This window comes from Salvelinus fontinalis, unplaced genomic scaffold (assembly GCF_029448725.1).
Source record: "Salvelinus fontinalis isolate EN_2023a unplaced genomic scaffold, ASM2944872v1 scaffold_0750, whole genome shotgun sequence".
Classification (NCBI taxonomy): Eukaryota; Metazoa; Chordata; class Actinopteri; order Salmoniformes; family Salmonidae; genus Salvelinus; species Salvelinus fontinalis.
Window position 1 is genome coordinate 20,964 of NW_026600959.1, and position 72,089 is coordinate 93,052.

Consider the following 72,089-nt stretch of genomic DNA (forward strand, 5'->3'; position numbering starts at 1 on the left):
TTGTCCAGAACAGTCGTTGTTTGGATTTAGAACGGCCTTTTTCCCTCTCGATTTAGCAAGCACACTTTCCAAGTGGCGCGAATCTCTCCATGTCAACAAACTGAAGAGAACGGAACACGGCAAAACTCCCGAAAAAAATTCAATAATCTGATTAAACTATACTGAAAAAGGTGTATGACGTGCATGTATACTAATACGTATCATGCCCATTTATAGGCAGGACCTAGAACAGAGCCTCGATTTCAGACTTTCCACTTCCTGGTCAGGAAGTTTGTGACAAATGAGTTCTGTTTTACTCACAGATATAATTCAAACGGTTTTAGAAACTAGAGAGTGTTTTCTATCCAGTAGTAATAATAATATGCATATTGTACGAGCAAGAATTGAGTACGAGGCCGTTTGAAATGGGCACCTTTTATCTGGCTACTCAATACTGCCCTTGCAGCCCAAACAGGTTAACACTCCGACTGTCCTACAATCTAAGCTAGATGCCCTCAATCGCACACAAATTATCAATGAACCTACCAGTTACAACCCCAAATCCGTAAACACTGGCACCCTCATAGATACAATCCTGACCAACCTGCCCTCTAAATACACCTCTGCTTTCTTCAACCATGATCTCAGCGATCACTGCCTCATTGCCTAAGTCCGTAATGGGTCTGCGGTCAAACGACCAGCCCTCATCACTGTCAAACGCTCTCTAAAACATTTCAGCGAGCAGGCCTTTCTAATCGACCTGGCATCCTGGAAGTATATTGACCTCATTCCGTCAGTAGAGGATGTCTGGTAATTCCTTAAAACTGCTTTCCTCACCATCTTAAATAAGCATGCCCCATAATTATTTTTTTAACCAGGAACAGTTATATCCCTTGTTTCACTCCAGACCTGACTGCCCTTGACCAGCACAAAAACACTCTGTGGCGTACTGCATTAGCATCGAAAAGCCCCCGCGATATGCAACTTTTCAGGGATGTTAGGAACCAATATACACAGGCAGTTTGGAAAAGTTAGCCTTTGCTTTCCTAACAGAAATTTGCATTCTGTATCACAAACTCCAAAAAGTTCTGGGACACTGTAAAGTCCATGGAGAATAAGAGCACCACCTCCCAGCTGCCCACTGCACAGAGGTTAGGAAACACTGTCACCATCGATAAATCCAGGATAATTGAGAATTTCAATAAGCATTTTTCTATGGCTGGCCATTCATTCCACCTGGCTACCCCTACCTCGGTCAACAGCACTGCACCCCCCATAGCAACTTGCCCAAGCCTCCCCCATTTCTCCTTCACCCAAATCCAGATAGCTGATGTTCTGAAAGAGTTGCAAAATCTGGACCCATACAAATCAGCTGGGCTAGACAAGCTGGAACCTATCTTTCTAAAATTATCCGTCAAAATTGTTGCATCCCCTATTACTAGCCTGTTCAACTTCTCTTTCGTATCGTCTGAGATTCCCAAAGATTGGAAAGCTCCCGTTGTCATCCCCCTCTTCAAAAGGGGGTGACACTCTAGACCCAAACTGTTACAGACCTACATCTATCCTACCCTGCCTTTCTTTTTTTTTCTTTTTTTTTTAGCCCCTTTTCTCCCCAATTTTTCGTAGTATCCAATCGCTAGTAATTACTATATTGTCTCATCGCTACAACTCCCGTACGGGCTCGGGAGAGACGAAGGTCGAAAGCCATGCGTCCTCCGAAGCACAATCCAACCAAGCCGCACTGCTTCTTAACACAGCGCGCCTCCAACCCGGAAGCCAGCCACACCAATGTGTCGGAGGAAACACCGTGCACCTGCCCCCCTCGGTTAGCGCACACTGCGCCCGGCCCGCCACAGGAGTCGCTGGAGCGCGATGAGACAAGGATATCCCTACCGGCCAAACCCTCCCTAACCCAGACGACGCTAAGCCAATTGTGCGTCGCCCCACGGACCTCCCGGTCGCGGCCGGCTGCGACAGAGCCTGGGCGCGAACCCAGAGACTCTGGTGGCGCAGCTAGCACTGCGATGCAGTGCTCTAGACCACTGCGCCACCCGGGAAGCCCCATACCCTGCCTTTCTAAGGTCTTCGAAAGCCAAGTTATCAAACAGATCACCGACCATTTTGAATCCCACCGTACTTTCTCCGCTATGCAATCTGGTTTCCGAGCTGGTCTTGGGTGCACCTCAGCCATGCTCAAGGTCCTAAATGATATCATAACCACCATCGATAAAAGACAGTACAGTGTAGCCTTCTTCATCGACCTGGCCAAGGCTTTCGACTCTGTCAGTCACCACATTCTTATCGGCAGACTCAACAGCCTTGGTTTCTCAAATGATTGCCTCGCCTGGTTCACCAACTACTTCTCAGACAGAGTTCAGTGTGTCTAATTGGAAGGCCTGTTGTCCGGACCTCTGGCAGTCTCTACGGGGGTGACACAGGGTTCAATTATCGTGCCGACTCTCTTCTCTGTATACATCAATGATGTCGCTCTTGCTGCTGGTGATTCTCTGATCCACCTCTACGCAGACAACATCATTCTGTGTACTTCTGGCTCTTCTTTGGACACTGTGTTAACTAACCTCCAGACGAGCTTCAATGCCATACAACTCTCCTTCCGTGGCCTCCAACTGCTTTTAAATGCAAGAAAAACGAAATGCATGCTCTTCAACAGATCGCTGCCCGCACCAGCCCGCTCGTCCAGCATCACTACTCTGGACGGTTCTGACTTAGAATATGTGGACAACTACAAATAACCAGGTGTATGGTTAGGCTGAAAACTCTCCTTCCAGACTCACTCACTCTCCCTGTTTGGCGTGCAAGCCCGACGTCGGTACATTTATGACAACAGCCACTTCAAGTGCAGGGCGCGAAATTCAAAAGATATTTTTTTTTTTTATATTTACCTTTCACACATTAACAAGTCCAATACAGCATATGAAAGGTACAGATCTTGTGAATCCAGCCAACATGTCCGATTTTTAAAATGTTTTACAGGGAAGACAAAATATGTAAATCTATTAGCTAACCACGTTAGCAAAAGACTCCACTTTCATTACTCCATCAGTTTTTGACTCCATCAGTAGCTATCACAAATTCGGCCAAATAAAGATATAAATAGCCACTAACCAAGAAACATCCTCATCAGATGACAGTCTGATAACATATTTATTGTATAGCATATGTTATTTTTTTTCGAAAAATGTGCATATTTCAGGTATAAATCATAGTTTACATTGCAGCTACAGTCAGAAATTGCACCGAAAGCAGACAGAAAAATTACAGACACAAACGCCAAATAACTAAATACTCATCATAAAACATTTCTGAAAAATACATAGTGTACAGCAATTGAAAGACAGGCATCTTGTGATTCCAGACAATATTTCCGATTTATCAAGTGTTTTACAGCGAAAACACAATATAGCGTTATATTAGCGTAGCCACAATAGCCAGAAACACTTGGGCGCCAACGACCAGTTCACATGTACGACAGATATTAGAAATAGCATCATAAAATGTTTCTTACTTTTGGTGATCTTCCGTCAGAATGTTGGACAAGGTGTCCTTTGTCCAGAACAGTCGATGTTTGGATCTGGAACGGCAAATTTCCCTCTTGATTTAGCATGGGCACTTGCCAAGTGGCACGGATCTCTCCAACGTCAACAAAGTCAGAGAACGGAACACGGCAAAACTCCCAAAAAAATTTCAATAATCTGATTAAACTATATTGAAAAAACATAGTTTACGATGATATGGTCACATGTATCAAATAAAATCTAAACCGGAGATGTTAGTCGTCCATAACGACAGCTAAACAGAAGGCAAATCCATGTCCTCTTTCGCGCTCTACAGAAACAGGAAATGGACGGTCACGTCATACAAAGAGCTTTAATTCCACCTCAGACCAAGATAGACACGAAATTTCTTCTCTCACCGCCTCTTGACAACCAGGGGAAGGTGTATGAAGTGTACGTAGGCTCTTACGTTCATTGCCCATGTATAGGCATGAAGTTGAACAGAGCATCGATTTCTGACATTCCACTTCCTGGTCAGGAAATGTGCTGCAGAAGGAGTTCTGTTTCACTCAGAGAAATAATTCAAACGGTTTTAGAAACTAGAGAGTGTTTTCTATCCAATAGTAATAATAATATGCATATTGTACGAGCAAGAATTGAGTACGAGGCCGTTTGAAATGGGCACGATTTAACTGGCTACTCAATACTGCCCCTTGCAGCCATAAGAAGTTAACTTCTTATGGCTGAAATCCCGCTAACGGGATCGATATGACAACAGCAGTTCGGTGTCACCTTAGATGGCCACTGGCATGCTTGAGAAGTGTGCTCTTCACAATGAATCCTGTACTGGGCAGTTGTGTGGGTGAGCAGAGTGCCCCATGGTGGAGGGGGGGGGGGGGGGGTTATGGTGTGGCCAGGCATAAACTACGGACAACGAACACAATTGCATTTTATCAAAAGGAAATTTGAATGCATAGAGATACCGTGAAGAGATCCTTATGCCCATTGTCGTGCCATTCATCCGCCGCCATCACCTCATGTTTCAGCATAATAATGCATGGCCACATGTTACAAGGATCTGTACACAATTCCTGTAAGCTGACAATGTCCCAGTTCTTCCATGGCCTGCATTCTCACCAGACATGTCACCCATTGAACATGTTTGGGATGCGCTCGATCGACGTGTATGACAGCTTGTTCCAGTTCCCATCAATATCCAGCAACTTCGCACAGCCATTGAAAAGGAGTGGGATAACAATTCCCAGGCCACAATCAACAGCCTGATCAACTCAATGCAAAGGAGATGTGTTGCACTGCTTGAGGCAAATGGTGGTCACACTGGTTTTCTGATCCACGCCCCTACTTTTTTTTTAAGGTATCTGTGACCAACAGATGCTTATCTGTATTCCCAGTCATTTGAAATCCATAGATTAGGGCCTAATGAATCTATTTCAATTGACGGATTTCCTTAAATGAATTATAACTCAGTAAAATCTTTGAAATTGTTGGATGTTGGATTTATATATATTTTTCAATGTATGCAGTTAATACAGGTAATGAGTGGAGAACAGGAGGGCTTCTTAAAGAAAAACTAACAGGTCTGTGAGAGCCGGAATTCTTACTGGTTGGTAGGTGATCAAATACTTATGTCATGCAATAAAATGCAAATGAATTACTTAAAAATCATACAATATGATTTTCTGGATTTTTGTTTTAGATTCCGTCTCTCACAGTTGAAGTGTACCTATGATAAAAATTACAGACCTCTACATGCTTTGTAAGTAGGAAAACCTGCAAAATCGGCAGTGTGTCCAATACTTGTTCTCCCCACTGTACCATTGGATTTTGTATATTTTAAAATTAAAGAAAAAACAGAAGTGTTTGACTAAATTTGGAAACCATATGTTGATCACCTTGGAATGTGTTGTATAGCAGGCGTTTAGTTTTTGTGTTGCGCTGTTTGTTGCGTGATGCAAATATATCTATTTTTTTATTGTCAATTTGTTCACATTTTAAATAAGAAATGTACGATTACATTTCACATATCCTAAATGTAACTACGATTTGGTGAATTGGATGATGTCATTTTGAAGTCAATAAAAAAAACTGGATTCTAGATATTCAAATTCTGTCACGCTGTCCCAGCTTATTCTCGTTTTAATTAGAATGCCTCTTGGCACTTCATAGCCATATTATAATGCCAATTCTTTGTAAGTGTTTCTGCTATACAGTATGTTGTTTGTGATGATGCAAATTCTCTGAAACTGGTTCTGCTATATTTTATGTACTGTTAGGTTCTAAATGAACCTTGTAACATTTCATGGACAATTAGTAAAACTCAAACCAGGTTTATTCACTCATTGGGTCATATAGCTACACAGACAAGGAACATATTCACACAAGCATTGGTATTTAATCTGCCCAAATTGCTCACTCCTCCCCAGCTCACGGCTGTCATGTTGATTCGTAGTAGACTGTGTCTCTTCTCCTTCCATAGGATCACTGAGGTCTGACAATAACATATCCTTGTAGAATGTAAACATTCTACATTCTCCTCGCTCCTTCAGTGACATGAACAAAGATTTCATATTTTCAATTTTAGAAGTCAGAACAGAACAGTACGATGATTCTAATTCTCTGGAACTCTGTCCTCTATATGTTGTTTGCGATGATGTCACTTCTCTGAAACTGGTTCTATTTTTTGGGACATGATGTCAATTCTCTGGAACTGTATTGGAATCATTTTCACTTCTTAGGGATAGCCCCCTTTTTTCAATTTTTGCCTAAAATGACATACCCAAATCTAACTGCCTGTAGCTCAGGCCCTGAAGGAAGGATATGCATATTCTGGGTACCATTTGAAAGGAAAGTACTTTGTGTGTGGCTCAACTCATTTCTTCCATTGTTTGTTATGCTGAATTCCATGTGTAGTGTAGTATAGTGGTTTTGATGCATATCAGCTTTTTGATAGAGTTTGCCTCACCAACATTATCATGTTCAAATCGCCACTGGGAACAGTGTCTGTTGCATTTACAATATTTTCTTAAATATTGATTTTACTATATGAAATGAGAACGTCCCTCCTCAGCTTATGTATATAAATCAAGCAGGTTTGGTACCTTCTACCATACTCTGGGAGAGAGAGGCCATAACCATCAAGATAAGACCACACAAGAAGGCTCACTGCAGACAGGTATGATTGACTTGATTGTTTCTAAGGTTGTGTTGCGCTGTCCGCCAGAAAAGTTGAAAAGACGTATCGGTCAACCAACTGAAAATGTAGAACAGCATTTCTAGCTAATCATTTCTCCCCACCGCTGTCAGACATGCATGAGTTTTGATTTGAAGGCACCCTAATATGAAATCTCTCTTGATGGATTGTGCAAGATATTTGGTGAAGACTTGACTGTTAATAGTTAAAAAGCTAATAGTTAATTTAAAACCCTTTTAATCCATGCAATGTTGTACCACAGGTGTCCAGGGTGACCAACATCTAAGTTCATCACAAACAGGTAAAATGTAATTGCCTGAGCATTACAGTGCTAGAGCATTAAAGAATAGCTCTGCATCTGAAGATTGTTGTCTTTGATTAATCCTGTATTGTATCTGTAGATATTTGAGAGGACAAAAATCTAACCAGTCACATCAAAGGCCATTGAAACCAGTTGTCAGAGGTAAATGCCTTCTCTCTCTCTCCAGTTAAATATTGCCACATCTTTGTAACCAAAATATGATTTCAAGTAGAGGTCGACCGATTAATTGGAATGGCCGATTAATTAGAGCCGATTTCAAGTTTTCATAACAATCGGTAATCGATATTTTTGGACACCGATTTGACGATTTATTTTATTTATTTATGTATTTAATTTATATTTTTACACCTTTATTTTACTAGGCAAGTCAGTTAAGATATAGTAATATACTGTAGAGCAGTAGTAATATACTAATAACAGTCTGATTTAGCTCTCCTGTTTCTCCAATTAGTGAAAGATAGTAATATACTGTAGAGCAGTAGTAATATACTAATAACAGTCTGATTTAGCTCTCCTGTTTCTCCATTTGGTGAAAGATATAGTAATATACTGTATAGTAATATACTAGTAATAGTCTGATTTACTTCTCCTGTTTCTCCATTTAGTGAAAGGTATATTATTGTAATGAAACATGCAGGGAGAAGGTCTCGAACCCTCGACCTTCGAGCGTGAAGTCTAGAGCGCTATCGACTGTGCTGCAAAAGCATTCTCCAGCGGCAGTGTTGATATCTGTGCTTATAAACCCTGGGTCGTTACACTGCTCCCTCATTTCAAAGAGCACGTCCTCGCGCTAGCTTGCGGCTCTATGTCTTATAGGAACGCTCTCACTGGCCAAGCACACACATTGTGTGGATGCAAGGTCCGATCACTTCTGACACCAATGTAATGAAACAGACAGGGAGCAGGTCTCGAACCCTGGACCTTCTCGCCGGAAGTCCAGCGCGCTATCGACTGTGCCGCAAAAGCATGCTCGAGCGGCAGAGTCGATATCCGCGCTTATAAACCCAAGGTCGTTACATCATTATACTGTACAGTAATAGTAATATACTAGTAAGTCTTACCCCTCCTGTTGTTTCATTTAGTGAAAGATATAGTAATATACTGTATAGTAATAGTAATATACTAGTAATTGTCTGACTCATCCCTCCTGTTTCTCCATTTAGTTGATGCCATGGGGTTCCATCAACACCTGTTCCTGGTGTTGATGTGTTTCACAGTGACAGTACACGGTCAACCGCCCGACATTAGGATTCGTTATCAACAATTCCTCCAACAGCACGTCAAGGGGGATATGACAACCCAAAATTGTCAGAGTCAGATGGGCTACTTGAGATTGACCGAGCCTGATGGCAGAACCTGCAAAGAGATAAACACCTTCATTAAAGCCGGTTCAAATGAGTTGAGGGCCATTTGTACTGGTGGTGGCACACCTAGGGGCGGAAATCTGGTTGAAAGCTCCAATGGCTTCCCTGTAATCATATGTAACCACATAGGTGGGGATCGTCATCCCCACTGTAGATACAGGGGTTCTCCCCCGTCCACCAGGAATCTTGTCATTGGTTGTGAACAGGGATGGCCAGTGCACTATGATGGCGATATTGTTGTTGGCTAATTAAGATGATTGATATGAAGTGGCTCTTTAAAATAAAATTATTCACTTGCCACCTAAATAACTGTCTCCTGTTTAAAATAAAATGACTAATTTGCCACCTGAATATCTGTCTCCTGTATTGTTTTTCAACATTAAGAAGTTAGATGACAAGCATACATTACTTGGGATTTTGGACCAATCGTACTATTTTAATTAGTTGATTAGTGTTCATTGATCTCAGAAGAAATGACAAAATATTTATCTAGCCTCTAATCATACCCTCACTGTGCTCAAAGTAACTATACGATTCCGAATAGATGGAAGAACACAGAGTGAGGGTTTGAATTAATTTCAGTCCATATCAGTCTTTGAAGGGGGCCAACATGATTGTTTTGATGTCTGTCAAGGCTTCAGTTATAGGTCCCTCTTGAGATTAGATTCAGTTCATTCTATAACCACGTGATGGCAGTGAAGTTCTGCTAGTGAGGAATAAGTCATTGACCGGACTTCAGCCAAAATGTGTTGCAATTCAAGATTGAATTTACAGTATGTAAGATCATGTGTAGCTGTTTAATTGCTTGAAAATATACATTGGAAAACAACAGAAAACGAACAACTAAACTGTGGTAAAATACTGTGTGTCTTCTGCTGTACAAAACATTGATTTCACTGGTTCTTGAGTTATAATGAACTTAAATCAAAACGCTTATTTCTCCTAAATCTGTCATACTAAACAAGGGTTTGTTTGATATGACAAGTCCACAAGCTTACCACGAGCTTACACTGTATGCAAAATGGTTCCAGTTTCTACTGAAAACCAAAGCTTTTGAGAAGTTTGACTTGGTGACAACAAAACACCAGAAAATGTCCAAAAAGAGTAGAACCAGCTCACCTGCTTTTACACTTTAATTTGACTATTAGATGTGCAATATTTAAAAAGGAATAGTGCAAAATGTAAAAAGGAATAATTCCACCATCTTAAAAGACAGTTCAGATCACGTAACAGGGTTGATCTTAAAATGAGGCTTTTTTCCCCCATTAAAATGAATCACCAATAACATGAAATAAATAATACTCTTCAGAAATTACCCCTGGACATTTTAACCATTTTGTTATGTTATAGACTTATTCAAAAATGGATATATAAAAAAATCCTCATCAATCGACACACAATACCCCATAATGACAAAGCAAAAACAGTTATTTTGACATTTTTCCAAAAACAAAAAAACAACAGATGTACCTTATTTACATACGTATTCAGACCCTTTGCTATTAGACTAGAAATTGAGCTCAGGTGCGTCCTGTTTCCATTGATCATCCTTCAGATGTTTCTCCAACTTGATTGGAGTCTACCGGTGGTAAATTCAATTGATTGGACATGATTTGGAAAGGCACACACCTGTCTATATAAGGTCCCACAGTTGACAATGCACGTCAGAGCAAAAACAAAGCCATGTGGTCAAAGGAATTGTCCATAGAGCTCCGAGACATGATTGTGTCGAGGCACAGATCTGGGGAAGGGTACCAAAAAATGTCTGCAGAATTGAAGGTCCCCAAGAACACAGTGGCCTCCATCATTCTTAAATGGAAGAAGTTTGGAACCACCAAGACCAAGAGCAATCTGGGGAGAAGGGCTTTGATCAGGGAGGTGACCAAGAACCCGATGGTCACTCTGACAGAGCTCTAGAATTACTCTGTGGAGATGGGAGAACCTTCCCGAAAGACATTCATCTCTGCAGAACTCCACCAATCAGGCCATTATGGTAGAGTGGCCAGATGGAAGCCACTCCTCAGTAAAAGGCACATGACAGCCAGCTTGGAGTTTTACAAAAGGCACCTAAAGGACTCTCAGACCATGAGAAACAAGATTCTCTGGCCTGATGAAACCAAGATTGAACTCTTTGGCCTGATTGCCAAGCGTCCCTGCAGTGAAGCATGGTGGTGGTAGAAGCATGCTGTGGGGATGTTTTTCAGCGACAGGGACTAGGAGAGTAGTCAGGATCAACGGAGCAAAGTACATAGAGATCCTTGATGAATGCCTGCTCCAGAGCACTCAGGATCTCAGACTGGGGTGACGGTTCACCTTCCAACAGGACAACGACCCTAAGCACACAGCCAAGACAACGCAGGAGTGGCTTCGGGACAAGTCTCTGAATGTCCTTGAGTGGCACAGCCAGAGCCCGGACCTGAACCTGATCGAACATCTCTGGAGAGACCTGAAAATAGCTGTGCAGCGACACTCCCCATCTAACCTGGCAGAGCTTGAGATGATCTGCAGAGAATGGGAGAAACTCCCCAAACACAGGTGTGCCAAGTTTGATGCGTCATACCCAAGAAGACTCGAAGCTGTAATCGCTGCCAAAGGTGATTCAGTAAAGGGTCTGAATACTTATGCAAATGTATTATTTCCGTTTGGTGTATTTTTGTTGTTGTTTTGTTTTTGCTTTGTGATTATGGGGTATTGTTTTTAGATTGATGAGGTAACAAAAAACATTTCAATACATTTTGGTATAAGGCTGTAACGTAACAAAATTTGCTAAAAGTCAAGCGGTCTGAATACTTTCCAAATGCACTGTAAATAAGGCTTTACAATGATGGTGAAAACTTTGGGGTTAAGTGATAACAACTGAACAACTGAACAACTTTCTAGAAGTCACAGATGATGCATAGAGAAATTCTGACTTGTAGCACTTTAGAAAATCTTTATTTATATAAAAAATTTGATGTATTTATTTTTCCATATGGTGTATATTTAATGGCACTTCATTTCATATAACAAGCTTTTCAAATTAAATATTTGCGCACAATTTCTACTGAAATATCAAAGGGATGCAAAGGGCACACATTTCGTGGAACAACCCAGTTCAAATCAAATAACATTTTATTTGTCACATGCTTCCTAAAGAACAGGTGTAGACCAACTGTGAAATGCTTACTTACGGGCCCTTCCCAACAATGCAGAGAGAAAACGAAATAGAGAAATAATAGAAAATGAATAACACGTAATAAGAAAGTAATAATAAATACACAATGACTAATAATAATTTGGCTATACACGGCGTACCAGTACCGAGTTAAAGTGCAGGGGTATAAGGTCATTGAGGTAGATATGTATATATAACTAGGAATACAGTGAAAGATAGTAAACAGCAGCAGCAGCATATGGATGAGTCAAAAAGTTAGTGTAAAAAGGGTAGCTATTTGGTTAACTTCTTTGGGCTGCAAGCCCGACGTCGGTACACTTATGACAACAGCCAGGCCAAGTGCAGGGCGCGAAATTCAAAATATATTTTTTTGAAATATTTAACTTTCACACATTAACAAGTCCAATACAGCAAATGAAAGATACACATCTTGTGAATCCAGCCAACATGTCCGATTTTTAAAATGTTTTACAGCGAAAACACCACGTATATTTATGTTAGCTCACCACCAAATACAAAAAAGCACAGACATTTTTCACAGCACAGGTAGCTTGCACAAAACCAACCTAACTAACCAAGAACCAACCAAACTAACCAAGAAACAACTTCATCAGATGACAGTCTTATAACATGTTATACAATAAATCTATGTTTTGTTCGAAAAATGTGCATATTTCAGGTATAAATCATAGTTTTACATTGCACCTGCAATCACAAATAGCACCGAAGCAGCTAGAACAATTACAGAGACCAAATTGAAATACCTAAATACTCATCATAAAACATTTATGAAAAATACATGTTGTACAGCAAATGAAAGACAAACATCTTGTGAATCCAGCCAATATTTCCGATTCTTTAAGTGTTTTACAGTGAAAACACAATATAGCATTATATTAGCTTACTACAATAGCCAACCACACAGCTACATTGATTCAAGGCACGTTAGCGATAGCGAATAAACCAGCAAAAGATATTAATTTTTTCACTAACCTTCTCAAACTTCATCAGATGACAGTCCTATAACATCATATTACACAATACATATATGGTTTGTTCGAAAATGTGCATATTTAGCGGCACAAATCGTGGTTATACAATGTGAATACGTAGGCAAAATGCAATAAAAATGTCCGGAGAAATCTTGGAGAGGCACCTAATCTAATCAAATAACTATTCATAAACTTTACAAAAAAATACATGTTGGACAGCAAATTAAAGATAGCTTAGTTCTTAATGCAATCGCCGTGTTAGAATTCTAAAAATAACTTCAGTACGACATCCAGCTTACGTTATAGCGAGACAGAGCCCAAAATCAAAGCGGAAAACACAACAACACATTTTCGACAGAAATAGGAAATAACATCATAAATGGGTCCTACTTTTGTTGAGCTTCCATCAGAATCTTGTACAAGTGGTCCTTTGTCCAGAACAATCGTTGTTTGGATTTAGAATGTCCTTTTTCCCTCTCGAATGAGCAAGCAAAACTTGCCAAGTGGCGCGAAGCTCTCCATCGTCAACAAACTCAGAGAACGGAACACGCCAAAACACCCGAAAAAATGTCAATAATCTGATTAAACTATATTGAAAAAACATACTTTACGATGATATTGTCACATTTATCAACAAAAATCAAAGCCGGAGATATTAGGCGTCTATAACAAAAGCTCTTCAGAAGCCAATGCGGAAGTCCTTTCCGCGTCTTCCTGAGCAAAGGAAATTGGGGTCCTGTCATTCCAAGCTCTCTCTTTTGACCATAGAAAGAGCTAGAGACCCCATTTCACCTCTCACAGCCTATTGACATCTAGTGGAAGGCGTATGAAGTGCATGTATACTAATAGATTTCAAGCAAACGATTAGGGAGGCCCTGGAACAGAGCCTCGATTTCAGATTTTTCACTTTCTGACAGGAAGTTTGCTGCAAAATGAGTTCTGTTTTACTCACAGATATAATTCAAACGGTTTTAGAAACTTGAGAGTGTTTTCTATCCAATAGTAATAATAATATGCATATTGTACGAGCAAGAATTGAGTACGAGGCCGTTTGAAATGGGCACCTTTTATCCAAGCTACTCAATACTGCCCCTGCAGCCATAAGAAGTTTTTAACTCTTGGCTTGGGGGTAGAAGCTATTCAGGGGTCCTGTTGGTTCCAGACTTGGTGCATTGGTACCGCTTTCTGTGTGGTAGCAAAGAGAACAGTCTTATGACTTGGGGGTCTGGAGTCTTTGACAATTTTTAGGGCATTCTTCTGACACCGCCTGGTATATAGGTCCTGGATGTCATGGTGCTCGGCCCCAATGATGTACTGGTCCGTACACACTACCCTCTGTAGCTCCTTGCGGTCAGATGCCAAGCATTTGCCATACCAAGCGTTGATGCAGCCAGTCAAAATGTTGTCAATGGTGAAGGAGTAGAACTTTTTGATTATCTGAGGACCCCAGGCAAATTTTTTCAGCCTCCTGATGTCAAACTCAAATGTTCTGTACCTAGCAACGTTTGCAGCCATGTACAAATGAATCAGTCTTGTTTTTAAATGTTCCACTGATTGTTCTCCTCACTATTTGTAGGTTCTTAACAAACAGCGTAAAAACTCAAACGGCTAACTAGGAAACAAGTTCACAACTGAGTGAAATAGCTGGAAAGACAAAGACAAGCGCATATATTTATACCTTCCTACTAGGATGAGTCAACTCATTGCACATCTAGACAGCCAATCCATCTCTGTTGCTAAGTCAGGAAAATAATTGGTTCCTCTCATTGGTGTAGTCATCGTCCTGCCTCCTATGTGTACGTCATAGCACTGTTCCTTCTCACTTCATCTGACCTGAACTCAGTCCGAATTCCTCACTCCTCCCTAATTCACGGCTGTCCTACCTTAAAAACCTCTTAAGGATCGGACGCCCCTTTTTTAAATTTTCGCCTAAAATAACATACCCAAATCTAACTGCCTGTAGCTCAGGACCTAAAGCAAGGATATGCATGTTCTTGATGCCATTTGAAAGAAAACACTTTGAGGTTTGTGTAAATGTGAAATGAATGTAGGAGAATATAACACATTAGATCTGGTAAAAGATCATTCAAAGAAAAAACATGCGTTTTTTTAGTTTTTTGTACCATCATCTTTCAAATGCAAGAGAAAGGCCATAATGTATTATTCCAGCACAGGCACAATTTAGATTTTGGCCACTAGATGGCAGCAGTGGTTGTGCAAGATATAGACTGATCAAATGAACCATTGCGTTTCTGTTAACATTTTGTATCAAGACCGCCCAAAGGTGCCTAATTGGTTTATTAATAACTTTTCAAATTCATAATTGTGCACTCTCCTCAAACAATAGCATGGTATTCCTTCACTGTAATAGCTACTGTAAATTGGACAGTGCGGTTAGATTAACAATTAAGCTTTCTGCCAATATGTGACTTACCACCTGGATTTTGTCTTATGTAGCAACATTTGAATTTCTGTTTTTCTGAGACTCAGAAATACAAAATGGTATATCATACACTGCATTTGAGGAAATAATGGGAAAGTAATTCTGCTTTGAAAGTTGATCAACTTGTAAACTCACTTTTGAGAAAACCGTCTTTCAATGTTTTGGTACTACTGTTGGAGAGCCCTTTTTTGTCTACACACATTCAGCATTGTTCACACCCTCTTAAGCCTTAACCCCACCCATCTCTTTAAGGATTGATCAAACCGTTCTGTACTAACTTGCCAGCTACTTCTAGACATCTAAGAGAGAGAGAACAGCTCACTGAACATTACTTGCCATAGCAGAGCTGGTTAGGCTGTTGGTGACTGAAACTGTGCTGTCAGATTGTCTGTTCGTAAATTCAGAGCGTTTTGCGTTCAGAGCGCACACTGGACGCTCTGGCCAATAAGTAGGGTTGTTCCAAAAGCTCTGACCTCACAACTACAGTCAAGCACCCAAGCTAACTGGCTAACATTGGCTAGCTACTTCCAGACACTTAATGAGAGAACCCTGACCATTTTACTCACCCTAGCAGAGCTGGTTAGGCAGTTTTCATGTTATCCAGAGCGTTGGAGACTGTAACTGTGCTGCTGGCAAAAATTGAATTACACTTTGTTGCTGACGTTTACTGACACCGGACATATTCAATGGGTGTTGAGCGTTCAAAAATACATCAGTTATTCTGCACTCTGGCACACTAAGACGAGAGTCTTTTGTTAAAACCTCTTATGGCTCAAATATCAGCAGTGAGTATCAGCAGTGGAAAGAGGTGGCCATTTCAAACGGCCTCGTACTCAATTCTTGCTCTTACAATATGCATATTATTATTACTTTTGGATAGAAAACACTGTCTAGTTTCTAAAACAGGTTTAATTATTTCTCTAAGTGAAACATAACTCTTTTTACAGCCCATTTTCTGTAAAAAGTGACATTTCCAAGAAGCTATGTCTCTCTTCAAGATACTCTCTATAAAAGGCCTTGGCACTTAGGACTGTAGAAACACGTCACACGCCTTCCCCTGGATGTCATGCGGAAGTGAGAGAAGAAATGACTTGATTATCTCTGTCAGGGACTGAAAACAACATCTTGGAGTGATAAGTGCGCACTTAATTTTTTTTTCTGGGCGCGAAGTAGGAACTGGACTGCGCTCCTGGAAAACACTCGTTATAGGTGAATATGACCTCCAGCTTCGATTTTCTTTGATACATGTCACAATATCATCCTAAAGTATGTTTTTTCAATATACTTTAATTATATTATTGAAATTTATTCTGGACTTTAGACGTGATGCGACGCAAGAATTTTGTCAAGACGGAGAGGTTAGCACGGCATGGCCAGTGTGCCATGCTAATTCAAGAGGGACATCGTTCGTTCTAGGTCCAAATGAACACGGTTCTGAACAAAGGACCCTTTGGAGAACATTCTGATGGAAAATCAACAAAGATAAGGACCCAATTTGGGATGCTTTTTCATATATCTGTCGAACTGTGCTATCGCTAGCGTTTGACTAGAATCAATGCTGCTGTGTGTTAGCTATTGTAGTAAGCTAATATAACGATATATTGTGTTTTCGCTGTAAAACACTTCAGAAATCGGAAATATTGTCTGTATTCACAAGATCTTTCTCTTTCATTAGCTATCCACCATATATTTCTCTGAAATGTTTTCTGATGTGTAATTTAGTAGTTGACGTTGGTGTCTGTATTTTCTCTGGCTACTCCCGTGCGATTTCTGACTGTAGCTATGATGGTGGCTAAGATGGTAGCAGTAATGTAAAACTGATTTATAGCTAAAATATGCAATTTTTTTGAACAAAACATAGATTTATTGTGTAACATGTTATAGGACTGTCATCTGAGGTAGTTTTTTCTAGGTTATTTAGGTTAGTTCTAGGTTAGTTAGGTTGGCTTTGCATGCTAGCTGCATGCTAGCTGCATGCTACCGGTGCTGTGAAAAATATCTGTCTCTCTTTTTGTATTTGGTGGTGAGCTAACATGAATATATGTGGTGTTTTCGCTGTAAAACATTTAAAGAATCTGAAATATTGTCTGTATTCACAAGATCTTTCTCTTTCATTAGCTATCCACCATATATTTCTCTGAAATGTTTTCTGATGTGTAATTTAGTAGTTGACGTTGGTGTCTGTATTTTCTCTGGCTACTCCCGTGCGATTTCTGACTGTAGCTATGATGGTGGCTAAGATGGTAGCAGTAATGTAAAACTGATTTATAGCTAAAATATGCAATTTTTTTGAACAAAACATAGATTTATTGTGTAACATGTTATAGGACTGTCATCTGAGGTAGTTTTTTCTAGGTTATTTAGGTTGGTTTTAGGTTAGTTAGGTTGGCTTGTGCATGCTACTTCATCCTACTTGTGCTGTGAAAAATGTCTGTCCTCTTTTTTATTTGGTGGTGAGCTAACATAAATATATGTGGTGTTTTCTCTGTAAAACATTTAAAAAATCGGACATGTTGGCTGGATTGACAAGATGTTTATCTTTCAAATGCTGTATTGGACTTGTTAATGTGTGAAAGTTAAATATTTAAAAAAAATAGATTTTGAATTTCGCGCCCTGCACTTGAGCTGGATACAACAGCAGCATTGATTCTAGTCAAACGGTAGCATAGCACAGTTCGACAGATATATGAAAAAGCATCCCAAATTGGGTCCTTATCTTTGTTGATCTTCCATCAGAATGTTCTCCAAGGGGTCCTTTGTTCAGAAATGTCTTTATTTCGATCCAGAACGAACAATTTCCCTCTTGAATTAGCAAGCACACTGGCAGTGCGACGCTAACCTCTCCATCTTGAAAAAATTCTTGCGTCGCATCACGTCTAAAGTCCAGAATACATTTCAATAATATAATTAAAGTATATTGAAAAAACATACTTTAGGATGATATTGTGACATGTATCAAATAAAATCGAAGCCAGAGATCATACTTCTCGCCTTCCAAAAAAAATAAAGTGCGCACTTCTCACTCCAAGAGGTTGTATACAATCCCTGACCGAGATAATCAAGTGATTTCTTCTCTCACTTCCGCATGACACCCAGAGGAAGGCGTATGACGTGTTTCTACAGTCCTAAGTGACATGCCCTTTTATAGACAAGGGCTTGAAAAGCGACATCGATTTTGGAAATCTCACTTCCGGATAGGAAATGGGCTGTAAAAATTGTTCTGTTCCACTTAGAGAAATAATTAAAACGGTTTTAGAAACTAGAGACTGTTTTCTATCCAATAGTAATAATAATATGCATATTGTAAGAGCAAAAATTGATTAAGAGGCCGTTTGAAAATTTGCACATATTTTCCAGTAGCCATAACAGGTTTTAACAGTGATACCCATCCCGGATCCGGGAGCATCCTCATCAAAAAAGCTGACTAGCATAGCCTAGCCTAACGCGACAGGGATATCATATAATATAATTTCATGAAATCACAAGTCCAATACAGCAAATGAAAGATAAACATCTTGTGAATCCAGCCATTATTTCCGATTTTTGAAATGTTTTACAGCGAAAACACAATATGTATTTATATTAGCTAACCACAATAGCCAAACACACAACGCCATGTTTCCACCATGTTTCCACCGCATAGGTAGCTTTCACAAAACCTAGAAATAGAGATAAAATTAATCACTAACCTTGAACAACTTCATCAGATGACAGTCTTATAACATCATGTTATACAATGTGCAATGTGCGAAAATGTGCATATTTGAGGTATAAATCGTAGTTTTACATTGCAGCCACCATCACAAATAGCACCAAAGCAGCCAGAATAATTACAGAGAGCGTGAAATACATAAATACTCATCATGTCACGTTCTGACCATAGTTCTTGTGTGTTTTGCTTGTTTTAGTGTTGGTCAGGACGTGAGCTGGGTGGGCATGCTATGTTGTGTGTCTAGTTTGTCTGTTTCTATGTTTGGCCTAATAGGGTTCCCAATTGGAGGCAGGTGTTTTGTGTTGTCTCTGATTGGGAATCATATTTAGGTGGCTTGTTTTGTGTTGGGGATTGTGGGTGGTTGTTTCCTGTCTTTGTGTTTCTATGCACCAGCTAGGACTGTATCGGTTTGCCACATTTATTATTTTGTTATTTGTAAGTGTTCACAGTTTCGTAATTAAACATGTTGAGCACTGGCTACGCTGCGTGTTGGTCCGATCCTTGCTACACCTTCTCTTCTCGTGAAGAGGAGGAAGGCTGCCGTTACAGAACCACCCACCAAACTCGGACCAAGCAGCGTGGCTACGGGCAGCAGCAGCAGCAGCGAGTTCAGGAATGGACATGGGAGGACGAGCTGGACGGTAAAGGACCCTGGGCAGAGCCAGAGGAATATCGCCGCCCCAAAGCGGAGCTGGAGGCAGCGAAAGCGGAGAGGCGGCGTTTTGAGGAGCTAGCTCGGCAGCGTGAGTAGGATCTGGGTTATACCACTTGGGAGGAAATAGACAGGTGGTCGATCAACCCAGGGAGAGTGCCGGAGCACGCCTGGGATTCCATGGAGCAATGTGCAGAGGGATACCGGCGAATGAGGTTAGCATAACGCGGTAGGAAGCCCGAGAAGAAACCCCAAACATTTCCTGGGGGGGGTGGGGGGGGGGGGGGGCTAAAGGGGAGTGTAGCTGGGTCAAGTAGGAGACTTGAGCAAACTCCCCCTGCTTACCGTAAGGAGCCAAGGATGGAACCAGACCCGGTGAGGGCGGTATTGGAGGTGAGCGAAGTAGAGACTGTGAAGGATCTAATGGGGAAATTGGAGGAGAGAGAAATGAGGGATTTGCTGGTTTGGTGCATGAAGCACGACATCTGCCCGACGGAGCGTGTCGGGGATTTGATATCACCTGAGTCAGCTCTCCATACTCGTCCTGAGGTGCGGGCTAGCCGTCTGGTGAAGACTGTGCCAGCCTTACGCACCAGGCCTCCTGTGCGCCTCCCTAGCCCTGCACGTCCTGTGCCAGCTCAGCGCACCAGCTCTCCCGTGGCAGCCCCACATACTAGCTCTCCTGTCATCAGCCCAGTACCACCAGTGCCAACACCACGCATCAAGCCAACTGTGCGCCTCCAGAACCCTGTACACACTGTTCCTTCTCCCCGTACTCGTCCTGATGTGCGTGCCCTCAGCCCGGTACCACCAGTTCCGGTACCACGCACCAGGCCCAAGGTACGCTTTGAGAATTCAGTGTGCCCTGTCCCTGCTCCCCGCACTAGCCTGAAGGTGCGTGGCCTTAGCCCGGTGCCTCCAGTTCCGGCACCACGCACCAGGCCTACAGTGCGCCTCATCCGGCCAGAGCCATCCGTCTGCCCAGTGCCATCTGAGCCATCCGTCTGCCCAGTGCCATCTGAGCCATCCGTCTCCCAAACGCCGTCTGAGCCATCCGTCTGCCCAGTGCCGTCTGAGCCATCCGTCTGTCCAGCGCCGTCTGAGCCATCCGTCTGTCCCGAGCCATTAGAGCCGCCCGTCTGTCCCGAGCCGTCAGAGCCGTTCGTCAGTCAGGAGCCGCTAGAGCCATTCGTCAGTCAGGATCTGCCAGAGCCGCCAACCAGACAGGATCTGCCAGAGCCGCCAACCAGACAGGATCTGCCAGAGCCGCCAACCAGACAGGATCTGCCAGAGCCGCCAACCAGACAGGATCTGCCAGAGGCGTCAGCCAGACAGGATCTGCCAGAGCCGCCAACCAGACAGGATCTGCCAGAGCCGCCAACCAGACAAGATCTGCCAGAGCCGTCAGCGAGCCATGGCCAGCCAGAGCCGTCAGCCAGCCTTGACCAGCCAGAGCCGTCAGCCAGCCTTGGCCAGCCAGAGCCATCAGCCAGCCATGACCAGCCAGAGCCGTCAGCCAGCCATGGCCAGCCAGAGCCGTCAGCCAGCCTTGACCAGCCAGAGCCGTCAGCCAGCCATGACCAGCCAGAGCCGTCAGCCAGCCATGACCAGCCAGAGCCGTCAGCCAGCCATGACCAGCCAGAGCCGTCAGCCAGCCATGACCAGCCAGAGCCGTCAGCCAGCCATGACCAGCCAGAGCCGTCAGCCAGCCAGGATCCGCCAGAGCCGTCAGCCAGCCAGGATCCGCCAGAGCCGTCAGCCAGCCAGGATCCGCCAGAGCCGTCAGCCAGCCAGGATCCGCCAGAGCCGTCAGCCAGCCAGGATCCGCCAAAGCCGTCAGCCAGCCAGGATCCGCCAGAGCCGTCAGCCAGCCAGGATCCGCCAGAGCCGTCAGCCAGACAGGATCCGCCAGAGCCAGCCAGCCAGGATCCGCCAGAGCCAGCCAGCCAGGATCCACTCCTTGTCCCGGTGCTGCACCTTGTCCCGGTGCTGCCCCTTGTCCCGGTGCTGCCCCTTGTCCTGCTGAGGCCTATTATTTTAGGTGGGGGTACTTGGGAGGTGGTCATTGGGAGGGGGATAATAAAGCTGGGATTGACTATGGTGGGGTGGGGACCTCGCCCAGAGCCAGAGCCACCACCGTGGTCAGATGCCCACCCAGACCCTCCCCTAGACTTTTGGTGGTGCGTCCGGAGTACGCACCTTGAGGGGGGGGTTATGTCACATTCCTGACCTGTTTTCTGTTATTTTGTATGTGTGAGTCGGTCAGGGCGTGAGTTTGGGTGGGCAGTCTATGTTATGTGTTTCTATGTTGGTTAATGGGTGACCTGATATGGTTCTCAGAGGCAGGTGGTTTTCATTTCCTCTGATTGAGAGCCATATTAAGGTAGGTGTTTTCACATTGTTTGTTGTGGGTGGTTATCTCCTGTGTCTGTGTATGTTGCGCCACACGGGACTGTTTCGGTTTGTTTGTTCGTTCGGTTTTTGTGTAGTCTGTTTTTCCTGTTCATGCGTTCTTCGTTACATGCAAGTTCTTATGTTCAGGTCAGTCTACGTCGTTTGTTGTTTTTGTATCTATTCAAGTGTTCTTCGTGTTTTCGGTTTTGTTTAATAAATATCATGTCATATAACCACGCTGCGTTTTGGTCGAATTATAGCCGTTACACTATGTTTGGCTATAATCAGCCTACTTAAAAACAAAGATTTCGCATAGAAACAGTAAAACAAAAGTTGATTCACTCAGATCAAACAGGGTTTATACGGAAGAGGACAGACAATCTCCTCAGTTTTTTCAAAATAATCCATCATACATAAAACTGGAACACTCCCAAAGTGGCAGTATCAACAGATGCTGAAAAAGCATTCGATAGGGTAAAATGGGCATGTTTGGTGGCCGTCTCAAAAAAGTTTGGTTATGGTCCAGTATTTATTTCCTGTATTGAGCTATTATACACATCCCCTGAAGCATCTATATGAACAATGGACAGATCTCTGAATAATTTAAGTTTCAAAAGGGACAAGACAGGGATGACCCTAGCATCAATAATTATAACTCATGGCTCAATACGAGGCATAGAGATTGGTGGAGATCAACATTTGATATTGTATTCAGATGACATTTTAATTTATTTATCGGAACCAGAACATTCTCTGTCACTTATTTTTACTACTGTTGGACACATATGGTGCTGTAGCAGGATTCAAAGTCAATTGAGATTAAATTTCTATGGAAAGTAAATTTAAGTGGAAGTGAACAAAGACACATTAAACATCTCGGTGTACTGATATCTTGAAATCTGGAGGAGGCGTATAAAATCAATTATTTTCCTTTAATAGATAATATTGAATCTGATGTTCAGAGATGGAGATCTCTCCCTGTAACGGCAGCCTTCCTCCTCTTCGTCTGAAGAGGTGTAGCAGGGATCGGACCAAGACACAGCGTAGCTCGTGTTCAACATGACTTTAATAAACAAGACGAAACTGTGAACACTTACAACTAACAAAATAACAAACGTGGCAAACCGAAACAGCCCATCTGGTGCAGAGAAAACACAGAGACAGGAAACAACCACCCACAAACCCCAACACAAAACGTCCTGACCAACATTAAAACAAGCAAAACACACAAGAACTATGGTCAGAACGTGACACTCCCTATTTCTATGTAAGGTAGGGTCAACATAATCAACATGTAACGACTTTCGTCGGTAGAAGGAGAGGAGGACCAAAGTGCAGCGTGGTATGTATCCATATTTATTAGAATACTTCTTCAATACGAACAAAACAATAAACAAACGAAAACCAACGAAGCTACAGTCCTGAACTAAAGAACATAAAACACATGAATGCACGAACAGGAACAATCACCCACAAACCAACAGTGAAAACAGGCTACCTTAATATGGTTCCCAATCAGAGACAATGACAAACACCTGCTTCTGATTGAGAACCATATTAGGCCAAACAACAAACCCAACATAGAAACACAAAACATAGAATGCCCACCCAGCTCACTTCCTGACCAACTAAACAAAGACTAACAAAGGAAATAAGGTCAGGAACGTGACACAACATGAATATATTAGCAAGTTTGATGTATATATTCCGAGCCTTACCAGTTTCAAATCCTTCCAACGTTTTAAATAAAACAAATGACCTGCTCTAAAAAAAAATGTGGAATGGAAAGACCTCAAGTGTCAGATTAGCCTATAAAGCTGGAGGTCTTGGACATCAGCGTTCGCTTAAACAATGGACAGCAGACTGTCCTTGTGCATGGAGGAGTATCCAAGCCATAAATGTAATACCGTCTGATCTAAAATATATTCACTACATCGGGTGTTGAAGGTGTTGAAGAAAAAACGGACAATCCAATGATTCTCAATTCCATTCGTATTTGGGAAAATCTAAAAGAATTCATGAGGTGGAAAGAAGCAAACATCGCCAGGCACTACTATTTGGATTAAACCAACCTTACCTCCAGTGTTTAATGACAACACCTTTATTAAGTCCTGGTTCCAAAGTGGTATCATTAATTTTTTACATGTGTACTATGATGGATCTCTACTGTCATTCAATCCATAAAAAAAAAGATTTATCCAAGGTCGATTTCTATAATATCTTACAAATCAGAAATCTTATTTAATCGCTTCTACAGAATCTGGATGAACCTACATTTTGAAAGAAGCTGCTACGCCAAATAAATTGATTGCCAAGTTACATCAAGGGTTGATTGAAACTCTACATGATGGTTCAGGACCTATAAGGTTGAAATTAAGGAGAATCATTGGTCACAGATATGTGAAAATGTTCAAACCTGCTCCTACAATTTAAGACATATACTGCAATTTAAGATAATTCATAGCACTTACTACACTCCTGCCAGAATGAATGTAATGCACCCAGCAGTGTCACATCTCTGTTGAAGATGCAAAAGCCCAAAGGAACCGTATTACATATGCTGTAGTCCTGTGGTAAACTGACACCATTTTGGGATAATGTATGACCCATCATTTCATTGTGTCTAGGAATTCATATCCATCCATCTCCGTGACTATGTCTGTTGGAAAATGTAAAAATTGGTGTTTAATATCAGAGAACATTTTGTAATCTAAGTCTAACTGCTGCAAAAAAAATGTATAGCCATCAATTGGAAAGCTCATATTCACCATCAATAACAAACTGGAGGACTGAACTATCTAGCTACATACCGTTGGATTGTGTGTATTTGAAAGTTAAACACAAACCAGAAGTGTTTGAGAAAATGTGATCACCTTGGGGAATGTCTTGCATAGTGGGAGTTTTGTTTTTGTGTTGTGTTGTTTGCGTGGTGCTGTGGATATGCAGTATGTGAGATTATTTGAGACACAAAACAGTGTTAACTTTACAGCAACATATTTCACAATTTTGAAGCTAAATATCCCACAGTTTGAGGCAAGGACAATACATTTGCTATGAAATGCTGCGGGTATACATACACATTTAGTGAAAGATATAGTAGTAATGTACACTACATAGCCAAAAGTATGTGGACACTAATCTAATTTCAAAATCATGGGCATTAATATGGAGTTGGTCCCCCCTTTGCTTCTCCACTCTTCTGGGAAGACTTTCCACTAGATGTTGGAACATTGCTGCGGGGACTTGCTTCCATTCAGGCACAAGATCATTATTAAGGTCGGGAACTGATGTTGGGGGATTAGGCTTGGCTCACAGTCGACGTTCCAATTCATCCCAAAGGTGTTCGATGGAGTTGAGATCAGGGCTCTGTGCAGGCCAGTCAAGTTATTCCACACCGATCTCGACAAACCATTTCTGTATGGACCTCGCTTTGTGCATGGGGGCCAGAAAAGGGCTTTCCGCAAACTGTTGCGACAGAGTTGGAAGCATAGAATTGTCTAGAATGTCATTGTATGCGGTAGCGTTAAGATTTCCCTTCACTGTAACTAAGGGGCCTAGCCCGAACAATGAATATCAGCCCCAGACCATTATTCCTCCTCCACCAAATGTTACAGTTGGCACTATGCATTCGGGCAGGTAGCATTATCCTGGCATCCGCTCAAACCCAGATTCGTCTATCGGTCTGCCAGATGGTGAAACGTGATTCATTACTCCAGATGTCCAATCGGGCTTTACACCACTCCAGCCGATGATTGGCATTGTGCACGGTGATCTGTGTGCGGCTACTCGGCCATGGAAACCCATTTCATGAAGCTCCTAACGAACAGTTATTCAGAAATTTGCAGAAATGTGACAAACTAACTTGTTGGAAAGGTGGCATTCTATAACGGTGCCACGTTGAAAGTAACTGAGCTCTTCAGTACGGGCCATTCTACTGCCAATGTTTGTGTTTTTATGTCACCTTTATTTAACCAGGTAGGCTAGTTGAGAACAAATTCTCATTTACAACTGCGACCTGGCAGTGTATGGAGCGACCTCTTACTGTGTATGGAGATTGCATGGCTGTGTGCTTGATTTTATACATCTGTCAGCAATTGGTGTGGTTGAAATAGCCGAATCCATTTACTTGAAGGGGTTTCCACATACTTCCTGGATCAAGTCCCATACTGTTTTGAATGGGCTTCAAGATTTTATCATCATCAGTAGGCCTACCTTACTGAAAACTGAACTTCCACATCTTACAATTAGCTTTATGCTTGATTGAAAAAGGTTTTCCTCCAAATCCCCTGATTAGTTTGATGTGAGTTTCCTCAACAACAAAAAACTCTTGCAAATGAGATATTTCACAATTTCTTATTTTTATAAACTTAAATCAAAAGCATAAGACAACATTGTTATCATCCAAACAATTCAACCTACCACTTCAACCATAAAGTATAAAAGTATACATCCCAGGTAGATTTGTGTTGTGTTTAATAGAGTCTTTGTGTGGTGGCCCTACCATGACCTCATCCTCAAACTCTTGTTCCATTGATTTATTTTTTTACTGCATGTTTCTTCCCTTATTGTAGTTGTTTCGATTGCAGGAAAATAGAACTTCTGCTGTACTTGATTCCCTTTTCTGGGTCGTCAGTAGTTACCACAACCAGAAAGTCATAAACCCTGCCACCTCTTTCTACAACTTATCTTCTTAAAATCTGATTTTAAACCTAACCTTAACCAAACTGCTAACCTTATACCTAACGCTAACCTTAAATGAAGACCAAAAAGCACAGTTTTGTTTTCTGATTAGATTCTGTTCATTCTGTAGCCACATGATGGCAGTGATGTTCTGCTAATGAGGAATAAATCATGTTTCACATCTTCAAACAAAGTCACTGATGATTTATTACCAACAATGTGTAGCAATGCCAGCTTTTTAATATATTTATTTTTATTTCACCTTTATTTAACTAGGCAAGTCAGTTAAGAACAAATTCTTATTTACAAGTACAGCCTACACCGGCCAAACCCAGACGTCGTTGGGCCATTTGTGGGCCGCCCTATGGGACTCCCAATCACGGCCTGGATACAGCTTGACTCTATATTAGATCCTGTATAGAATTACCTTATAATCTACCTGTGAACACAAAAGACAATGCAGCTATTGTAAGACATGTATTTTGCTGTATAAAACATTTATTTCACACAGGCTCTTCAGTTAAATCAAAAATTGTATTTCTCCAATATTTGTTATACCAAAGGTTACCCTGTTCGCCAAATAGTTTCAGTTTCTTCTGTCAAGCAAAACAAGGTTTTAACTACAAAATGTCAACAATAATGGTTGTGTGAACTTGGCACACATTTATCTGAACGTTGAAGTTAGTGTCTCACTTTTAAGTTGCTGTCTGTGGTCTGGTAAACCTGCCCTCCACATATCTGTCCATCTCTGAACACACAACCACATTGTATATTTATACTCTAAAAACTACATCTCGGACAAGATGACAACAAGTCTCCTGAAATAGAAAATATTGAACCTGCAGTGAACGCTAGATCTATAAATGTTAGCCATGTGACTGTCCTATAGATGTTAGTGACAATAATGTGAATGTGACACACTGTAGTTGATAATGAAATTAAATAGCTTGCTTAGAGGTTTCCTCATAAAATAAGACAGACTAAAATGTTCTGTACCTAGCATCATTGGTAGCTTTGCATGGCTCCATCTCTGTCATGTTTTACGTTTTCCATGGATTGTTCTCTTCACTAGCCATAAACTGGGCCTATAAAAGGTCCACACATATGACAAAAAGGTGCTTCATATCAACCAACTTGCATAACATTTCTGAGCCCAATATAGCAATATGTCTTGTGGATGACGTTGGCCTTTCACAGACCATCTAACCTGAGACAACCAATCAAAATGGCTAATAAGTTTAGCCAACCTCTCCTTAGTACAGCAAAACAATTCAAATGGGGGTTTCTTTACTAGCTGCAGAAGTGATCCAGCCCCGTGTATTGGTTTCTTTAGTAGTCTGAAGCTGCAAAGATGATCGGACCCTGTGTATTTCTCCTCTTAGTCAACACAGTCTGTAAGTATGACCCAATGCTTCATTATCATTTCTAATTTTCATTATTGGTGTGTTCATAAATAATTAACACATTTTCAGTTAAGTTCAACAAGTGTAGTATTTTATGTTTCTCCAACAGATTCTGTCACTGACCATCTCCATACAGTGACCGTTAAGCTTGGGGAGCGTTTGACCCTTGAATGTGTCCAACTAACTGAAAAGTTGCTATCCAACTTCTGGTTTAAGCATGTTATTAGAAAGTACACTGAAGTCATTGCAATGTACAATACAAGTTCAAGTGATGTGACATACAAGGAAAGGTTTACAACTCCGCAGCATATCAATGTAATACATGAGTTAAAATAATTGAATGTGCTTATTTCAGAGGAAAAGCTAATTTATTCAGCTATATACTATTGAGCAACCATGTACACAGAAAAAGTGAAATTTGGAAATGCATCCCTTGTTATTGTCAACAGTAATTATGAATGATCTTTTCGCTAGTTAAGAACCACTAGTTAACTCATTTGATTATATGACTTCAACTTGTGTTCTTTAAGTTTTCTTAAGCACATAGTAATACTATTGAGTCCTGTCTATAATAACAGTAATTGAAACTAATGCTGTTTTACTTTTGTCCCTTTGAAAAGTATCTTTGTTGCTTTTTTCCCAATTCACAAAAAACATTGTTGATAGGAAGATATTGGATTGAAATACTTTTACATTTGGAATAAATTAAAAACAAATGTATTTGGTAGGCTCAGAGTCCACATCAGGGCCTGACACAGTCACAACAGGAGACTGTAATGGAACAAAATATGATAAAGGTAGGTGATGAAGGGTAACTGATACTTATTTAATATCAGCTAACGTGTTTGGCCCTGTTGAACAGTCATTTACTAACTTGATATACAGTACATAATGAAATTATTGTGAAGAACACTAGATTTTCAGTATTTCTGAATATGCGTTCCATATGATGATGGGATTAACTTCTGACTGCTTTCTTGTCTTCCATGTGAACAGAAAACCCCAGAAGGAATGTGCTGATTCCAGTAACATTCATCCTCGGGGAAGCACTGTTTATGTGTATCGTTCTGATAATCTACCTCATGTACACAAGGAAGAATAAGAAGATCTGTGACTCTTGTAATGGTAAGTCAATTGTGATTATAATGTTTTTTTCTAAGAAGCATTTGGTTGATTTGTATATATGTTTTCATTTTTAGTTTGGTATTAAATAATCAGATTCATGGCTGTAAGTATTTGGACATCCCCATGGGTAAAATGAATTAAATCACATTATATTAATGTGTTTCCTGTAATTTGGCATATTATTACACTGCATACTTATGTAGTTATTTTCTGTATGTTTTGTTCACCCTGCCTTAATTGAGATAAATACTTGCTTGTTTGATCAGAAATGGTAATTAACTGATGAAAGCTAGTAAGTTGATGTATTCTTCCTGAAGCAGGAACCATCCCACTTCACCACCATCCCACTCACAACCAATCCGGTGGTGAAGTTTCCAGTTCCGATCAGCAAAGCGATCAGGTATGAAATTATTTTATCTTAATTGTAATTAACTACTGGCCATGCAATCATCACAACTATTCAAGAGACATTATTACGTTTTGGCAGTAGCTAAGACCAAGGCATAAGTATAGATCATTAATCAGATATATTCAATAATCAATAAAGTGTAGAATAAAGTATAATTCAGATAAATCTTAGATTTAATATAGATGTTCTAATTGTTTGTCTGTGTTATTTTTCTTCTCAGGGAAACGGTGAGGACATGCTGCAGTACTCTGACCTGTCTTTCCCTCAAAACATAACTCCAGCCAAGGCCAAGAGTGACGCGATGGGTGGAGAGAGTGTCTACTCTGATGTGAACAGCTTTGGTTGAGACTGAAACTGACTAATTCAATGCTAAACTTCCAGCAAATAGATCTTACATTTTGTTGCCATTGTTTCTAAAATTATGTTTCTGTCAGAATAGTGTGATTTATGTGTGACATAGTTCTTTTCTGAAGCTCATTGCTGTTGCTTGTTACAATAGGTAATAACTAGTGGTAAAAGTGTTGTTCATTAGGATTATGCTGAAATAGATTTGAATGTTGTTTTCTCAAACAAATTGGTAATGTACTCATTATCATATAGTGTTGATATCATCATCAAACTCTATTTACACTCTTTCTGTCACGGTCTGAATATTATCAATTAACAATTTCCTCTTCCAAATGTCATGCCTCCTCTTACCAAGAGATGGCAGTAGTGTTAAAGATTGAGAATATTAGCAGTCAGTGTTAGTGTTGACTTCTCCCCAAGTTCTTAATATACAGTGTTGCCTTCCTTCCCAGTTCAGCAGTGTTGCCTTCCTTCCCAGTTCAGCAGTGTTGCCTTCCTTCCCAGTTCAGCAGTGTTGCCTTCCTTCCCAGTTCAGCAGTGTTGCCTTCCTTCCCAGTTCAGCAGTGTTGCCTTCCTTCCCAGTTCAGCAGTGTTGCCTTCCTTCCCAGTTCAGCAGCGTTGCCTTCCTTCCCAGTTCAGCAGTGTTGCCTTCCTTCCCAGTTCAGCAGTGTTGCCTTCCTTCCCAGTTCAGCAGTGATGCCTTCCTTCCCAGTTCAGCAGTGTTGCCTTCCTTCCCAGTTCAGCAGTGTTGCCATCCTTCCCAGTTCAGCAGTGTTGCCTTCCTTCCCAGTTCAGCAGTGTTGCCTTCCTTCCCAGTTCAGCAGTGTTGCCTTCCTTCCCAGTTCAGCAGTGTTGCCTTCCTCCCCAGTTCAGCAGCGTTGTCTTCCTTCCCAGTTCAGCAGTGTTGCCTTCCTCCCCAGTTCAGCAGTGTTGCCTTCCTTCCCAGTTCAGCAGTGTTGCCTTCCTTCCCAGTTCAGCAGTGTTGCCTTCCTTCCCAGTTCAGCAGTGTTGCCTTCCTTCCCAGTTCAGCAGTGTTGCCTTCCTTCCCAGTTCAGCAGTGTTGCCTTCCTCCCCAGTTCAGCAGCGTTGTCTTCCTTCCCAGTTCAGCAGTGTTGCCTTCCTTCCCAGTTCAGCAGTGTTGCCTTCCTTCCCAGTTCAGCAGTGTTGCCTTCCTTCCCAGTTCAGCAGTGTTGCCTTCCTTCCCAGTTCAGCAGTGTTGCCTTCCTTCCCAGTTCAGCAGTGTTGCCTTCCTTCCCAGTTCAGCAGTGTTGCCTTCCTTCCCAGTTCAGCAGTGTTGCCTTCCTTCCCAGTTCAGCAGTGTTGCCTTCCTTCCCAGTTCAGCAGTGTTGCCTTCCTTCCCAGTTCAGCAGTGTTGCCTTCCTTCCCAGTTCAGCAGTGTTGCCTTCCTTCCCAGTTCAGCAGTGTTGCCTTCCTTCCCAGTTCAGCAGTGTTGCCTTCCTTCCCAGTTCAGCAGTGTTGCCTTCCTTCCCAGTTCAGCAGTGTTGCCTTCCTTCCCAGTTCAGCAGTGTTGCCTTCCTTCCCAGTTCAGCAGTGTTGCCTTCCTTCCCAGTTCAGCAGTGTTGCCTTCCTTCCCAGTTCAGCAGTGTTGCCTTCCTTCCCAGTTCAGCAGCGTTGCCTTCCTTCCCAGTTCAGCAGTGTTGCCTTCCTTCCCAGTTCAGCAGTGTTGCCTTCCTTCCCAGTTCAGCAGTGTTGCCTTCCTTCCCAGTTCAGCAGTGTTGCCTTCGCTCCCAGTTCTTAATATAAAGTGTTGCCTTTCCTCCCAATTCTTAATATACAGTATAAATCACATAAATGGTGGAACATCTCTGTCTTAGGCTGTTTGAGAAGGTTTGAATCTTAAGCAACCTGTCTCTATGTTATTTCTCATGTGAATTTCCTTCTATTTTCAGACTCAGTCTTTGTGTTTAATTTCCATGTTTTTTAAACCGAAAGGTGATTATACAACATTATAAACTGTGTAGTTGATTGGCTGAAACAGCATTTCAGTCATGTGTATATCAGACAATATACCACAGGTATGACACAAAAAACTTGTTTCATGTTGTATTTATGTTGGTAACAAATTTATAATAGCACTAAGGTACTCTGGCCGCCTCGGTCGTTATTGCTATATAATACACAACATTTTCATATGCTAAATGTATCTAAAAATACATTGCCGCTTCTAATAAAGTTCTAGTGTTTTTTCTTACAAAATGTATTTTCCTGACTACTACAGATATATTTCATGGACATTACTCGTTCTATTCTAAGGTGATGGGAGGATGGTTTTACATAAAAACAGCTAAACTACACTAAGTCAATTACATGTCCTGTGTGTACAGATACATTTATCAAAGTACTTATTTTGCTGTGGACTCCCCTGCACAACCCTGGATACATGTTACATGTGGATGGGTTCTTGAGGAATTTTGGGAACACTGAAAATAATCTTGCAATGTTGATCAGTCAGTGCAAATGTGTAGTAAGGGCAAGATTAAACAAGTGGAGTCGTGAATTTATCCATCATGATGGGAATGTCTGTTGGATGGTAACCTATTTCTGTGTTAGAAGTAATACCCCCATTCAAATGAGTGAATTTGGCTATTTCAGCCACACACGTTGTTGACAGGTGTAAAAAATTGAGCACACAGCCATGCAATCTCCATAGACAAACATTGGCAGTAGAATGGCCTTACTAAAGAGCCTGCATAGCACCGTCTTAGGATGCCACCTTTCCAACAAGTCAGTTTGTCAAATTTCTGCCCTGTTAGAGCTGCCCCGGTCAACTGTCAGTGCTGTTATTGTGAAGTAGAAACATCTAAGAGCAACAACTGCTCAGCTGTGAAGTGGTAGGCCGCACAAGCCTACAGAACGTGACTGTTGAGTGCTGAAGTGCGTAGCAGGTAAAAATTGTCTGTCACGGTTGCAACACTCACTACCGAGTTCCAAACTGTCTCTGGAAGCAACATCAGCACAATGGCCGAGCAGCCGCACACAAGCCTAAGATCACCATGTGCAATGCCAAGCGTAGGCTGGAGTGGTGTAAAGCTCGCCGCCATTGGATTCTGGAGCTGTGGAAACACGTTCTCTGGAGTGATGAATCACGCTTCACCATCTGGCAGTCCGACGAACGATTCTGGGTTTGGCGGATGCCAGGAGAACGCTAACTGCCCCCAATGCATAGTGCAAAGTGAAACAGCTTGGTAGAGGAGGAATAATGGTCTGGGGCTGTTTTCCTGGTTATGGCTAGGCCCCTTAGTTCCAGTGAAGGGAAATATTAATGTTACAGCATACAATGACAGTCTGGGCAAATCTGTTTTTCCAACTTTGTGGCAACAGTTTGGGGAAGGCCTTTTGCTGTTTTAGCATGACAATGCCCCGTGCACAAAGTGAGGTCCATACAAAAACGGTTTGTCGAGATCAGTGTTGAAGAACTTGACTGGCCTGCAAGAAGCCGTGACCTCATGCTCATCGAACACCTTTGGGATGAATTGCAATGCCAACTGCGTGCCATGCCTAATCCCCCAACATCAGTGCCCGACCTCACCAATGCTCTTGTGTCTGAATGGAAGCAAGTGCGAGCAGCAATGTTCCGACATCTAGTGTAACTCCTTCCCAGAAGAGTGGAGGCTGTTATAGCAGCAAAGGGTGATCAACTCCATATTAACATCGCCTAGCAGGTGTTCACATAGTTTCGGTCATGTAGTGTATTTGAAAGGACTATCACATAATTGATAGTTAAATATAGTTCCATGCCTTTAAAAAAGATACAGTGGGGCAAAAAAGTATTTAGTCAGCCACCAATTGTGCAAGTTCTCCCACTTAAAAAGATGAGAGAGGCCTGTAATTTTCATCATAGGTACACTTCAACTATGACAGACAAAATGAGAAAAACAAATCCAGAAAATCACATTGTAGGATTTTTTATGAATTTATTTGCAAATTATGGTAGAAAATAAGTATTTGGTCAATAACAAAAGTTTATCTCAATACTTTGTTATATACCCTTTGTTGGCAATGACAGAGGTCAAACGTTTTCTGTAAGTCTTCACAAGGTTTTCACACACTGTTGCTGGTATTTTGGCCCATTCCTCCATGCAGATCTAATCCATAGAAGGGTTTTGGAACCTCTTGCCCTGGCAATTTCACTATGAAACTGATGGGTACACTAGCACTGGCTGCCAGTCCTGACTTGAATTCGGAACTGCCTTCTATGGATTATATTTCTATGGTTGAATGTGGTTGTCTGTTTGCTTTTTGCAAATTTCAATATACAATTGCGGGAAAAATATACAGTTTGGAAAGCAAATTTCTATTGCTGAAAAGAAAACACTAATCTGTCTTTAGAATAGAAGGAAAAAAATCTCAACAACTCCCAATTTGTAGCGAACAACAGCACTGTTTTCCAAAGTAGCTCATCTTTAGATAGGCTATTCCCACGACGCGCGCATCGGCCATCACCTTGAGTAGTAGCCTATGGCTTCATCCTCCTCATTAGGTGAGCCCGTGAGTCAGTGTGCCCCTGTCAATGGTATTTAGTAACCTACTGTAGGCTATTACATATATATATACAATTTGAGTGTCACTTCATTGGCCTGGGCTATTGTTTGTTTGAATTCAAGACCAGATTGAGCTCAGTGTGTCAGTGTCAGAGTAGCCACTCATTTCGGTCATTAGTGTGCCATTAAAACGATTCAGCTAATGTCTTCTATCATGTAAATTATTTAGAATTGCATGAAATTAGTTTTTAAAGACAATTGTTTTCGCGGAACCTGTTAACAATTGTTCTCCCTGTATGGATATCGCAAAAACGTCTCTGCTCAACTGTAGCCTATATCACATTGGAAATGTTATTATGGCTTTATTATAAAGGGTTTATAAAAAACAAAGCCACGGGACCTTTGATTTTCTTGATGCGGCCCTGGACGAGCCATGGACTATGAGAAGGAGGAGTGTGTGCTTGGATGGTGGAGTAAAGACAGGAGTCTGAGTCCCTTAAAGACGCCGTCCAACTATTTGTTAACGTTTCTTATTTCTTACAATATCCAATAATTGGTTTCCTTTTCTTTTCTTTTTTTACAATATCCCATTTATAAATACAGTAATGAACACACACTTAAGGGTAAAAAAACAATATTTTGAGCAAAATATTGTTTTTTAGACACAAATGCAAACTGGAGTAGGCCATTCAAGAAGTTGGTTCAATGGTGCCCTCTGATGTCATCAGCCTACTCCCTTGCTTGAGGAACAGTAGAGGAGCAATAGAGAACAAAAGAGGAAAGGCTCACCCCCCCACTTGTTCCATGTCATGAGGACACCTGGACTACCTATTGAGATGTGCATTTTGTTAAGTAAATCAGGTGGTAAATGAGGTGAAAAGGAGACTGGAGTGTGACTTTAAGTTGGATGTTATCTGGACTTGTTTTGTTTTCAAAGCGTCTTTGAGATTCTTTATGTAATGAAAAGCGCTATATAAATTCAATCTATTATTATTATTATTATTATTGTCAGGCTGCATGTCTGTCTCCCTGATACTCACAGTGTGTGAGCATTGATGTGACCAACCCGACAAAACAACCTCAAACTGTTTGTGTGTGTGTGTGTGTTTTCAGGGATACTGTATATATAATGTATACACTAACAATGTGAGTTGTGGTCAGATTTTGACGTGAGTGCACCCTCTCGCTTGGCCTCTTCCTCTCTGGTGTTGTGCAAGGTAGAACATTTTAATGGCTCATCTTTCCAGCCTAGTCACACACATTTCAATACTGAGTGCAGTATAGGTAGCTGACAAAAATGATCAAATAAAATAAAATGAAATGTATTTGTCACATACACATGGTTAGTAGATGTTAATGCGAGTGTAGCGAAATGCTTGTGCTTCTAGTTCCCGACAATGCAGTGATATCTAACAAGTAATCTAACAATATCACAACAAGTACCTTATACACACAAGTGTAAAGGAATGAATAAGAATATGTACATACAAATATATGGATGAGCGATGGCCGAACGGCATAGGCAAGATGCAGTAGATGGAATAGAGTACAGTATATACATATGAGATGAGTAATGTAGCGTATGTAAACATTATTTAAAGCGGCATTGTTTAAAGTGACTAGTTATACATTTAATACATCCAATTTTTTATTATTAAAGTGGCTAGAGTTGAGTCACTATGTTGACAGCAGCCACTCAATGTTAGTGATGGCTGTTTAACAGACTGTTTAACAGTCTGATGGCTTGAGATAGAAGCTGTTTTCAGTCTCTTGGTCCCAGCTTTGATGCACCTGTACTGACCTCACCTTCTGGATGATAGCGGGTTGAACAGGCAGTGGCTCGGGTGGTTGTTGTCCTTGATCTTTTTGGCCTTCCAGTGACATCGGGTGGTGTGGGTGTCCTGGAGGGCAGGTAGTTTGCCCCAGTGATGTGTTGTGCAGACCTCACTACCCTCTGGAGAGCCTTACAGTTGTGGGCGGAGCAGTTGCCGTACCAGGCGGTGATACAGCCCGACAGGATGCTCTCAATTGTGCATCTGTAAAAGTTTGTGAGTGTTTTTGGTGACATGCCAAATTTCTTCAGCCTCCTGAGGTTGAAGAGACGCTGTTGCGCCTTCTTCACCATGCTGTCTGTGTGGGTGGACCATTTCAGTTTGTCCGTGATGTGTACGCCGAGGAACTTACAACTTTCCACCTGCTCCACTACTGTCCCGTTGATGTGGATAAGGGTTGCTCCCTCTGCTGTTTCCTGAAGTCCACGATCATCTCCATTGTTTTGTTGACATTGAGTGAGTGTGAAGTTATTTTCCTGACACCACACTCGGAGGGCCCTCACCTCCTCCCTCTAGGCCATCTCGTCATTGTTGGTAATCAAGCCTGTAGTGTCTGTAGTGTCGTCTGCAAACTCGATGATTGAGTTGGAGGCGTGCATGGCCATGCAGTCATTGTTGAACAGGGAGTACAGGAGAGGGCTGAGAACGCACCCTTTTGGGGCCCCAGTGTTGAGGATCAGCAGGGTGGAGATGTTGTTTCCTACCCTTACCACCTGGGGGCGGCCCGTCAGGAAGTCCAGTACCCAGTTGCACAGGGCGGGGTCGAGACCCAGGGTCTCGAGCTAAAAGACGAGTTTGGAGGGTACTATGGTGTTAAATGCTGACCTGTAGTCAATGAACAGCATTCTTACATAGGTATTCCTCTTGTCCAGATGGGTTAGGGCAGTGTGCAGTGTGATTGCGATTGCGTCGTCTGTGGACCACTATTGGAGTGGGTCTAGGGTGTCAGGTAGGGTGGAGGTGATATGATCCTTGACTAGTCTCTCAAAGCACTTCATGATGACGGAAGTGAGTGCTAAGGGGCAATAGTAATTTAGCTCAGTTTCCTTAGCTTTCTCGGGAACAGGAACAATGGTGGCCCTCTTGAAGCATGTGGGAACAGCAGACTGGGATAAGGATTGATTGAATATGTCCGTAAACACACCAGCCAGCTGATCTGCGCATGCTCTGAGGACGCGGCTAGGGATGCCGTCTGGGCCGGCAGCCTTGCGAGGGTTAACACGTTTAAATGTTGGTAGCAGCACATGTCTGTGGCACTGTATCATCCTCAAAGCGAGCAAAGAAGTTGTTTAGTTTGTCTGGGAGCGAGACATCGTGGTCCGCGATGGGGCTGGTTTTCTTTTTGTAGTCCATGATTGACTGTAGACCCTGCCACATACCTCTCGTGTCTGATCCGTTGAATTGTGACTCTACTTTGTTTCTATACTGACGCTTAGCTTGCTTGATTGCCTTGTGGAGGGAATAGCTACACTGTTTGTATTCGGTCATGTTTCAGGTCGCCTTTCCTTGATTAAAAGCAGTGGTTCACGCTTTCAGTTTTGTGCGAATGCTGCCATCAATCCACGGTTTCTGGTTGGGGAAGGTTTTAATAGTCGCTGTGGGTACAACATCACGGAAGCACTTGCTAATAAAGTCGTGGAACATATCCCAGTCCACGTGATCGAAGCAATCTTGAAGCGTGGAATCAGATTGGTCGGACCAGCGTTGAACAAACCTGAGCACGGGCGTTTTCTGTTTTAGTTTCTGTCTGTAGGTTGGGAGCAACAAAATGGAGTTGTGGTCAGATTTTCCGAAAGGAGGGCGGGGGAGGGCTTTGTATGCATCGTGGAAGTTAGAGTAACAATGGTCCAGGATTTTCCCAGCCCAGGTCGCGCATTTGATATGCTGATAACATTTAGGGAGCCTTGTTTTCAGATGAGCCTTGTTAAAATCCCCAGCTACAATTAATGCAGCCTCAGGATATGTGGTTTCCAGTTTACATAGAGTCCACTGAAGTTATTTCAGGACCGTCGATGTGTCTTCTTGGGGGGGGGGGGGATATACACGACTGTGATTATAATCGAAGAGAATTCTCTTGGTAGATAATGCGGTCGGCATATGATTGTAAGGAATTCTAGGTCAGGTGAACAAAAGGACTGTATGTTGTTATGATCACACCACGTCTCGTTAATCCTAAGGCATACACCCCCGCCCTTCTTCTTAACAGAGAGATGTTTGTTTCTGTCGGCGCAATCCGTGAAGAAACCAGGTGGCTGTACCAACTCTGATAACGTTTCCCGAGTGAGCCATGTTTCCATGAAACAAAGAACGTTACAATCTCTGATGTCTCTCTGGAAGGCAACCCTTGCTCGGATTTCGTCTACCTTGTTGTCAAGAGACTGGACATTGGCGAGTAGTATACTCGGGAGCGGTGCGCGATGCGCCTGACCAGAAGAGTGCTCCATCTGCCCCTTCTGCGGCGCCGTTGTTTTGGGTCGCCGGCTGGGATCCGATCCATTGTCCTGGGTGGTGGACCAAACAGAGGATCCGCTTCTGGAAAGTCGTATTCCTGGTCGTACTGTTGGTAAGTTGACGTTGCTCTTATATCCAATAGTTCCTCCCGGCTGTATGTAATAAAACTTAAGATTTCCTGGGGTAACAATGTCAGAAATAATACATAAAAAAACAAAATACTGCATAGTTTCCTAAGAACGCAAAGCGAGTCGGCCATCTCTGTCGGCTCCGGAAGTCAATGTCTTCATTGGCTTAGGCCTACATTTTACATCATTTTTGACCTGAACTCTGAATTTATGCAATCCAGCAAAACCAGCTGAGATGTGTGGTAGGCATTTCTCCAAAAAGAGTGACGAGGGCTCTTTGTCAAAGCAAATCATGTGCTATTTGCAATGCTTTGTGACGCCGCAGTGAAACACCCCACTTGGTACATTCTGTATGAGGGGCTCCTTTGTCAGGGGATCTAAAATCTGCACCAAGTTTAAACAAATTAAGTTCTAAGAGATCAGAAAAAGGTTCTTCCATCAATGGCTCTCAGCTTCAAGGACGATCTCTGTAGTGTTCTCAGGGCCGGCTCCAACCCTTTTTGGGGCCCTGTTCAAGATTTGGTTGCCCCCCACCCCCCTATTTTATAATACTTTTCATGAAATTCTACTCATGTTGCTATTTTCTTAATTCTATCCATTTTGCCATGGGGTGGAGAGGGATTTGTGCATCTTTAAAGCTAATTTACTGTAATTTTACACGTTTCGCCATTACTTTTCCCATGTTAATATGATATCTGAGTGAGAATGACTAACATAAACAATGGGGCCCACCCCGGAGGTCAGGGCCCTCGGCACGTGCCCTGCTTGCTCGATCGGTATTCGGCCATGATTACTACAAGTTTAGATAGATGGCTAGACTAACTACCAATCAAAATATTTTTAGCTGACATGCTAATTGAGTGACTGTCAGCGACTGACATAACAAGAGAAAAACTGCTGAATGATCTACAACCAAATTTCAAAATTGCAGCTGGTTTATTCTACTATTTTTGCGGGGCTGAGGTCCCCCTAGCTTTTATTCACCCAACTTTGAATAACCTTAATCCAATAAGACGGAGACATTTTTGGTTGATTTTCCCATGTTAGTTGACAACTCAACCAAATTAAAATCAAAACTAGACGTTGAACTGACGTCTGTGCGCAGTGGGCTGTGACAGATTCAAAATCAATGGACTGGTTCAAAATCAACATACGGCAATGGCATCAATGATCAATACATAAGGCCAACAAATCACACTATAGTTAAAGGTGTATTTTAAAGTAATACCATGTCCAGACCCTTGTTGGTGGAAAACCATCTACAGGAAATGTTGAACAACCAATCAGGTCATTCTTACATGGCACCAAGCAAAATGAATAGTTCTTCTCCTTTTGTCACATCAGTCATTACATGTTTCATGTTTAGGCGAAAGAAGGATAATTGTCGTCACAACAATAGCAACTTAGCAAGATGATCAGAACCAGCTTTATTTTGGTACTTCTCATTCAACTTTGTAAGTGCATGCATAACCAATTGTCTTACTGAACTGCATATTTTTTTTTAACTGAATGTGTAACCTACATCTTCGACTATTGGAAAGTAGTGCAGTAGTGCAGAAAGAGGATGGAATACTGTAGTTACGTCAATGTAGTTTTGACAGCTATGAGAGAAAATATCACCATATCAGTATGTTTTCCATGGTTTTAAGAACATTGATTAGGCTTTGTCCAAGCCCATTTCCAGATAGCTCTGACCACTTTGGTAATTATTCTACAAATTGATGTCTGAATTGGCTAAGTTAATATATCTGCAAAACTTCTTTCAAATCTATTGCAGACCTGATTCAAAATGAAGAAGTTAATCAGCCAGTTCCGCTGACCACTGTTCAGCTCGGAGACTCCATATCTCTATCATGCCCATTCGCTGATAACAAAAATTTTCAAGTCCTCTACTGGTACAAGCAAACTATTGGTCAAATGCCCCACGTTGTGGCAGCTATTACTGATTCTTCCAAACCTGTTCTTTCTGGAAAGTTTAATAACCTACGTTTTAAAGTGGACAAAGCCGAAGACGAATCTCATCTCATTATCAGCAATATCAGCACATCAGATGAGGCAACCTACTACTGTGCATTGGGAACAAAGTATCAAATGGATTATAGAAATGGAACCTTTTTGGCTACAAATGGTAATTTAGTTTGAATTGTTAATTTTATTGTTCATCAGTATATTATTATCAGTGTACAGTATAGTCCTCAGTGGATATTATAAAGTTAATCTTGGTACATTGTTCTAAATGCACACTGTCTCAAAGATGTGCTATTAATGCTACAGATCATGCTTCATTTAAACTTGAGAATGTCCTTCATCCAACAAAATGCACAATGTAGGTGACAGTGGAAAGAGGTTTACCAAGATAACTCTGGAGCGGCAGCCAGAGTCTGACCTAGTCCATCCAGGAGACTCTGTGACTCTGCAGTGTACAGTACTCTCTGAGACCTGTACAGGAGAACACAGTGTGTACTGGTTCAGAGCTGGATCAGAAGAATCCCATCCAGGAGTCATTTACACCCCTGGGAACAGGAGTGATGAGTGTGAGAAGAGCCCTGAGACTCCCTCTCCTACACAGAGCTGTGTCTACAGCCTCTCCAAGAACAACCTCAGTCTCTCTGATGCTGGGACTTACTACTGTGCTGTGGCCAAATGTGGGGAGATCCTGTTTGGCAATGGAACAAAATTACACATTGGTAGGTGATGAATATTATTTACAAATAATGAAGGTGATATACAGTGGATGTGTAATAACTTGTCTACTGTGCAACACTTTATACTGAGTATACAAAACATTAAGAACACCTGCTCTTTCCATGACATAGGCTATTGATTGATGTCACTTGTTAAATCCACTTCCAATCAGTGTAGAAGAAGGGGAGGAGACAGATTAAATAATGATTTTTAAGCCTTGAGACAATTGAGACATTGATTGTTCACGTGTGCCATTCAGAAAGTGAATGCGCAAGACAAAAGATTTATGTGCCTTTGAAGGGGGTATGGTAATAGGTGCCATGCGCACCATTTTGTGTCAAGAACTGCAATGCTGCTGGGATTATCATGCTCAACAGTTTCCCTTGTGTATCAAGAATGGTCCACCACCCAAAGGACATCCAGCCAACTTGACACAAGCATTGGAGTCATCATGCTTCTACATCTGCATTGCTTGCTGTTTGGGGTTTTAGGCTGGGTTTCGGTACAGCACTTTGTGACATCGGCTGATGTAAAAAGGGCTTTATAAATACATTTGATTGATTGATTGATCATGGGCCAGCATCCCTGTGGAAAGCTTTCGACACCTTGTAGAGTCCATGCCCGACAAATTGAGGCTGTTCTGATGGCAAAAGGGGAGTGCAACTCAATATTAGGAAGGTGTTCCTAATGTTTGGTACACTCAGTGTAGTTTAAAGGGATAAAAAAAAAAAAATCTATGCCATATACACTACCGTTCAAAAGTTTGGGGTCACATGGAAATGTCCTTGTTTTTAAAAGAAAAGCACATTTTTTGTCCATTAAAATAACATCAAATTGATCAGAAATACAGTGGAGACATTGTTAATGTTGTAAATTACTATTGTAGCTGGAAACGGAAGATTTTTTATAGAATATCTACATAGGCATACAGATGCCCATTATCAGCAACCATCACTCCTGTGTTCCAACGGCACGTTGTGTTAGCTAATCCAAGTTTATTATTTTAAAAGGCTAATTGATCATTAGAAAACCCTTTTGCAATTATGTTAGCACAGCTGAAAACTGTTGTCTTGATTAAAGAAGCAATAAAACTGGCCTTCTTTAGACTAGTTGAGTATCTGGAGCATCAGCGTTTGTGGGTTCGATTACATGACCACAAACTTTTGAACGGTAGTGTATATGCAAAGATGAAGGAAGTTTTTTTCTCAAATGAAATTGTAAAAAAGTGAGGAAAGAAAATCTGATTTCTCGAATACTGCCGGTATACTGTATAGGGAATATACTGTGTACTGTGTTGATCATCATACCACTTCAGTTACTTATAATATTGTAATAAGCTAGTTTATTGAACATGCAAATTCTTTTTGGTTTAGAAAAAGCAGCAGAGCCTGTCATTATCGCTCTGGGAGCAACGTTGGCTTTAAGTCTGATTGTGATCGGTATCCTTGTCTGCACCAGAAATACAAGGCCAATTTGTGAACATTGTTATGGTGAGCTGTTTAGAATTGCAAATTGTAGATTGGCACAAATACATTTTCGGATATCTGTAGCCAAATGTCTTGCGTCTCTGGGAGTACCCTGTCATCGTTATGCTTGTTGCTTGTTTTCTCTCATGGAAAAAGTAGGTGCCTCTCAGCATATAGGACATGGCAGCTCAACAGTGGAACAGTTAAATAACCAGGTAAATAAATGTGTTTGTATAACTTTGCTGCCCATTGATTTGGCTGTTACTTTTGTACTTTTTATTATTAAGTATTGAATATCCCATTCAGAGTACAAAAAAAGCCAACAGCAACGAGATGATGTAGGTGTAATTGTTCTAACAAATCTCAGTTATGACGCAGTGAGTTTATGCCATCACATATATGCTTTATGTTACCAGTATGGCAAAAACATATGATTATTCACAGGATGAAGATGCGGATACGTTGAACTATGCTGCATTGAGTTTCTCTGAGAGGAAAACTAGAAGAGGAAGAAAGAAGAGAGAGACACCACAGGAGAGTGTGTACTCTGATGTCAGGTGTTCAGACTGGGAGTGAAATTGTTTCAACTACGGTACTGAGTAGTGGGTCTAGTTAAGTCATTAATCTCTCAAATTTTTTATTTATTACAATAAATGTTGTGTTTTATCTTTCACATGAAAAGGTAACACAGCAGAACAGCAAAAATGGAAAAGAACACTGAAATGTCTGGAACTTGGAAATTCACTTTAAGACTAAATGAAACCTTAAAAGAAAATATTAATAGCATATGTATTTGTTTCCTAACCATTTATCTAGATACTGTAAATGCCTGATGTGTTTTAGCACATGAAAGCAGCATTTACATTTGCCTACACAAAGTAAGTTGTTTTTGTACCTTTATAATGTCCCGGCTTCATATTACCAGTTTTGTTGAATTGTCAGTCCGTAGAGGTTCCTAATATTTTTGCTTCTACTGTACTTTTTATCTGTGAACTTTCCTGTTCAATGTATAGCACCAGTGTACAATAAAACATGGAAACGTGTTCATATGTGGATAATCCTGATATTGGGTTCTGTCTTCTGTGAACGTTTCTAACAAATTATTCTTACATTTACATTTTTGCAGTTTTTGTTATGTTGATCTCATTATCAGTGTCACGCCCTGACTTTAGTTATATTTGCTTTCTTTATTATTTGGTTTGGTCAGGGTGTGACAAGGGTGGTTTGTTTAGTTTGTGGCCTGTCTAGGGTTTTTTGGTTATCTATGGGGATTTTGTATTGTCTATGGGTATGTAGGTTTATGGTGGCCTGAATGGGTTCCCAATCAGAGACAGCTGTTTATCGTTGTCTCTGATTGGGGAACCTATTTAGGTTGCCATTTTCCATGTTGGTATTGTGGGTAGTTGTCCATGTTTAGTTGCCTGTGAGCACTACGTTGGCGTCACGTGTCGGTTGGTTGTTAATTGTTTTGTTGGCGACATCGTTAAATAAACAAGTATGTACGCTCAAAATTCTGTGCCTTGGTCCACTCCTTTAAATGGCCGTGACAATCAGTGCACTTTCATTATCATTTCCCCGCCATTGTTTTTAACTTTTTTAGAATTAGCGAGGTTTAAGACATTCTTAGTTCTCAGCCACATATTTCTGTTCATTGAAGAAGTCTGTAATTAAACAAAATGTATCAATTCCTATCAAAGTACAATACTTAGTAACTCCAAATACTTTTTTGCATATCATCCCATTAAATTGTATGATACCTCAAAGTCGTAGCTGAGTAAATCATTCACATTGTCTTAAAAAGCCACATGTGTTTTTTCCTCATACTGGATGAACTAACATGGAATTAGGCCTACTCCTTCTTATCAACAATATTTAGATTGATAACAAACAATACAAAGAATGCTGCATAATGACATAACAGCTCTAATTAGGCAATTTATGGCTTCATTTAAACTCTACAGGCAGGTTTCCCAGATACAGATTATGCAAGATTGTACAGTAAGAATCGTGTTCAAGGACTATTCTCCAATGAAAATACTTTTAAATGCAAGACTAGGCTGAATCTGTCTGGGAAACCGGACATCAAAAGATGATCAGTTGGTTTAAATAGCATGGATACAGAACAGCATTGTTTAACAAGTTGAACGTACAAAACAAGACCATTACAATGTTACAGGAAGCACTGAGTGCCATCACCAGCCTATCAGGTCAGTCTTTGATTTTTATTTACATATGACACACTTCATGTTATTGTCAGATGACATTGGCATAGTGTAATAGCTACTCAACAAGATGACCAGAAGCAGGGTTATTATCGTACTTCTCAGTATATTGTGTAAGTGCATTTCCAACCTGAACATTGAGGGAACCAGATTAAGATTTGTCCTGGATTTAAAAGCATTTTCAATAGAGATCTTCTAATGATTTTTATTACTAGGCTTAATCTGGTTCTGGGAAACTGCGTTGGTTGCAGTTATGTACAGGGTTATTTAGTTCACATTAGTTCATTTCAAAATATTTAATATTTGAAGTTTCTTTGAATGCATAGTTTTACAAAAATACTTAATAATTGATATTGATGTTTCAAATCTATTTTAAATGTATGTAGGTAAGACTGTCGAGCAGCAGCCAGTCTGACCCAGTCCATCCAGGAGACTATGACTCTACAGCGTACAGTACTCTCTGATACCTGTACAGGAGAACACAGTGTGTACTGTAACCCATAAAACATAGAATAAGATAGCAAACCAATTCATCATTCAACATTATCTAACTCATCACATTATTTAAAATGTAGCTTTTATAATGGTAATTTACAAAACTCTCAGCAAAGGTCAACTCTTTGAAATTGCCTACTAATTTAACATACTGCAAATGTATTCACACTTGATTTCTGAAATAATCAGTGAAACAAAAAAGCACAAGCCAGACACTGTATATAGGATCAGTTAGTAACTCTGGGAATTACATTCCTTTAAACTGTAGAAAACAAACTGTAATTGATATCTATGTGTCACGTTCCTGACCTGTTTTCTCTTGTTTTGTATGTGTTAGTTGGTCAGGACGTGAGCTGGGTGGGAATTCTATGTTGTGTGTCTAGTTTGTCTGTTTCTATGTCAGCCTAGTGTGGGTTCTCAATCAGAGGCAGATGGTAGTCGTTGTCTCTGATTGAGACTCATATATAGGAGGCTTGTTTTGTGTTGGGAGTTTGTGGGTGTTTGTTACCTGTCTCTGTGTTTGTGTTCTGCACCAGATTGGTCTGTATCGGTTTTGCACGTTTGTTATTTTTGTAAGTTGTTTGTAGTGTTCACTTGTTCTTCATTAAACATGTTTAACACTAGCCGCGCTGCACTTTGGTCCTCTCCTTCACCCCTGGAAGAAAACCTTTACACTATGAAAAAGTATTGCTTGTTTCTGTCAGGTTGCAACTTACAATGGTGGACCGACTGTGATGCCCCCCTGTTCATTTCTTTCTCCTGGTTCCAGTTGTCTTGGTGGTAAAGGTGTATTGCTTGTGTATTGTAGCCAGTCACCACTGAATCCCTGAGAAGAAACATGGAGAAAAAAAGAACAATTCCTACGATAAGTGAATCATTTCCACAGGGTTTGTTACATAATAGTAGATTGGCATAGCAGGCATCTCAAATTGTTGGTCTCAGTAAAAAGTTAAATTAAACCATTAATGTAATTAAGATAGTAATCCCTTATGTGCTTGTGTAGTTTAGTATTTGTACCTGTTGACCCAAGTGGTTTGCAATGAGAGGGCCATCACAGATTTGCAGAGAGGTGAAACCTGTTCCAACAACAGAATGAATATAGAAGTAACTATATTCTGTATGTAATTTAAAATCAATAACCTCCCGATATGATGTTTGGGTTAAATAGAACAAAAAGAATGAATTGTTTAAAATGGAATGTTTCATGTAGTCCATTTTTTTTATAGCACATGTTATTAAATTATACCTCAGGGTATTAAATTATAGCACTGGTTATTCAATTATACCTCATGGTATTAAATTATAGCACTGGTTATTCAATTATACCTCAGGGTATTAAATTATAGCACTGGTTATTAAATTATAGCACCAGTTATTCAATTATTCAAATATCAATGCTACACACAGACCATTACCAACTGGAAGCAGGGCATTACAGTCCATCCCAACTACAAACATATGGGGGAACATAATAATAATGAACTAATAACATCTTTGTATGATTGTGGGATAACAGATTCACAGAAGAACAACAGACCACTGTCATTTATCTGTCCCTGTTAAAATGCTAAGTATTCAAAAAATGATATAGTCTGAAAACTTGCATTGCAATAGTAAAATACTTTGTAGCTGAATAAGATGATGCCAACTGCAAATGTATATTCAGATTCTTTGTAGCCAAGACAATATGATTGATTTGTTGAGGTGAATTTTTATTTAACTGCAATATAAATTCTGAGGTTCCTGGAATTCTTACCTTTACTTTCTGATGGATTGTATTGACAGTAATTAAGGAAAAGGGGGCGGCAGGTAGCCTAGTGGTTAGAGTGTTGGGCCAGTAACCGAAAGGTTTCTAGATCGAATCCATCAGCTGACAAGGTAAAAATCTGTTTTTCTGCACCTGATAAAGGCAGTTAACCCACTGTTCCTAGGCCATCAGTGTAAACAAGAATTTGTTCTTTAAAAAAAAAATTGGGATCGGTGTCCCTTCTACAGGATGGTTGAGCTAACATAGGCTAATGCAATTAGCATGAGGTTGTAAGTAACAAGAAAATATCCCAGGAAAACAGACATATCTGATATTGGCAGAAAGCTTACATTCTTGTTAATCTAACTGCACTGTCCAATTTACAGTAGCCATTACAGTGAAAGAATACCATGCTATTGTTTGAGGAAAGAGTGCACAATTTTGAACATGAAAAGTTATTAATAAACAAATTTGGCACATTTGGCAAATTAGGCACAGTCTTGATACAACATTTTGAACAGAAATGGAATGGTTCATTGGATCAGTCTAAAACGTTGCACATACACTGATGCCGTCTAGTGGCCAAAATCTAAATTGCACCTGGGCTGGAATAATACATTATGGCCTTTCTCTTGCATTCAAAAAAAAATACAAAAGAACGGTTGGTTTGCTCTTTGTATTATTACGTACTTTTGGGAGAAATGTCCTCTGGTCTGATGAAACAAAAATATAACTGTTTGACATCGTTATGTTGGGAGGAAAAAGGGGGAGGCTTGCAAGCGAAGAATACCGTCCCAACTGTGAAGCACGGGGGTGGGAGCATCATGTTGTGGGGGTGCTTTGCTGCAGGAGGGACTGGTGCAATTCACAAAATAGATGGCATCATGACGATGGAACATTTTTGGATATATTGAAGCAACATCTCAAGACATCAGTCAGGAAGTTAACTTCTTGTCAATATGGGGGCGCTGTTTTCACTTTGGAAAAAATCGTGCCCAAATTAAACTGCCTCGTACTCTATTCTAGATCATACAATATGCATATTATTATTACTATTGGATAGAAAACACTCGCCAGTAAGCATTTCACTGTTACTCCTCATGTTAGTCTACACTTGTGGTTTACTACACATGTGACAAATAAATGGGGGTGTACCCTCTATCTAGTTGGCTTACTAGGTAGCTAGCATTCGCTTAGGTTATCTAAACCTAATCAGCTATCTAATCAGCTAGCTAGAAATGTACCAATCAAAATCATCATTATTCTGTGACTTTCTCAGAAAATGTAATGCAGAAGAATCTACCAAGTTAGTGTGCATCTAGCTTGGTAGTATATTGGCCATTGCCATATTGTTAAGTACGTCAGTAAACATTTAGGCCATGTAACCCACATAATTGATGCATTGACAAGTACAGTTGCTTTATCATGATAAACGCTGTGTGCTTAGGTAACCAACCAGGTTGCTCGTGGGAAGATTTTACAGGAAGTGTTACATAATTTTTTCTCCAATCAGACGTGTAAGAGCTACTCTCCAAGATGGTCAAAATTGGAGTGATTGTGGTACTTCACAGTTTGATGTGTAAGTGAAATTCCAACCTTAACCTATTTTTAATGGCCTATTTCCTAGACCGTATTGCATGATTGGATATAGCCTAATCTGTGTATTGGAAACCGGGCATTTGTCATATGGTTCTAGAATGTACTGTAGTTCATAATACAAATTTTAAGTGTTAAAGGAAAGATGGTGTATCTGGATAAAAACGGTGGACATTAAATTATTTGTTACCTGTTTCCCTCAAACACAATTGAAGGCAACAAACAAACAAAAAAGCTACATATTTTCCCATTTCAGATTAGTGTTAATTGTAAATGCATTGCATTACAACATTATAATGTAGGCAATTGTTTTTTGAATAATTTTTTTAAACTTTAATTCACATGGTTATTTTCATTCAATTTTACAGATGTGACACAATGATGTTCAGTATCAAACTCAAGTTTGGGAGGTTCAACGTGGGGACGCAGTCACTCTCTACAATGAAGATTACTATATGAACAGGGCAGCTGGGCGAAAATGGAGGAAAACTAAACTTCTGGAGGAACTATCATTCTTTCACTCCCTCCTCTCTACCTTTCCCTCTGTATCCGCTGCTAAAGCCACTTTCTCTCATTCTAAAATTCAAGCTTCTGCCTCTAACCCTAGAAAACTATTTTCCACCCTCTGATCCCTCTTTATTCCTCCACACTCTCCCCTCCCTCTCTGCATCTCTGGAGACCTTCTCCCATTCCTCACTTCCCTCGTCAACTCATCCCTGACCGCTGGCTGCGTCCTCTCCGACTTCAAAATGGCCCAAGTCGCTCCCCTCCTCAAGAAATCAACACCCAACTCATCTGACATCAAAAACTATAGACCTGTATCCCATAGTCACGTGAAGTAGGGGTGCTGAGAGTTCTGACAAATCAGAATAAAAAAATAATATAATGAAAAATATATATTTATAATAAATCTCACAAAAGTATTGCACTGGGCCTTTATTGTATTAGCGGACTTATATAGATGTCTGTAGCACAGGCAAAACACTTTTTCAGCATCTCTGCTTCAGCAAAATAGGTAATTGTATAATTAAGAACAGCATCTTGCAGGATTCAGTGGGTGGAATTGTAAGAGTTGTTGCCCTGTCCCTTTCTCTGCAATACACGATTCTAATGGAATCCAGAAAGGTACAAAATCCTGTCCTCAAAAATTTACATCAGAAGGTGCAAAGTCACAAAACATGCACATCTGTAAGGACCGACGCCGGCGATGAGAAGCAGGTAGGGGGACTCAACATTTAATCAGAAACAAACAGGTAACAAGACGGGCACAGCGTCCATAAACAAGGACATACGACAATCAATGCTGAAGCAAGGAAGAGAGCGGGAAACCAGAAATATATAGGAAAGGTAATGACAGAGGTGATAGAGTCCAGGTGAATCCAATAATAGCTGATGCAAGTGACGGGGGAAGGCAGGTGTGCGTAATGATTGTGACAGGAGTGCGTAATGCTGGGGAGCCTGGCGCCCTCGAGGCATGACAGCATGAAATTAAATATTTTTCTTTATCAAATAACATGGAAAACAATCACTGTTTGTGCAGTATTAATTTACCATCCTTACAAACCACTTAATGTAAATGTACATTACTGTATTGTACATAATCTGGTCATCTAGGTTTGTCCCTGTAGACTTTCCATCACCATGAAGAAAAATAATACACAATACAGTAATTGTGTACATTGAGACATCAAGTAGTTTGTGATGATGTGATTTGATAATGTGGCTCAGTTGGAATGCAAGGGTTGTGGGTGTGATTCCCACGGGCGACCAGTACAAAAACGTATGAAAATGTATGCATTCTCTACCATAAATTGCTCTGGATAAGCGTCTAGGAAAAGGAATGTTAAACACATAGAAATCATTTTCATTTGCTGGAAAACATAGGAAACATATCCAGCAGATATTTTTATATTACACAAGATTTATCAGATAGAAACTGCTGGTTAACACTGAGATACATTTAGTTTTTTCACAAAAGCAGTGGACTGTGCCTTTACTTGTCCTGTATTAGCGGACTGATATAGACGTCTTCAGCAGGGGCAACTTATTTTTTTCTGCACCCCACCCTCCCCCGAAACTACCTGGAGTGGGCCCATTCCTCCAGGTTTGCCTGCCACCCGGGCTCCCGGCGGACCCTGGCGTCTTTGCGACTACGCTTTTGGTGGCCCACCATGGTTCCTGACGTCTCCGCATTCGTCGCCGCTTGCACCGTGTGTGCTCAGAACAAGACTCCTCTGCAAGCTCCGGCTGGCCTTCTGTAACCTCTGCCTGTTCCTCACAGTCCTTGGTCCCACATATCCCTGGATTTCATCATGGGTCTCCCCGTCTGAGGGCAAAACTGCCATCCTGATGGTGGTCGACCGATTTTCCAAGGTCGCCTACTTCATTCCTCTCCCCAAACTACCCTCGGCCAAGGAGACGGCCCAGCTTATGGTGCAGCACGTCTTCCGCATCCATGGACCGCCCGTGGACATGGTCTCCGACCGGGGCCCTCAGTTCTCATCCCGGTTCTGGAAGGCCTTCTGCACCCTCATTGGGTCATCGGCTAGCCTGTCCTCTGGGTTACACCCCCAGTCCAATTGCCAGTCGGAGCGAGCCAACCAGGACCTTGAGACAACTGTACACTGCCTGGTCTCCGTTATTTATTACGTTACAAAATGTACCATTTCATATTAAAACACATTTCATCAATAAATTTATGTTTCCATGTGATCCCAGTGCAGTCTCACAAAGTTGCATCAATAATGTCATAATGAAATCATGAAAAACCACCATAGCCCATACTGCTTCCCTGTGGTGATCTGGGCACCCTTTCCAACCATGTACATACTGTATGTCCACATGGTACCGTCTCCATTCAAGGACTTGACAACACCCCCTGTTACAATTCATGCAAGATAACCACACTGCAGTTTCACTTATACCCTGTTCAAACTGCTAAACTGAGCTTTACTGCACCGCCCTGGTTGCCTGGCAAGCATACAGATGTAGGAACTTAATTTGATCACCCTGACATTGTTTTACTTGAGGTGTATTTGAGATTTAAAAAGGCTTCAGAAGTTTGCAATTTCTATTTAAACATTTCAGATTTAATTTTCCCTTACAAAATAATTATCAACCCCTAAAAAAAATCTCCATTAATTATAATCCACATTATAATTAAAATGTCCTGTTGCTGCAGGATTTTTTTGCTGGACAATTACCTTTAACTATGTGTAATTTCTGAAAAAAGATAGAGTTGGTGATGTGCCATCATGGTTATTACAGTATATTACCTGTACAATAAAGTTAGAATGAGCTCACAACTTTGAAAACTTTTTGTTGGCTATTCCCCTTCACAAACTTTTGGCAGTGACTACCTTTGGCATAACATTATCTAAAAGACGTACACATAGCAATGAGTAAAGTACATCGAAAAAAATCAAAAGAAAACTGCAAACTGAATAGGAGACCAAACAAGCAGCAAACAAAGAAGAAAGGCTTTTGAAAAAGTAACAATTTTTTCATAAAATTATATCGTTTTCTTAGCTAGCTAAGTTGTTTACCTGTTGCTAGGCAGTTGCTAGGGACATTCCTGGAAGAAGCTAGCTAGCTAACAAGGAGTGTCTAGTTGGCAGAAGAGAAGGGACAAAGAAGGGACAAAGTGGGACAAAATAAGGACAGAAGAAAAGGGAAAGGGGGGAAAAGGGACATTAAGGTGAAGCAGTCCTCTAAAGACACAAAAGACAATAATACAAGAAACAACACTTCTATTGCCTCTCCCTCTACGATACGCACTTCCGGGTTGGAGCGAGTAGTTGCATTCCGCTTTGCTCCACAGGTAGTATAACATTTCATTTCATTACAGTACAACAGTTTGATTTGTTTGATCTTAGCTGGCTACATAGCCGTCTTTGTATCCAAGATAATTGTGTAGTCTAGAGTAATTGTCGAGGTTACCTAGCCAGTTAGAGGTTACCTAGCCAGCTACACTTTCAAACAAAGTCAACAACGCAGCCACTGCTAGCTAGCCTATTTCACCAGCCAGCAGTACTATATCATTTTAGTCAATAAGATTTTTTGCAACGTAAGCTTAACTTTCTGAACATTCGAGACGTGTAGTCCACTTGTCATTCCAATCTCCTCTGCATTAGCGTAGCCTCTTCTGTAGCCTGTCAACTATGTGTCTGTCTATCCCTGTTCTCTCCTCTCTGCACAGACCATACAAACGCTTCACACCGCGTGGCCGCTGCTACTCTAACCTGGTGGTCCCAGCGCGCACAACCCACGTGGAGTTCCAGGTCTCAGGCAGCCTCTGGAACTGCCGATCTGCGGCCAACAAGGCAGAGTTCATCTCAGCCTATGCTTCCCTCCAGTCCCTCGACTTCTTGGCACTGACGGAAACATGGATTACCACTGATAACACTGCTACTCCTACTGCTCTCTCCTCGTCTGCCCACGTGTTCTCGCACACCCCGAGAGCTTCTGGTCAGCGGGGTGGTGGCACTGGGATCCTCATCTCTCCCAAGTGGACATTCTCTCTTTCTCCCCTGACCCATCTGTCTATCGCCTCCTTTGAATTCCATGCTGTCACAGTTACCAGCCCTTTCAAGCTTAACATCCTTATCATTTATCGCCCTCCAGGTTCCCTTGGAGAGTTCATCAATGAGCTTGACGCCCTGATAAGTTCCTTTCCTGAGGATGGCTCACCTCTCACAGTTCTGGGTGACTTTAACCTCCCCATGTCTACCTTTGACTCATTCCTCTCTGCCTCCTTCTTTCCACTCCTCTCCTCTTTTGACCTCACCCTCTCACCTTCCACCCCTACTCACAAGGCAGGCAATACGCTTGACCTCATCTTTACTAGATGCTGTTCTTCCACTAATCTCATTGCAACTCCCCTCCAAGTCTCCGACCACTACCTTGTATCCTTTTCCCTCTCGCTCTCATCCAACACTTCCCACACTGCCCCTACTCGGATGGTATCGCGCCGTCCCAACCTTCGCTCTCTCTCCCCCGCTACTCTCTCCTCTTCCATCCTATCATCTCTTCCCTCTGCTCAAACCTTCTCCAACCTATCTCCTGATTCTGCCTCCTCAACCCTCCTCTCCTCCCTTTCTGCATCCTTTGACTCTCTATGTCCCCTATCCTCCAGGCCGGCTCGGTCCTCCCCTCCTGCTCCGTGGCTCGATGAGTCATTGCGAGCTCACAGAACAGGGCTCCGGGCAGCCGAGCGGAAATGGAGGAAAACTCGCCTCCCTGCGGACCTGGCATCCTTTCACTCCCTCCTCTCTACATTCTCCTCTTCTGTCTCTGCTGCTAAAGCCAATTTCTACCACTCTAAATTCCAAGCATCTGCCTCTAACCCTAGGAAGCTCTTTGCCACCTTCTCCTCCCTCCTGAATCCTCCTCCCCCTCCTCCCCCCTCCTCCCTCTCTGCTGATGACTTCGTCAACCATTTTGAAAAGAAGGTCGACGACATCCGATCCTCGTTTGCTAAGTCAAACGACACCGCTGGTTCTGCTCACACTGCCCTACCCTGTGCTTTGACCTCTTTCTCCCCTCTCTCTCCAGATGAAATCTCGCGTCTTGTGACGGCCGGCCGCCCAACAACCTGCCCGCTTGACCCTATCCCCTCCTCTCTTCTCCAGACCATTTCCGGAGACCTTCTCCCTTACCTCATCTCGCTCATCAACTCATCCTTGACCGCTGGCTACGTCCCTTCTGTCTTCAAGAGAGCGAGAGTTGCACCCCTTCTGAAAAAACCTACACTCGATCCCTCCGATGTCAACAACTACAGACCAGTATCCCTTCTTTCTTTTCTCTCCAAAACTCTTGAACGTGCCGTCCTTGGCCAGCTCTCCTGCTATCTCTCTCAGAATGACCTTCTTGATCCAAATCAGTCAGGTTTCAAGACTAGTCATTCAACTGAGACTGCTCTTCTCTGTGTCACGGAGGCGCTCCGCACTGCTAAAGCTAACTCTCTCTCCTCTGCTCTCATCCTTCTAGACCTATCGGCTGCCTTTGATACTGTGAACCATCAGATCCTCCTCTCCACCCTCTCCGAGCTGGGCATCTCCGGCGCGGCCCACGCTTGGATTGCGTCCTACCTGACAGGTCGCTCCTACCAGGTGGCGTGGCGAGAATCTGTCTCCGCACCACGTGCTCTCACCACTGGTGTTCCCCAGGGCTCTGTTCTAGGCCCTCTCCTATTCTCGCTATACACCAAGTCACTTGGCTCTGTCATATCCTCACATGGTCTCTCCTATCATTGCTATGCAGACGACACACAATTAATCTTCTCCTTTCCCCCCTCTGATAACCAGGTGGTGAATCGCATCTCTGCATGTCTGGCAGACATATCAGTGTGGATGACGGATCACCACCTCAAGCTGAACCTCGGCAAGACGGAGCTGCTCTTCCTCCCGGGGACGGACTGCCCGTTCCATGATCTCGCCATCACGGTTGACAACTCCATTGTGTCCTCCTCCCAGAGTGCTAAGAACCTTGGCGTGATCCTGGACAACACCCTGTCGTTCTCAACTAACATCAAGGCGGTGACCCGTTCCTGTAGGTTCATGCTCTACAACATTCGCAGAGTACGACCCTGCCTCACGCAGGAAGCGGCGCAGGTCCTAATCCAGGCACTTGTCATCTCCCGTCTGGATTACTGCAACTCGCTGTTGGCTGGGCTCCCTGCCTGTGCCATTAAACCCCTACAACTCATCCAGAACGCCGCAGCCCGTCTGGTGTTCAACTTTCCCAAGTTCTCTCACGTCACCCCGCTCCTCCGCTCTCTCCACTGGCTTCCAGTTGAAGCTCGCATCCGCTACAAGACCATGGTGCTTGCCTACGGAGCTGTGAGGGGAACGGCACCTCCGTACCTTCAGGCTCTGATCAGGCCCTACACCCAAACAAGGGCACTGCGTTCATCCACCTCTGGCCTGCTCGCCTCCCTACCTCTGAGGAAGTACAGTTCCCGCTCAGCCCAGTCAAAACTGTTCGCTGCTCTGGCACCCCAATGGTGGAACAAACTCCCTCACGACGCCAGGTCAGCGGAGTCAATCACCACCTTCCGGAGACACCTGAAACCCCACCTCTTTAAGGAATACCTAGGATAGGATAAAGTAATCCTTCTAACCCCCCCCCCCCCCCCCCCCCTTAAAAGAGTTAGATGCACTATTGTAAAGTGGTTGTTCCACTGGATATCATAAGGTGAATGCACCAATTTGTAAGTCGCTCTGGATAAGAGCGTCTGCTAAATGACTTAAATGTAAATGTAAATGTAAGCCTATTTGACATTATCCTTGTAAAGAATTTCAGGAAAGAGTGGCAGACCTCTATATAATAGATACATTGAGACGTGCAACAGCTTCAGCAAATCACAGAATAGTGGCTAAATGAAACACTGTAGGTGTTTGGGTAACCAAAAACACTGTTGCTAGTTGGAAAATTTTACAGGAAGTACTGTGTTTTATTTTTTTTAACAGCCTATCAGGTAAGTTTTTGACTTCAGACCTGCATATTGGTACATATTTTTTTAAGCATTTATCCACAGGACGAACCTGAAGTTTGAGCTACACACCACGATGATCAGAATCGGTGTTGTTGTGGTATTATTCAGTACAATATGTAAGTTTTGCAATTCCTACCTTGACTTGTCTAACCATAATGTGATTCTGTTCTGTTCACAATGTAAGAATTGGAGGGGGAAATAGTTTTTATGGGGTTTCTGATACTGTTCAGTTTCCTTCAGTCCTACAGTCCTCGCTCTTCTCATTAACCTAAACTTTTACATTGTTTTTGCATTTTTAGATGTGACACAATGCAACAATGTTCCGCGGCATTTTCAAGTTCAGCGGGTTCAAATTGGTGACCAAGTGATTCTCTACTGTGTTTTCTCAAAGCAAGTATACAATGAGGGAAACGTGTTCTGGTTCAAGCAAGTAACAGGGGAAATTCCTCAGGTTGTTGCAAAGATGCAGAAAAATCAGTCAAGGCCTGAACTGCACAAGGAATTTAGAAATTCACATCTTAGTATGGAGAAGGCTCAAGCTGACGGGATATATCGTCTTACAATCCAAAAGATGGAACCAACGGATGAAGCTATTTACTATTGTGTCTATATCACAGACCGTGAAGTCAACTTTATCAATGGAACTTTTTTATTATTAAAAGGTAATGTGATGATATTAATGCCCTTTATTTTTTGTTCAGGGTTCTTACATTGTCATATGTTTTCTATGTCTGTATGTTATTATTGTATTGCATTGCATTTTAGAAAGTGTTGTTTCAAATTGATTTATATGAAACCTTAAATGTACCATTTAGGCAAGAATCACCAGAGGTCTGATTACAAGACCGTGGTACAGAGGTCAGTTTCTGACCCATTCCACCCTGGAGAAAATGTGACTCTGCAGTGCACAGTGCTCTCTGAGACCTGTACAGGAGAACACAGTGTGTACTGGTTCAGAAATGGATCAGGAGAATCCCATCCAGGAGTCATTTACACCCCTGGGAACAGGAGAGATGAGTGTAAGAAGAGCCCTGAGACTCCATCTCCTACACAGAGCTGTGTCTACAGCCTCTCCAAGAACAACCTCAGCCCTTCTGATGCTGGGACTTACTACTGTGCTGTGGCCTTATGTGGGGAGATCCTTTTTGGTAAAGGAACAAAATTGGACCTGGCCAGTAACACGGAAGTGAATGTGTCAGGTAGAATCAGGTTAATTGAAGTGTACAGATGTAGGATCTTAATTTGAGCCAGGTCGCTTGAGTCAGGAAAATAATCCTGCAGTAACAGGAAATGTGGATTATTATGTGGATTGTAATTAATGGACATTTTAGTAAGGGTTAACAAATTTTTTGTTAGAGCAAATCAAGTCTGAGATTTAAAAGTGGAAATTACAATATTTACAAGCCTTTTTATAACTCCAATACACCACAAGTTTGCATTTCCTGCTGTGCAGGAAAGTTACCAGTAACAAAAGACTGATCAAATTAAGATCCTACATCTGTAGGCCTAATGTTTTATAGTGCATCATTATGTTATAGTGCCAATATATGAAAAATATCTGGCTATCAATTTTTATAAATTTTTCTTGAGTAAAAATGTTAATATGTACTTCATGACATTCATTTTTATGTTTGTTTCAGAAATGGCTCTGGTAGTGGTTGTTGTAGGTTTGACAGTGGCGTTGGTGTTGTGTGGGATTGGGATCATGTTCCTTGCCTGCACCAGTCGAAAAGAACAAATCTGTGAAAATTGCAAAGGTAAGCAATATGATTTTGAAAACATGCTAGATATCTTCTGCTGTGCTGAAGTAACATTCGTTTTGAATTGCTATGGGAAATGATCTTGCCTTTTAGTCACTGTCTGATGAAAACCTTGTAACTTTCATTTTTCTTTACATTTCTTGAAAGCTGTAACGCCCCTCAATGTACTCTGAACATTTCATGACTCTAGGACCATGACAATGTATTTAAAAAAGCTTCTGAAATGTCATAATTGTATGTTCTTTAATGGGAAAAGCAGTAAAAAAAAAAAAAATCCTGGAAAGTTTCTGTTTTGGTGATAAGATGTTTTCAACAGACAGCAACGCTTTATTAGATTTGTTCTTCTTCTGTTGAAGCAGTAGGTGCCTCTCAGGTTGGCAGACATGACAGATTACGGGGAGAACAGGTATATTTATATTGTGAAATGGTTTGATTCCAACTTTAGGTTGAAATCCCCCAATAGCTCATGATAACCCTTGAAAACTACTCTATGTGATGAATATTGAGCCAGTAATTATCTATTTTCCAACCAATATGTGGTCATGATATAAACTTTTTTGTTTCTATGAACATAACCATGTGATATGAACAACATGTATCTGACAAGTATTTACATGTAATAATCATGGTGTTTCTATGTTTCTAAAATGTGTTCCTCGTTAGGATCAAGATGGAGATACGTTGAATTATGCTGCATTGAATTTCTCTGAGAAGGAAACTGAAAGAGGGAGAAAGAAGAGAGAAATGCCACAGGAGAGTGTGTACTCTGATGTCAGGTATTCAGACTGGGAGTGAACTTCGTTTATGTGCAGAGGAACTTAGCCAGTGAACTTAGCTGAAACATTCTAAAATGTAGTGTTAACAACACTTTTTTATTTTAAATGTTAGTCAGTGGCCCTTGTACAAAGATAATTAGAAAATATGAGAATATGACAATGTAATAAATGTTTGATAAAAATCATGATCAATCAGAACACAAATTAACAAATTGAAAGAAAAGCATTGTTTTTCTAAAAAGGGACATGTTTCTCTAAAAAACATATTTTAGTATTTTGTTTATTAGTACAGTGTTGATAAAGTCCCAAACAATTGTGAATGTCAGCAGTTAACAAAATAGAGCACTTTCTGTAAACATCTAATATTGTGTGATGAACTTGTGTTTTGAATCATACGCTATTTAAATCATCGTCATCATCATCACACTTTTAGCTTTGTACTGAAAGTGCTCTACTCTTGTCAAACTCATGATTTAAGACTAGACAGGTACCCTTGGATCCAGACCACATGACCAAGACATGCTTATCGTGTTCTGCTGAAGCTCTTTTTTCATTCTTGAAATTCTGTTTCTGTTTGGATTACAAAATAAATGGTTGTAAAGCTAAGGGGCGGTGCTGTAGAGCTGTGTGGGTGGCTGTTTGAGTGAAACAGATGTGGAGGAGTAGCAACCAGTGTAATAGCACAGCCCACTCATTTATTGACGTTAAGAACGTTAAGAACATAAAAATAGCCTCCCCAGATGCATAGGTTCTGCCTGGTCTTATAGACTAGATGTAACATAGTAAAAGTACATCCGGGGCCCTGATATTAGTATGATATGTTACGTTTGGTATGGTTACATAAGAGCAAATATTACGTAAGGCAAAAATGAAAGGAGGGTGGTTGGTCATGGTGGTTGGTCAGGGTGGATGGCAAGCGTTGAAAGCGAATGTCTAGCAAACCAAAGGTTGCATGTTCAAAACTCATTGCTGACAACTTCAGAATTGTATCTAATTAGCAACTTTTCAACGACTTTTTAGCTATTCTGCCACTATTTAGCATGTTAGCTACCCCCCCCCTAACCCTAACCTTAACCCTTACCCTTCCTCAAACCCTGAACGTAACTCTTTAACATAACTCTTAACCTTAACCCTAACCCACAGCCTAACTAACGTTAGCCAGCTAGCTAACATTAGCGTTAGCCAGCTAGCCACCTAGCTAATGTTAGCAAATTCGTAACATATCATACAAATTGTAATTTTATAACATGTCAATCAAAAGAGATGATGGACATCGACAAATTGATTCATACAAAACTGATTTACTAACAGAATAATACAAAATGCTCTGAGACCAGGTTGATAGATTAGACTGATGATGTATCAAATCGATTCCCTTTTCGCGCTATGAGCCAAGCTGTACTGGGCTGGCCTGCGTACACATCCACCATTGTTTCTAGAACTGTGCTGGAAAGGACAGATCTGTGAAAAGAATTGATCTGAGCCTGCCCATTATGGTTCCGCATGAATGGATATGGTTAGAGTGTTGGCTGACTGATTCTGAACACTCCAAAATGAAACAAAATAAACCCAACTTTTATAAAAGAGGAGGTCCAAAGAGGGTAATATGGCAATATAACAAAACATACAATATTGCAAGCAGTCACAAACCGAGTGAGAGAGTCCTGACCAACCCCTAAATGAGGTGTAGCAAAGTGTTATAGCATTTAGCTCCAAGCATCAGGGGGAGGTTCCACTTATGCTCCAAACTAGTTTAGCAAAACATGGACTAGTCAGTCAGTCGTCTGCAGTACAGAGAGATAATTATTTGGTTTCATCTGAACATAATTTCTTAATTTGGATAGGCATAGGCATAACAAGTGTGAATAGCTATAACATACAATGGTTTGTTTTACTCAATTGTCACGCCCTGACTATAGAGAGCTGGTTATTCTCTATGTTGGTTAGGGCGTAACAGTGACTAGGGTGGGTTATCTAGGTGATTAATTATCTATGTTGGCCTGGTATGGTTCCCAATCAGAGGCAGCTGTTTATCATTGTCTCTGATTGTGGGTCATATTTAGGCAGCCATTTCCACATTGTGCTTTGTGGGATCTTGCTTTTGCATAGTGCCTGTGAGCACTCCATTTCTTCACGTTTCGTTTGTTTCGTTATTGTTTTCTGGGGGTTTCATTTAAATAAACATGTGGAACTCTACGCACGCTGTGCCTGGGTCCATTCATTATAACGAGTGTGACATCAATAGAATAAGTAGTAGAAGTCCTAACTGGAGTGGGTGTTTGTTGCTAGCTATACTTCAGAGTCCTTTTTGAGATTTAGTATTTGCCCCAAAGACAGCAGATATGCTTAGTACTTACCTGGTAATGCATACATCTAGCCTACAATGTTGAGTAAAATATAATTCAAGTGTGAATAACTTGTTTAAATTGATGCACCGGTGCGTCAATCTAAGAAACATAATTTAAAAATCCCGATTCAAATCTGTCAGTTTAAGCTAGAGATATGTTTTTTGCAAGGGCTGCGTCTCAATCCCTCGCATCGGCCTATGTCCCCCTTCCACCTCTGTGGTGGAAAGCGGCAGACCTACACTGCTGTTTGTTAGACAAGGAAGCGTTATGAAAATCGGTCTATGCCCTGTATATAACTAGGTGGTACCGTATGCCCTGTATTTAAGTCTTTGGTACCGTATGTCCATAAGTAGGTGATATTGTATGCCGTGTATAAAACTAGGTGGTACGCTATCCCCTGTATAAAACTAGGTGGTACCGTACATCCTGTATGTTACTAGGTGGTTCCATATGCCCTTAATATAGATGAACTAGGTGGTACCATATTCCCTGTATAAAACTAGTTGGTAACGTATGCACTGTATATATATCAACTAGGTGGTTCCATATACCATGTATATAACTATGAGATACCTACCGTATGTCCTGATTATACATCAACTAGGTGGTTCCATATGCCTTGAATATAACTAGGTGTTACCGTATGCCCTGTATATTCCTAGGTGGTATCGTATGTCCTGTATAGAAGTACGTGGTACCATATGCCCTACATATACAGTTGAAGTCGGAAGTTTACATACACTTAGGTTGGAGGCATTAAAACTCGTTTTTCAACCACTCCACAAATGTCTTGTTAACAAACTATAGTTTTGGCAAGTCGGATAGGACATCTACTTTGTGCATGACACAAGTCATTTTTCCAACTATTGTTTACAGACAGATTATTTCACCTATAATTCACTGTATCACAATTTCAGTGGGTCAGAAGTTTACATACACTAAGTTGACTGTGCCTTTAAACAGCTCGGAAAATTCCATAAAATTATGTCATGGCTTTAGAAGCTTCTGATAGGCTAATCGACATCATTTGAGTCAATTGGAGGCGTACCTGTGGATGTATTTCAAGGCCTAACTTGTCACGGCCGTCGAATGAAGAGGACCAAAGCGCAGAGGGGTGAACGTACATATTCCTATTTATTATAAATGAAGCCGACAAAAACAATAAACAATACAAAACAACCGTGAAGCTTAAGGGCTATGTGCCACAAACAAAGTTAACTTCCCACACTGAACGGAGGGAAAAGGGCACCTAAGTATGGTTCCCAATCAGAGACAACGATAGACAGCTGTCCCTGATTGAGAACCATACCCGGCCAAAACATAGAAATACCAAAATCATAGAAAACAAAACATAGAATGCCCACCCCAAATCACACCCTGACCAAACCAAATAGAGACATAAAAAGGCTCTCTAAGGTCAGGGCGTGACATAACTTCAAACTCAGTGTCTCTTTGCTTGACATCATGGGAAAATCAAAAGAAATCAGCCAAGACCTCAGAAAACAAATTGTAGACCTGCACAAGTCTGGTTCATCCTTGGGAGCAATTCCCAAATGCCTGAAGGTACAACGTTCATCTGTACAAACAATAGAACGCAAGTATAAATACCATGGGAACACGCAACCGTCAAACCGCTCTGTCTCCTAGAGATGAATGTACTTTGGTGTGAAAAGTGCAAATCAATCCCAGAACAACAGCAAAGGACCTTGTGAGGACGCTGCAGGGAACAGATACAAAAGTATCTATATCCACAGTAAAACAAATCAAATCAAATGTATTTATATAGCCCTTCATACATCAGCTGATATCTCAAAGTGCTGTACAGAAACCCAGCCTAAAACCCCAAACAGCAAGCAATGCAGGTATAGAAGCACGGTGGCTAGGAAAAACTCCCTAGAAAGGCCAAAACCTAGGAAGAAACCTAGAAAGGAACCAGGCTATGAGGGGTGGCCAGTCCTCTTCTGGCTGTGCCGGGTGGAGATTATAACAGAACATGGCCAAGATGTTAAAATGTTCATAAATGACCAGCATGGTCAAATAATATTAATCACAGTAGTTGTCGAGGGTGCAGCACCTCAGGAGTAAATGTCAGTTGGCTTTTCATAGCCGCTCATTAAGAGTATCTCTACCGCTCCTGCGGTCTCTAGAGAGTTGAAAACAGCAGGTCTGGGACAGGTAGCACGTCCGGTGAACAGGTCAGGGTTCCATAGCCGCAGGCAGAACAGTTGAAACTGGAGCAGCAGCACGGCCAGGTGGACTGGGGACAGCAAGGTGTCATCATGTCAGGTCGTCCTGAGGCATGGTCCTAGGGCTCAGGTCCTCCGAGAGAGCGAAAGAAAGAGAGAAAGAGAGAGAGATTTAGAGAGAGCATACTTAAATTCACACAGTACACCGGATAAGACAGAAGTACTCCAGATATAAAATACTGACCCTAGCCCCCCGACACATAAACTAATGCAGCATAAATACTGGAGGCTGAGACAGGAGGGGTCAGGAGACACTGTGGCCCCATCCGATGATACCCCCGGACAGGGCCAAACAGGAAGGATATAACCCCACCCACTTTGCCAAGGCACAGCCCCCACACCACTAGAGGGATATCTTCAACCACCAACTTAACCTGAAAGGCCGCTCAGCAAGGAAGAAGCCAGCCTTTTTGGAGAAATGTCCTCTGGTCTGATGAAACAAAAATAGAACTGTTTGGCAATAATGACCATCGTTATGTTTGGAGGAAAAAGTGGGACGCTTGCAAGCCGAAGAACACCATCCCAACCGTGAAGCACGGGGGTGGCAGCATCATGTTGTGGGGGTGCTTTGCTGCAGGAGGGACTGGTGCACTTCACAAAATAGATGGCATCATGAGGTAGGAAAATTATGTGGATATATTGAATAAACATCTCAAGATATCAGTCAGGAAGTTAAAGCTTGGTCGCAAATGGGTCTTCCAAATGGACAATGACCCCAAGCATACTTCCAAAGATTTGGCAAAATGGCTTAAGGACAACAAAGTCAAGGTATTGGAGTGGCCATCACAAAGCTCTGACCTCAATCCTATAAAACATCTGTGGGCAGAACTGAAAAAGTGTGTGCGAGCAAGGAGGCCTACAAACCTGACTCAGTTACACCAGCTCTGTCAGGAGGAATGGGCCATAATTCACCCAAGATATTGTGGGAAGCTTGTGGAAGGCTACTCAAAACGTTTAACCCAAGTTAAACAATTTAAAGGCAATGCTACAAAATACTAATTGAGTGTATGTAAACTTCTGACCCACTGGGAATGTGATGAAAGAAATAAAAGCTGAAATAAATCATTTTCTGTACTTTTATTCTGACATTTCACATTCTTAACAAAGTGGTGATCCTAACTGACCTACGAGAGGGATTAAATGTCAGGAATTGTGAGAAACTGAGTTTAAATGTATTTGGCTAAGGTGTATGTAAACTTCCGACTTCAACTGTACATTAACTAGGTGGTACCGTATCCCCTTTCTATACATTAACTAGGTGGTACCGTATGCCTTGTATATAACTAGGTGGTTCCATATGGTACTATAGGAGAGGACGGCTAATAATAATTGCTGGAACGGAGGGAATGGAATGGCATCAAACACATGGAAACCTGGATGTGTTTGATGTATTTGATACAATTCCATTCATTCTGCTCCAACCATTACCACGAGCCCTTCTCAATTAAGTGGCCTCTAACCTCATGAGGTACCGTATGCCCTGTATATAGCTAGGTGCATCAATACATGCTGACTGCTCACAGTTTCTAGGAGGATGATGGCAGGATCATCACTACACTACCACAATTGAAAGGTTCGATTTTGATGTTGATACTGTATGTATCACACTTGAACTAGTAAATGATGTCTAGTGTGTTAAACTGATTATCCTTAATATCATGTGATGTCAGTACCTTCAATGACACAACTGCAGCACCACCAGCTTCAGTTTACCATATAAGGACAATGTTCATTTGTAGAGCTAAGGGGATGTTGTTTGTTTGTGACTTTCTTCCTGGCACCAGTTTGGTGTGTGACGATAATCACCCTGTAATTTTCCACCCGGTTTCGACCGAGCAATAGAGCAAGACCCACACAGGATGACTAACCTTCAGTTGAGGTCTCACACATAGATGAATTGGCAAACACGTGCACTGACAAGACAAACCCTCCACTCTGAGCCAAAAGAGGGACTCACCACTTCAAAGCAAAGGTGTGAACTCCTAGGCAAAGCCTGTCAAAGTGTGAAAATGTCACGTGTTCTGCTGTAAGTTGATCCCTGTTCTCATAAATGATTATACATTAACCCACTCCACTTAGTAATTCAATTATCCTTAATTAACAAACCCTTACCTAACTTAAGCTTAGTTTAACCAAAAGCTTGATTAACGGAAGTTATTAATTATTATAACCAGTAATATTGTTTTGTAATGCTTGGTCACCTGATGACATCAGAAATGTGAAAAGGCGTGGCCAGTTATTCAAATATTTACAGGACTCATTGCTTAAATATCTTTAAGTTTTTTAGGTAATGTGCCACCGTAACACTGATATAAGTAAGTCCACTTTGCATAAAAAACACTGCTATTTGATATAGGGAAGCAGATCTATTAACCAGGCCTGTTTGACCTCCCCACTAGAGAGCAGCAGATCTATTAACAAGGCCTGTTTTACCTCCTCACTAGAGAGCAGCAAATCTATTAGCCAGGCCTGTTTGACCTCCCCACTAGAGACCAGCAGATCTATTACCCAGGGCTGTTTGACCTCCCTCTAGAGAGCAGCAGATCTATTACCCAGGCCTGTTTGACCTCCTCACTAGGGATCAGCAGATCTATTACCAAGGCATGTTTGACCTCCCCACTAGAGAGCAGCGGATCTATTACCCAGGCCTGTTGGACCTCCTCACTAGAGGGGGGGGGGGGCAACCCAGACAGGAAGATCACGTCAGTGACACAACCAACTCAAGTGATGCACCCCTCCTAGGGACGGCATGAAAGAACACAAATAAGCCAGTGACTCAGCTCCTGTAATAGGGTTAGAGGCAGAGAATCCCAGTGGAGAGAGGGGAACTGGTCAGGCAGAGACAGCAAGGGTGGTTCGTTGCTCCAGTGCCTTTCCATTCACCTTCACACTCCTGTGCCAGACTACACTCAATAATAGGACCTACTGAAGAGATGAGTCTTCAATAAAGACTTAAATTTTGAGCCCGAGTCTGCGTCTCTCACATGGGTAGGCAGACCATTCCATAAAAAGGTAGCTCTATAGGAGAAAGCCCTGCCTCCAGCTGTTTGCTTAACAAGAAATAAGTGGGCACCCCACCACTGTTTGGGTAAACCGATGAGCAATTGAGCTGGAGAAATTCAAAGACAGAAATATGGATGCAAGGGCTGACCATCCATGATAACAAAATTATAGTTTTAACCATATTTTGAGGCTATACGGTGTTTGTTTAAAATTACAATGTTTACAAACAATTGAGAAAAATAAGTGATATGTTGGGTTCTGATGAGGTGCGACAGTTGAACTAAGCTCATGAGGCATTTATACATTTACATTTAAGTAATTTAGCAGACGCTCTTATCAAGAGCGACTTACAAATTGGAAAGTTCATACATATTCATCCTGGTCCCGCCGTGGGGAATGAACCCACAACCCTGGCGTTGCAAGCACCATGCTCTACCAACTGAGGCACACGGGACCACATAAATATATTCTTCAAGAATCAATGGGTATATATCATTCATTTAAAAGTAAAAATGTATGTACCTATCACAGATTGCCCCTTTAATGGCAAGGCCCTCATTTCGTGGTTGTCTGTTGTTTTGATTGTGTTGTTCATGCTCTTGGGGCATATAAGCTGTCTGAGTTTACTGCTGTCTCAGCTGTAACAGGTTGTATCAGCTGAGTTTACTACTATCTCAGCTGTAACAGGTTGTGTCAGCTGAGTTTACTGTGGTCTCAGCTGTAACAGGTTGTATCAGCTGAGTTTAATGTCGTCTCAGCTGTAACAGGTAGCATTTACACGTATGCACAGAAGAGAACATGAACATGACTCAGGGACTGTATGACCAAGCATCTGTAATGATCTCATCTGTTTGTAACATTCCCTTTGTTAAATACCTGAATAAAAATGCAAATGTTTGCATTTGTGTAAATGTGTGTATGGTACTTGCATATCTCTGTGTGCATGTGTGTGCATCAACATTCATAAGGAACAGCCAATATGGGCGGTGCACAATTGGGTAAGGGTTTGGCTGGGGTAGGCCGTCATTGTAAATAATCATTTGTCCTTAATAACTGACTTGCCTAGGTAAATAAAACCTTCTTTTGTTTTGCAGCAGTGTTGCAGGCATGCTTTGCACGCCCACACTTGTCAAGTGGTTAGCCAGTCCACAGTGCTTTAGCTCGTAGGCGTAGGTTGTGGCGGGCCATCTCTGCACTTTAGACGGACCTCTGAGCTGTTTACTCACAACAGGCCTCTTTTCCCTGCCTGTGTGAGTAGCCACAATATGCACAGCTATGTTATGGCTGTGAGAGACTTTGACAAACAAGCTAATTTTAGCAAACCTGTTAACTTGAGAGTTGTAGGGCCAGCTTCACTGACATAGAATAAATCTTGGAGTGAGCCTTCTTCTCACTTTGTACATATCTAACTTTTACCCTCAACAAGTCTTGATCTAATGTAGGTCTAATGTTTTTGATATAAAGCTGCCTTTTATAGACAGTTAGTCAATGTCCTCTTGGAGTATATCTAAAACATGTTGCCAATGCAGTATTCGTTGATGTATATAACATTGTCATGACATGTCCTACATTCAAGATATGCTTTTCAACTGATATCTGCAATGGGCTAGGCCTACATATGGAACAGTCTCTTCATTAATGCACTAGTACCATAGTGTGTCCACCAGCCGGCTGGCCTGGAGACCAGGTTACTAGCACTGTAACTTTACGTCAGGTCAAACAACAGTACTAAAGTGGGACTGGCAAGTCCGTTTTTCCATCCATTTTTCTGTACTACAATCTACTGAGGGCGGGCCGTAGCTTGTTCATTTACCTAAATTAAGGCAACATGAGTCCTCTTCTCTCGAGAAGCATTGAGTATTATCCCAAAGCTGCCATCAATGTAGTGATTTAGAGGGAACTGTCAGAGCGGAGTTCCAACCAGCAACCCTGCAATTATGGCTCAGAACTCTTGGCAAAGATCATCATATGCTCACATTTATACAGGGAGGCTGTTAAAGAAGCACTGAACACTGAAAAGCCCCACTCAGCTTCAGCTGCTTGGCCAGGATGACATGTATGCTGAGGGAGTGTGATTGGGTTAATCAGTAACTCTCTGAGACTCACCACCTCATTGTGACCTATTTTCAGACAGAGCTGTTTCTATGACTTACCGGATATAGAGACAGGCTCCCAGTACAACAAAACTCTGTTCCAATGTGCCAGTCCTGTGCGTCCAAAATTGCACCCTACTCCCTACTGTATACGGTGCACTACTTTTGACAAGGTCCATAGGGCTCAGGTCAAAAGTAGAGCACTATATCGGGAATAGGGTGCAATTTGAGACGTCTGTTTTTAAACGGGCTAAAAGCACACTGGCAGATGAAGTAACTGGTTAGACACATTCAAATTACCCCATAGTCTATTTACAAAATGAGTGTCTTAAGCATAGGCTACATTCTTAACACCTTCTCTTTAATTATTACTGGGTAGTCTTTTAACATATGTGACCGACTCACATATGTTAAATATGTGACCAATTCACTCCTATGCAGCAACATTTGAAATGTTGTTTTTTACATTGGATAAAAGTATAGACTCACAGCTACAAAATTGTATATCATACACTGCATTTGAGGAACAATGGGAAAGTAATTCTGCTTTGAAAGTTGCTAAACTTGTAACCCGCTTTGAGAAATTGGCCCTTGAATCTTTTGTTACACCTACTGGAGAGCTCTTCTTTGTCCTATTTAGCATCTTTCAGGCCCTCTTACGCCTTAGCCCCACCCATCTCTTTAAGGATTCACATGTGAGGCCATGTGCTAAACAGAGTGAGTAAGGTAGTATAGTAAACAACCAAGTACTTCAAGACTTAAAGTGTTTTAAGTAGTAGCCTACAATAAGGAAACACTACTGTAAAACAAACACTTTATCTAGTCCTTGACCTATATCCTAATCTGACTTTGAAAGTGTCCAGATAAAAATATTAAATAAATAATATTACCCAAATTGATGGGTCATGTGAAAAAAATGCTATAACCACCCCCCAGCCACATCTAGCTAAGTGGATGGGTCCCTGTTGTCTAGACACGTTCACATGTTCATGAAATACAATAGATGGCCGTAATCACCCCCAGACACACCTGGCTAACTTGATGGGTCATGTAATCATTCTATGGCGAAATAGAGTCTTTTATATCGATATGTAGCTAGTTAGCTAGTTAGCTAAACAATGAACCGTAATCCTAACCCATAGCTAGAGTACAAATGGATTGTCATAGCTAGCCACCATGCATGAAATGATGGAGTAGGAATCTGCAGGTAGCTAAAGCTAACCAACAAGGTTCAATGGTAGCTAATGTTAGGCTCTAACTAACCATGCAAATTAGTTTCAGAGATACAAATAATACTACTGCACAGATCATACACGTATCTTTAGCGAGTGAGCCAGAAAACTAATGTTTGCTAGCTAGCTAATAGTATGTTTTAACTTACAATGAAAACAACTTAATGACAAAATTAGAAATGTATAATATCTGAAAATGTAACTAGATTCTAACCCATATACATGGATGAACACTTCACAACAGTGTGTCTTTTCCGTTGAGATTGTAGCTAGCTACAGTTTGTTTGGCCCATTGTTTTGTCAAGTCACTCCGGTTCACACTGACCGTGTGCAGAAAGTAATCCATCACAACTTTTTCCCACTTATCTTTGTCGATAGCGTCTTCTAAATTCTGGGTAGAAATGTTGTTGAGAGCAGTAGCAACACTTTTGCAGGTCTCCATTTGTAACATTATATCTTTAAAAAAATCTGCGGTAGCAAGATGTATCTACATATACTGAGCAGCTCATGTTATAGAAGCTTGCTACATGGCAGACCAATCCAAACTCATTTCTCGGCATGTCAAGCCCATCCATTATCTCAGCCAATTATGGCTAGCGTGAAGGTTCCTGTCTTTTTTCATGGCTAAACCAACTAGGCTCGTAATTTAACAATTGTTTTCATATTTACAGATGGCATATACGTTTTTTATTAAGGGACATGAAAGTCCACGTGTTCCTGAAAGTATTTCTGCCCAAAAAAGCATTTAGCAAAAAAATATATAAAAAAAACGTTAAAATGCCTCTCCTGTGAAGTAGTGATGTGCGACATACGCCTATCTTCTTGAAATAGCTCACATATGGTATATGTGATAGTTGATATCTTCAATTACTTCTGGATTATGGTTAATCTTCATGTTGAAAAGATTGAAGAACAGAAAGCAGAGGCATTTTAAATAAAAAATCGAATCGAATCAAATTTTATTTGTCACATGCACCGAATACAACAGTGAAATGTCTACTTACAAGCCCTTAACCAACAATGCAGTTAAGCAAAAATGTGTTAAGATAGTATTTACTAAATAAACTGAAGTAAACAATAAATAAATACAAATAATTAAAGAGCAACAATAAAATAACAGTAACGGGGCTATATACAGGGAGTACCGGTAAAGAGATAATGTGCGGGGGCACAGATTAGTCGAGGTCATTTAGGTCATTTAGATGATGATGATTATGATATTGATGATGATGATATTGATGATGATGAGGGGCACAGGTTAGTAGAGGTAATTTAGATGATGATGATATTGATGATGATGAGGATGAGTATCGTGACTATATTGATGATACTGATGATAATGATTATGATGATGATGATACTGATGATGATGATGATATAATAACAACGATGATGATATATGCTGTGAAAGAGAGCGTCATTGTTTGACATCAAGTCATTATTGCAAACACCTTTAAAGACACTCATAGTTTATGGGGTAATTCCGCTGTACTGTATGTTCGTGAATGACCGGTCTGCGTTCTGGTGAATTGATTTAATCTGGGTCTGTGAAACTGCCCACTATGCAAAAACTGGTTGTAGCAACATGGTTTACACAAAATTTCAACCAAAACAATCAATGTGATGATGTTAAATCAACATGGAAAACTGATTGGATTTGCACAAAGTCATTAATGTAAGTGCATTTTGTCTTTTTTTCAACCAACTTTAACCTAAATCCAATGACATGCTACCATTTGCTGTTGATTTCACTTTGAATTCACAGTTAGTTGACAACTCAACCAAATGTAAATCAAAACTACTCGTTTAATCCACCAATAGGTTCCAAAAGTCTTGGTGCTACTCTATAGAATATCTGAATGACATGCACTTGTGTTATGCCTCATACAAACACACAAGTACAGTCAACATCATGTGGTGCTCTCAACAAAATAGAAATCCAGCAAATGATATACAATGGCACATAATTGTATGTTAACTGGACTCAAACTCGTGTGAGAATATGATGATCTCTTTGATATTTTTTCTTGGCGTGAGAGCGAGTCTGTTACAGGAAGAGTAGCCTCTGTAGAATTCACACCTCTAACACCCAAACCACACTGATGCTCAAGTTTCCAGGCATCATTGTTTGTCTCTGGACATGTTTTGTGTTTGTTGGTTTCATTGCGGATGGCTTAAAGACTGCAGTGGAAAATGTCACGGCCCTGTCGTTCTGGAAGCCCTCCCTCCTTATTCAAGCAAAACACAGATGGAACCTCTGGGTCTTATTCCCCTGAATATGACCCCCTTACCATGTTTGCCATATCCAC

At 41.4% G+C, this 72,089-nt stretch overlaps 1 protein-coding gene, 2 long non-coding RNA genes and 1 gene segment (V, D, J or C); all 4 read left to right on the forward strand.

The window, feature by feature from the left end:
• The first annotated feature begins 6,608 nt into the window (after window positions 1–6,608).
• On the forward strand, window positions 6,609–7,168 carry LOC129847177 (uncharacterized). The gene is made up of 3 exons (XR_008758395.1): window positions 6,609–6,687; window positions 6,968–7,006; window positions 7,107–7,168. It is a non-coding gene; the product is annotated as an uncharacterized LOC129847177 (long non-coding RNA).
• Window positions 7,169–29,265: 22,097 nt separating this feature from the next.
• On the forward strand, window positions 29,266–31,879 carry LOC129847179 (keratin-associated protein 10-1-like). Its single transcript, XM_055914988.1, has 2 exons — window positions 29,266–29,346; window positions 29,576–31,879. Exon 2 carries the CDS (start codon window positions 30,400–30,402, stop codon window positions 31,465–31,467), a length of 1,068 nt encoding a protein of 355 aa, XP_055770963.1. The 5' UTR covers window positions 29,266–29,346; window positions 29,576–30,399; the 3' UTR covers window positions 31,468–31,879.
• Window positions 31,880–40,933: 9,054 nt separating this feature from the next.
• Window positions 40,934–41,311, forward strand: LOC129847176 (Ig kappa chain V region K29-213-like). The segment is given in 1 exon segment: window positions 40,934–41,311. A coding segment is annotated over 1 exon segment (378 nt).
• A 1,376-nt stretch (window positions 41,312–42,687) lies between these two features.
• LOC129847180 (uncharacterized) lies at window positions 42,688–44,265 on the forward strand. Its single transcript, XR_008758396.1, has 3 exons — window positions 42,688–42,791; window positions 42,927–42,982; window positions 43,212–44,265. It is a non-coding gene; the product is annotated as an uncharacterized LOC129847180 (long non-coding RNA).
• The last annotated feature ends 27,824 nt before the right edge of the window (window positions 44,266–72,089 follow it).

What these genes read in the sequence shown, in the direction of transcription:
- LOC129847179 (XM_055914988.1), top strand. Translation starts at nt 30,400, where the DNA reads ATGCCTTCCTTCCCAGTTCAGCAGTGTTGCCTTCCTTCCCAGTTCAGC.